At 39.6% G+C, this 64,928-nt stretch overlaps 4 protein-coding genes and 1 non-coding gene across 7 annotated transcripts; 3 read left to right on the forward strand and 2 right to left on the reverse strand.

The window, feature by feature from the left end:
* Positions 1-7,093: 7,093 nt before the first annotated feature.
* Positions 7,094-11,117, forward strand: LOC104419304 (senescence-associated carboxylesterase 101). Of its 2 annotated transcripts, none has more exons than XM_010030930.3 (4): positions 7,094-7,245; positions 7,439-7,799; positions 9,278-9,829; positions 10,090-11,117. In XM_010030930.3, the coding sequence occupies exons 1-4, from the start codon at positions 7,217-7,219 to the stop codon at positions 10,921-10,923; spliced, it is 1,776 nt and encodes a 591-aa protein (XP_010029232.3). In that variant the 5' UTR covers positions 7,094-7,216; the 3' UTR covers positions 10,924-11,117. The 2 variants fall into 2 exon arrangements, with proteins under 2 accessions (XP_010029232.3, XP_010029233.1); XM_010030931.3 differs by having other exon boundaries at positions 10,096-11,117.
* A 221-nt stretch (positions 11,118-11,338) lies between these two features.
* LOC120288509 (agamous-like MADS-box protein AGL62) lies at positions 11,339-11,887 on the reverse strand. The gene has a single exon (XM_039302534.1). The coding sequence runs from the start codon at positions 11,885-11,887 to the stop codon at positions 11,339-11,341; it is 549 nt and encodes a 182-aa protein (XP_039158468.1).
* An 11,053-nt stretch (positions 11,888-22,940) lies between these two features.
* Positions 22,941-26,440, forward strand: LOC104419305. 2 transcript variants are annotated; one of them, XR_005546464.1, is made up of 3 exons: positions 22,941-23,511; positions 24,817-25,344; positions 25,589-26,440. It is a non-coding gene; the product is annotated as an uncharacterized LOC104419305 (transcript). The 2 variants fall into 2 exon arrangements; XR_720793.3 differs by having other exon boundaries at positions 25,598-25,662.
* Positions 26,441-26,809: 369 nt separating this feature from the next.
* On the reverse strand, positions 26,810-27,289 carry LOC120288510 (agamous-like MADS-box protein AGL62). The gene has a single exon (XM_039302535.1). It carries the CDS (start codon positions 27,287-27,289, stop codon positions 26,810-26,812), a length of 480 nt encoding a protein of 159 aa, XP_039158469.1.
* Positions 27,290-31,425: 4,136 nt separating this feature from the next.
* Positions 31,426-35,443, forward strand: LOC120288271 (senescence-associated carboxylesterase 101-like). Its single transcript, XM_039301953.1, has 4 exons — positions 31,426-31,721; positions 31,935-32,295; positions 33,652-34,212; positions 34,452-35,443. Exons 1-4 carry the CDS (start codon positions 31,693-31,695, stop codon positions 35,259-35,261), a joined length of 1,761 nt encoding a protein of 586 aa, XP_039157887.1. The 5' UTR covers positions 31,426-31,692; the 3' UTR covers positions 35,262-35,443.
* Positions 35,444-64,928: the final 29,485 nt, after the last annotated feature.

Raw genomic sequence — 64,928 nt, forward strand, 5'->3', positions numbered from 1 at the left:
GGTCCGGCGACGGCCAGATCTGGCCGTCCGGCGGTCGCCGGCGGTTGGCCGGCAGTGGCCGGCCGCCGGAATTTGATTTCAGATTTTAAAGAAATTAAAAAATACCAAAAGCTAATTCCAAATGCAAAGTTTGCCAAACGGTGTTTTTGCCAAGTTGCATTTCAATGCTAAAATTTACCAAACGGTCTAACATTTCCGAAAGCCTCTTTCTCTCAAAGATATTTGCATTCTCCAAATGGCATTCCCCCAAAGCCGAACCAAACGGGCCCTAAGTGCCAATCCGGCCAAAGTCCGGCCAAAATGCCGACGTGGCATTTTTCCAGCGAACCTAGCCCAAAACGACGCCATTTTGCACGCCGACATGGCCAAACAATGCAAAAACAGCGTCGTTTTGGGCTGACGTGGTAAAAAATAAATAATAAATAATTTAATTTAATTTAAAATTAACTTTAGTTAAAATATTAATAATTAATAATTTTAAAATTAATTAAAAAAACTGGGGTGAGGCGGGCCGAGGATCGCCCTCGGCCCGCCGCCGCCGCCGCCACCGCCGGAAGGGCCGGCGACGGTGGGGGAGGGTCGGCCGAGGTTGCCGGACCACGGCTAGGGGCTAGTGACCCCTGGTCGACCAGCGATGAGGGCTCGCAAGCCCTCGCCCGATCTAGGGCGAGGATTGTAGCCCTCGCCCATCCGGCGAGCGGTGACACTTAGCCCAACCGGGCGAGGGTCGCCGACCCTCACCGGATGCGGGCGAGGGCCGCGAGCCCTCGCCGCCGGATCTGGGGGCTCGCGGCCCTCGCCCGACCGAGCCAAGGGTCGCCGCCCGTTGGGGCAACTCCCGGCGGGCGATGGCCCTTGGCCCGACCAGCGAGGGCCGCCGACCCTCGCCGGATCTAGGTGAGGGCTGCAGCCCTCGCCACCGGTCGGCCAGGGTCGCCGGGCCCTGGCCCGCCATCGCCGGCCCTTCCCGGCGGTAGCGGGGCGGCGGCGACCGAGGGCCGATCCCTCGGCCGCCTCCCTCCCCCTGTTCCCTTTTTTTTTAATTTTTAAACTTTTTAAAATTTTTAACATTTTAAATTATTATTTTTTAATATTTTAACTAAATTTAATTTTAAATTATTATTTTTAATATTTTAACTAAATTTAAATTTAATTTAATTTTTTATTATTTTTTTACCACGTCGGCGCAAAAAAAACGACGCCGTTTTTGCATTATTTGGCCACGTTAACATGCAAAACGGCATCGTTTTGGGTGCGCTTCGCCAGAAAAATGCTACGTCGGTGTTTTGGCCGGACTTTGGCCGAAGTGGCACTCAAATGATCCGTTTTTCTTCGAATGTGGTACTTAAGTATACATTTCGTAAGTCATGGCACTTAAGTGTCTCTTTAGGCAAAATTATGGCACTTGAAGCGTTCTTTTGTCGAAAAGATAAGGAAAGCAAGAGAGGAAAGGAGGTCATGTGTACACACTAGGCCGACTTTGTCAAGCCAAATCAACTATATATTGTAACATCAATAAATATTTGTACCCCTTGTTCATCAAATCAAGATAATCTTCGAAATTAGGGCTTAAATTAGAAGATATGTAAAAATCAAACCGCGAAATCCAATTCTTGAATTGTGGTGTTTCAAGATTTCATGAAAAATGTGGATTATGTCATTATAGAGCCGTGAGGTTTGTCAAGATTCCGTTTTGAACAACGGTTTAGTCGAACCAAAATTTTAGGGTCTAGCATTTAAGTTTCGCACTATGAACAACTTGTATAATCACGTTAGATATGCGATTTGTTAGTGCATATGATATGTTGAAAAGAGCTATGCGAGGATAGCTCTCGCTTGATCTGATGAAGGCCACCCTCGCCGGCCACATGCCAACCTTTGCCGACCGTGGGTAAGGCCACCCTTCCCTAGGGATGATGAGGGCTTGGCGACCCTTGCCTTTGGTGAGGCCACCCTTGCCTAGGGTCAGCAAGAGTCACCAAGCCCTCATCAGCGGTTGTTGGCCCTTGTCTAAGGAAAAAAAAAAGGCAAAAAAAGGAAAGGAAAGGACAAAAAAAAAATTAAGATTAAAATTGTATTTGGACGAAAACACCCCTAACTAATTGGAATATTTAGCCAGCCAACAACTAGCAATGTTAAATCCTTATTTGAAATAATCATGGCCATTTTAGGCATTTATTTAAAACAACAATGATCACTTTAGATCCTTATTTAGCACAAAGTTAACTTCAAGTCTTTATTTAAGAAAATGAGGGTATTATAGGCCCTTATTTTGAATTTTTCTAAGTTTATACCTATATATATATATATATATATATATATATATGTATGTATGTATGTATGTATGTATGTATGTATGTATGTATGTATGTATGTATAGTGACTATTCAATCTGATTAGAAGAGATATATACTATTCAATGAGTCGTGATTGCTTAGCCCTCTTCTTCCCAATCTTTTCAAGTTCCTCGATTAGCAACAATAGAGCGAGAGCGATTTGCCGAGGACATTTGGGAGTTGATATTTGGGTGATCAGAGACTGCATCCTTCAGATGGAAAGATGGCCATGTCATTTCCTTTTCTACTAGGATCCATGGTGTGACACTTTTGGAGTTTGAGTCGTTCAAACATTGGATGGAGTCAAGTTAGAACATGAAAACTACTCGGCCGGGTCAACTTATGAGTACACGCATGGAAGAAAAGAAAGAAAAGAGAAGGAAAGTAAGAGAGAGAAGAGGGGGGTGTGTACACGCCACGTGAAATTTGCCAAGCCAAATCAACTATATATCGCAATAATAATAAATACGTGGGCTCCTCGTTCATCTAATCAGGATAATTTTCTGAATTAGGGCTTAGATTCAAATATATATAAAAATCGAGTCACGAAGTCTAACTCTTGAGCTGTGGAGCTTCAAGATTTCATGAAAATGACGAATTATGTCATTGTAAAGCCATGAGGTTTGTCAAGAGTCCATTTAGAACAATGATTTAGTTGCAACGAAATTTTAGGGTTCGGCATTTAAGTTTTGCATTGTGAACGGCTTGAATAATCGCATTAGATGTACGATTTGTTAGTGCATATGAGTTGTTTTATTAGTGTTTAAGCATTGTTTAGCCAATTCATAATGTTATAATATTTTACTTAGTTTTGATGTCAATTCTTGTTTAATTGTTAGAATTACGAGATCGTTGGCGCATATAATTAAGTTATTTCTTTGTAGGCTTTCCCATGTGAGTAGTACTATCTCTTTTATGGTTTTGTAAAAATCCATGTCTTGAAAATGATATGATAATATATCATGGGTTGAGGAAACATTATATGATTTGATATTACTTTGAAGAGTAACAACAGTGGTGCTTAGAGCATATTGAAAGCATAAAAATAGATCAAGTATTTACTACCTTTTTTGTCTATTGGAAATAACAAAGTATATCTTGAACATAACTTGAGTTGATTGTTGTGAATGGTTTGTGAAATGCTTTATGAAAGACGTTTTGAGAAACTTTTTATGAAAGACATTTCGAAAAGTTATATATATAATTTATGAATTTGGTTTATGAAGAATTCTGAAATATGTGAGAAATGTCTTGTGAGATGTTTTCGGTTTGATGAACAAAGTTTAGAAAAATTATGCGTTTTGTTTTGTGAAATTAATTAATGATATTGACTGTGGATTTGATTGTTGGTATTGGAGGATGGGGATTTGGTGTGGATTGAGGAGCTTGTGGATATGCATATTGGGTTTATTTGTAGGTAGAAACCTTGCCAAGGATTATTACTAGGTATTGTGTCGTGACCATGGTTTGATATTGAACAAAAAATTAGTCGATGAATGGATCATTGACATGTGTTTTAGTATGAGATGAATAAATGGAAGAAACCCTTGGTGTGTGATTTTGACGAGATAGATCAATGAATTTAACCATTAATATTTATGATGATTTAAATGAGTGTTTTCCAGAATTATATAAAACTTGTTGAAATGAAATGACTCATGCATGATTTGATATTAATATTAAAGAGTTGGATTATAAGTTTATGGGGAAATTCCAAATAAGGCATGAAGCACATTCATTTTCTTAAATAAAAGCATTTTAAATAAAGGCTTGAAGTGATATCATTTTCTCAAAAAAGAATATGAAATGAATCTTATTTCAAATAATGGCTTGAAGTAACTATATTTGTTTCTAAGAAGGGCTTGACTTTTCGGTTGGTTAAGGACATTTTAGTTATTTAGTTTTTTTTTGAATATTTTCCTTTTTTCCCTTTTATTTATTTTTTTTCCTTTTTCTAGTTTTGCTTTCTTCTTCGTCGGTTGGCTGGTCAAACACCAACGATGTCGAAAAGGGCTGGGCGAGGGTCGCCCTTGCTAGCCATGGGCAAGGCCACCTCGCCTAGGGACAATGAGGACTCAACAACCCTCGCCTTGGGTGAGGCCACCCTCTCTTGGGGCTGGTGAGGGTCGCCAAGTCCTCACTGGTGACCGTTGGCCCTTCTTGGAAAAAAAAAAGTGAAAAAGGGAAAGAAAATAATAAAAATTAATTTAAGATTTAAATTGTAATTGGATGAAAACTCTATTGACTAGTCAAAATATTTAGTCGGTCAATGATCGGTGAGATCAAATCCTTATTTGAAATGATCATGATCACTTTAAGCTCTTATTTGAAACAACTATGACCATTTCGGGTATTTATTTGACACAAAATCCACTTTATACCTATATTTCAGAAAATAAATGCACTTTAGGTTTTTATTTGAAATTTTTCCTAAATTTATATTTATATATATGCATAGTGATTATTCGATCTGCTTAAAAGAGATCTGTACTACTCAATAAACTATGATTGCTCATCCCTCTTCTTCCCAATCTTTTAAGGTTCCTCAGGTTAGCAAAGATAGAGCGAGAGCGATTTGACAATGACTTTTGGGAGTTGATATATGGGTGATTAGAGACTAAATCCTTCAAGTGTAAGGACGGTCATGTCATTTCATTTTTTGCTAAGATTCGGGGTGTGACACTTCTAGAATTTGAGCTGTTCAATGGAGTCAAGCTAGAACATGAAAACTACTCAGCCCAGTCGACTCATGAGTTTGATCAAATAATTTATTCGTTCAGTATATTTATTTTTGTTGTATTTTCAGAATCTCCAATCTGAGCTAAAAGGGAGTATACTTTTCTTGTCTTTTCTTGTCGTCAAGCAATCACTCAAGTACAGAGAACACATTGCGAAGTTGAGAGGAGGCTAAAGCCATAAACTCAACTGAGCTCAAATCAAGTTTGAGCAGCATCCGAGCTGAAAGGCTCGACTCGAGTATAGAGACGTGTCTGACGTAATTTGATTAAAAAATTCAGGCCTACTCAACTTCGAATCAATCTGATTAAAAAAAGAGAGCTCCCAATCAAGAATTGACGGGAGGAAGTCATTACTTGCCAATAGCAGGGAAAGGAAAGGGTGCACCTTTTATAGAAAACAATTTATTACTGACGAGTGAGTTTACGGTTTGCCAAAGAATAAATCGGTACTTTCACCGTCTGATTGCAAAAATAAAACGTTACTTTCCCACGGGAATCCTTCTTTGTTTATACCCAATCCGGCTATTTTGACGGAGTGACTGTTACTTAAGTTGAAATTACTTAGGCTGCGTTTGTTTTGATTTCTTTTTTCTGTTTTTAAACAATTTTTTTGTTTTTTTGTTCCTAGGAACAAAAAATGAACAGAAACGCATTTGTTTGTGTTTTTGTTCCAAAATTATTTTTTTGTTCCCAAAACACATTTAGAACAAAAACAAAAACAAAAAAAAAATTATTTCTTGTTTCTGAAACAAAATTTATGAACACTTTCTTCTTCCCTCTTTTTTCTTCTTCTTTTCTTCTTTTTTTTTCTTTCTTTTTTCTTTGGCCGGTCGCCGGTCGGCGACCTCGTTGGAGCATCACCGGCCCCCGGCGAGGCCAAGCGTCGCCGGCCTCTAGCGAGCCTCGCCGTGGCTGGGCAAGGCCGCCGGCCCTTGTCGGCCGGTCACCGGCCATGGCCAAGGCCGCGACGGGCCAAAAGAAGAAAAATAAAATTAAATAAATAAATAAGAAAGAAAATAGAAAAATAAAAATAAAAATATTAAAAAATTAAAAGAAATAAAAAAAAATTATACAAATTTACCAAACGTGTTTCTATTCTTTTTATATTTCTGAAACAGATTTACCAAACGCGTTTTTTTGTTCAAAAATTATTCCCTGAAGCAGAAATACTTTTTTTCTATTTTTGTTCCCATAAACAATTTTTAAACAGAAATATTATCAAATGCACCCTTAGACTCTTTGCGCACTAGAAGGATTGAAAGAGCATTGAAACTATTTAAGGACAAAGAAAGCGAAATTGAAAAGGCATTACGAGCTATTTGTATAAGTGAAAGGGAGGGGCAAAGGAAGGCTTATACTGATTTCTTTTTTTTATGCGAAGAATTCCATCTTACCTTACTCGTAGTCTTCATTATAAAATGAAGGATTTTTCCAAAGGGGAAGACGAAAAAATCCATTTTGTTCAATAGCGCAAGAACAGCCTTTTTTCATTCCGACGATGGCATACAGGGTTTATTCCGCTTCCTTCTTCTAGCTATGATCCCATCAATATAGTAAGATGATTACCTTCGCACACTTACTAATCTTAAAAAGGCAAGGAAGAAGCGAAAACATGGTTTTCATGTGATTGACTTAGGGAAGATTCCTAGCTACTTAATTGATTGATCTTCCTCTCGCCCGAAGGAGTTCCTTTTCCAGCGGGAATTGAATTCAATGACCACGTTGCTATATCGAGAACGAGTGGTGAGACGGGGTTCAACTAGCGGAGACTCTTGGAACAGCTGGAGCAAGAAGTCCCCAAATGAGTTCCTAATATGCCGCTGAATTGAAATCAGTCTCTTTCTTCCATCGTGCCATACGACGCGAAGAAGAAGAAAAGAACGGCTTATGGCATTTTAGAAAAGAATATGTTTTCCTTCGTCGGATGGGAACGCGTGCCTTTTCGGAGAAAGTTCACATGGTCGTACCATGAATTTAAAAAAAGAAAAGAATAAACAGAGACCGGGCCATTGACTCGGGTTTGATTGTCAATGGAGGAATTAAAGGAGCGACTCAATCATCGTCGCTCCACGAAGGCGCGACTCAATCATCGTCAACTCGCCGGTTCTGCGAGAGCAGCAGCCCAATAAGGAAGCTCCGACAATGGACTCTGTTCGAGCTGCTAAACCTCTGTACGTTTTGAAAAAAATGAGAAAATGCTTCTTCGATCGCTCTCGACTTAATAGTTTCTTCCGAAAGCGAAAGAGACCCAATTTCGGATTCGGCAAAATAAACTGACCCGTTTCGCTTCCTAGAGGACGTGTTCTTGTTTCTTGTTCCTCAGTTGGTCTCTTGTTCTTGATGATTTTTCTTTTGTTTTTGCAGATTTAGCGACGGACTCAATTTGGCGAACTTGGTCGTGTCCTCCGATATTCTTTGCAATTCATGGGCTGCAATCTCTGCCCAGATTGACGGCAATCACCAAAGCCAAAGCCCATCATCTTCGGAAACCGTGAAGATCCAAGAATTCGAACACCCGGAATACAAAATCATTGCTTTCGTGACCCCATTAGTTGCTGCAAGTCATCTCCAAGAAGAGGCCGATTTGGTCCCTTCGTCTTCATCAGAGGTCTCTGAGTTTCAGTTTCTCCGCTCCCAGGACAGCCCGTCTTTTGCCATTAACAAAGCTGCGATTTCTCTGTTCAACGCTCTCCGGGATAGTAAGCTCTCCCCCCTGAAAACTCAGGTAATTCCCTTTTATATTTCGTTTCTTTTGGAGTTATTTATGAGATTTTGTTAGTCGCTGCGAAAGATCACACGAGTTGGTCTCAGTTCTAGGAATCAGATCTTGTTGAAGTGGGTTGTGGGATGCTTGCATCTGCTCTGATAGTTGCTTCATTGATGACCATTTTGAGTTGTTTCTTTGCATGTCGTTAGCTTTATTTGATAGAAAAGTGGATTAACATTCCCCTTTTTGCTTCTTTCGGAGTTTGAATTGAATCATTTGGCAAAATGGTTGATGGTGAGCAGTCAGTCAATGGTCTGAACAGTTCCTCTGGCATTGATGGCCCATTGCCTTTTCCATTCGTTTCAGTTGAGTAAAAAATAATCCCATTCCTGGCCGAGAAGAGGAAAAGGTATATATTGTTTTGAGTGGAACTTAAGCATACCAATGCAGCTCTGAATGAATCAAGATATGACAGCAAATTAAATTCTGCGTTTGGATAATTCCCATCTGGCCCTTAGAAATATTGTTGATTTATTGAACGTGCGTGAACCGAAGGAGTTTGGCTGAGTTGGTAAAGTAATTAGGCTTTGCGTCTCAAGAAGCCTGAGGTCTTAGGTTTGAATCTTGCTCAAAGTTACTCATCGGAGCTCACTAGATTATAAGGAAGTGATCTGTCGCGAATCCCCTTATCCTAGTGGGATCAAAAGCCAGTTTGAGATTTGGTTTGATCTAATCACAATGATTTTGAGTATATGTCTCTAATTTGAGCCTATGAAGAAACCCGATCCAAATGAAAATTCCATATCCCAATAGGACTTGCGATTTAAATAAGAAAAGGCTTGATTTGACATTTGATTCACCAAAATATATGAAGTAACAACAAATCCTCATTAGAGTTGGATTCCTTAACTGAGCCTGCTAAAAAGGTTTTCTATTTTGCATCCAAATAATATATATATATAAGAGGTGGGCTTTAGTTTTTTAACCATTAGTGAGCAGAGGAGCTTTTGTCCGTAAGAATCATTTCTACAGCATGCTCCTAAATTGCATACTGAAGAAGTTATAAGTGTTTTGAAACTAATAAATCTTATGTAAGATTCGTGTATGTAAGATTTGTGAATTCCTATAAATTATTTCGTAAGAAATTGTGATATTGAATACTATATGAGTTATTGAGTGCAATTCGCTGCTGGAAAATTGTTAAAGTAATTCAAGTACGGTTGTGGTCTCTGTCATATCAATTGATCTACATTGGAATCTTATGCTGCCCTCTCCGTGGGGTTGATCACATCGACCGAACCGTATAAATCTAATGTCCAACTTATTTCCTTATTTTGTTTATTTTATATCAGTTTGTCTGTTTTTTGAAACAGTATCAAAGGGAAAGAGTGTGTTTATGTTAGCAAAACTAACTAAAAACGCATGCTGCAAGTTAGAAAACCTGGCTGGCCCCTATAGAGTTGTGTTTGTCGATGCTCATCCAGCTTTTGATGCAGGTCGCAAAATCATCCAAGTCTATTCCACACATTATAACTGGAGATTATTTGGGCGGATCCATTGCCTCTCTTTTCACGTTATGGCTCCTCCGCACACTCGATTCTGCCACCAAAAACCGTCCACTTTGCATCACATTCGGTTCACCCCTCATTGGGGACGATGGCTTCCAACAAGCCATATCTCAATATTCGACATGGAATTCTTGCTTCTTGCATGTGGCTCATATGGATGACTCTTTCCCCAGACTCTTTCTGCTGTCGACTGCAGAGCAGAGTCTATACAGGCCTTTTGGAACATTTCTTTTGTGTTCTGATTCGGGTGGTGCATGTTTTGAAGCCCCTGATACCATTATTGAGTTGCTCACCCTGATGAGCCAGGAAAGGAATGGTGGCACTGCAGATTCCCAAAATTTCAATTATAAGAGCGTCATTGAATGTCTTGAACGGCGATTGATTTGCAAGAACCATTCTGCATTTAGCGTGCTTGATGCTGATTCATTTAAAGCTGGGATAAATGCGCAAGTTGCAGCAATTGGCCTTATGCAAATTCAGGTTACTGTTTGCTGTTCCTTCTTTGGTGTGCATGTTATGAATACATCTCACAAGGGCATTCACACTTGTTTTAGTCGAAACCAGTAGGATAGTTGTGCTTTGCCATTTAAAGCAAAATATGGCAAAATGAACTGCATCCCCACTTTTAGCTTCAAATACTTATTAACCAGGAAATATTTGGTCCACCTGAATTGTCTCTTGTTATGAATGCATTCGCTTTACCCTTTGGAACTTCTACTGAACATTCATTGTCATGGCAGCTGCAGAATATGGATAGTGATTCTCTGTGGATGCCTGAAAAAGACATCCTAAAACGAAAGAATCAAGCATTGGATCCTGCTAAGGAGTTGAACAAAATGAAAGTATACCTAGCTTATTTTGAATGGTATAAGAAAAAATGCGAAGACAATGACCACAGTCCTGGTTACTATGACAGCTTCAAGAACAAAATGTTTAAGCGTGACCATAAAGTCGTTAAGTTCAAAACAGAGCTTGAGATGTACTGGAAAGCTGTGGTAGAAGAGGCGGAGAAGAGGCCTCATTTACCGGAAGCACCAATGCGGTTCCGCTGGCTCTTCGCAGGGACAAATTACCGGAGGATGGTTGAGCCGCTCCACATAGCCGAGTACTATAAATGGGGTAACAGAAGTTACATATCTAAGGGGAGATCCAAGCACTTCAAGCTATTGGAACAGTGGCTGGACGAACATCAGAAAAAGCCCCAGAATAGTGTTCCTAACAATTCAAAAATGAAGATCATGTCCAGCATCACAGAGGATTCATGTTTCTGGACCCATGTGGAAGAGGCGCGGATAACGTGCAGGTTGCTGAACAGCGGAGGATCGAACAGTGCAGAAATAAAGAACTTAGTCGAGTTCGAGAAGTATGTCATGGGTTTGCTCAAGAACTATGCAGTTACTCCCGATATTTTCTTGGAAAGCAGCAGTTACATGCAATGGTGGAGGGAGTATGAGGACGTGTTGAGCAAGCAATTGATGGGAACTTCTCACAACTCGGAACTCACTCGTTTCATGGACGGAGAATATCACCATTATAAATCAGGTAAGTTAGTATTTCACATGACAGATGAATGAACTGGGTAATTATTGTGCTGGTCTTGCTCGTTATGTTGATTTTGCTTTGCTTGTATTAAGTTGGATTCTCATAGGACTATTGGTCATCGCGAGTTCAAAAATTTGATTCAGAAGGCAAGACTTTATGTTTCCTCAGGAATTACTCATTTGTTTGTCCGCTTAGTGCTGGTTCATATTCGGTTGAAAAACATCCATCACCAGACCATAATGGAAACGAGCAATTTCAACTAATACAGCATTGAGAAAAAACCCCTCCCCCTCAAAAATAAGAAAAAAGGCAGCTGCTACTTAATTGAGCATTTTTAATTCTTTATTATCAAGAGGCCTCTCTTGTTGAAGCGGAGAAATTGCCTGAATCATGCCAAATACAATTTAAGATGAGTCAACAATCTCTCCGTGATTCCCCTGGAATTGATTACTCAGTTCCCAGCTTCTGCTTTACGAGGATCATCACATCTATCGTCGGTTCGCTTCTAATGGAAGCATCAGTAGACCTTGGGCATGGAGTTGAACTTGAAGCCTCTAGGGCCAAGAGGTCCATGCTTCTCAAGTCCACTGCTTTCTCGACATCTTCCAGCCATTCGTCGACTATCATAAGCTCGCTGAAGCTAAGGCTTTCGATTCGCAGGGGCTTAATGTCATCCAGCTCTTTAGCTCCTTTCATTCCAACTTTCAATTGCTCGAGCACGTAGGCATATTGTTTGTTGAGTTTCTTTAGGATCTGGTCCCTATCGGTTTGAGCCTGTCGAGTAGCATCAATACTAGCCATCTTTGGATGTTCACGCATATCCACGGCCACGTCCACAGAAGGGTGACCAAAATAGAAAGGCTCGCCTCCAGGAGAGAGAACGATAATGGCCATCTCAACAGCACAAAAAGCATATAATTCACTCGCCGCCTTCAATAGCCCAGGTTGACATTTTAAGAAGGTAGCTCGTCGAGCATTGGCACCCTCCTTCGTCATCCTCACTCAAGTTGTTTTGCCATCTGTGACGCTCACTAGAAACTCAATGTAAATTCAACTGATATGGCGGAACAGTGAATAAATGTGACCATTTATAGGATTTAATAGGCCAAATAATTCATCACTCCCATCTTTAATTGGTAACTTTTGGCTTTTCATATATTAAATACCTCTTGGAGCGGTTTAATGATAAGCGTGTTGTTTTCCATCTAATGAACCAATGTATATTCATCTTGGTATGTCTATAAGTTGTAGCTTCTAATGTCAATTACTAGCTCATAATATATGTAGATAAGAATCGAGAACGGACTTCTTCAACAACTACTTAGTTAAAGAAGGAAAGCCATACTGCAGTGCAATTAGTAGTCCGGATTTTTTTTTTTTTTTTTTAATACCCACCTAAATTTTCAGATTGATGTACAATAAATCCCTAAATTTTAAACGTGTTATTATAATTCTTTGAATTTGCATTTGTTGCGTCTATTAAAACCATTACCTTTTTCCGTTAGCATATGCCGCATAGATACCTTTATCGGTGAAAAGTACCTAAAAAGTCTTGGACTTATTGCATAAGGAAGAGTTTAGTTCTAAACCTTTTAATTAAACCAATTTAGTCCTTAATATTTTCACATCAGTATTAATTGAGTCTATCTGCCCAATCTAGATTGAAAATTGCCAATGTTGGACCCAACCATCCTACATTTCTAACGTAAACAATTTTTTTAATTTTTAAATAGAATTTTTTGCATTTTTTTTATTAATTTTTGCCCTTTCCCTTTTTTTCTCCCTTCTCTTGCCTTTGGCTCATGGCCAGTTGTTGGCCGTAGCTGAAAATCGACCACAAGCCAAAGAGAAGGAAAATGAAAAAAAGAAAAGAAAAAATTAATAAAAAGTTAACAATTTCGAAAATTTTTCTTGAAAAATGGCGATCATCAGTGCCAACCGTGTCATGAAAGATCAATGATATCCTTTTAGGCCTAAATTAATCAGACGTACTCAATTGATATTAATGTAGAAAGATTTATGTCTAAATTGATTCAATGGAAAGGTATACAATTGTATTTGTACTTTTTTTAGGTATTTTTCTGACCTTATTTTTCTATTGGGAGGATGGGCGGCGTTTAAAGTGCAACTTTTTCTTTAAATTTCTAATAAATTCCTTTTGTTCCCCAAATTAAAATTGAGGGTTTAACATGCTCAAGCTTTGGAAAATCCTATATGTCTCTCGTATCTAGACAATAATTATTATGCTAACATTTCTTGGGAGGTACAGATTGTGAAATTATAATGTAGTTAAATCGCGTTTGTATTATATTTTCTCATTGGCAATACCACTTAGTGAAAATGTGTCCATGGCCATATCCTCCCGATCGTGTTGTTCTTTTTCGTTTATTATTTAAACAGTAAGAAAACATAATTAATTTTTAACAAGTTGTAAAATCTTAGTATAATTAGATGGGACGATTTGATTTTATAGACCTCTCAAAAACCTTACTTAAAAGAAAAAATGATAATTTTACTATAAAAAAGGATAATTTTTACAGTCTTGTTATTTTTGCTCGTTATGTTTAGAGGATTCCGACTATTTTCTTACTCAGCTGATCGACCGGAGCGCACTGGCACTGGCACCGGATCCCGCCTCGCATCCCAGTTGTCACTCCATGGATGCCGAGCTTCTCCATCGCCGCAGCAAAATCTCTGAAGAGCTTGCTGCGGTCGGCCGCATACGTGGCCACAAAAGCACTCGTTCTTGGGGCATTATATAGCGCGTAATCTCATGTCCGTAATCTTTTGGCAGATTCGGACACATGCCGTCAAAACGGTGAAATTTTTCGGCGGATATGGATGGACACATGCTGTCAAAACGATGAGAGGTCCTCACGCCTTCAATACATGATGTCGAAACCGCCTCGAAGATTCCTACTCTTCGAGCGTGGCAATGACATTGCCACGAACCAAGTCCCAGAGTACATACATGTGAGCACATTGTTCATACCTTTTCTGACCTCAGCGGCCACTCCTGCCCTCATCGAACCGAGTCATTATAGATCAACTAGCTTCCATGCGCCACATTTTCGATTGGTCATTGACTCTAGTACCATAGTGTTAAGCACATATACCGCTTGTAATAATATTATTCGTTTTGAGCTCGATCTCACATGATTTTATTCTTCTAGGCTTCGCCCATAAAAATTTTTGTTACAAGTTAGAATAAATATCATCCCATATTAGGCATTTTACCTCACCACATCCAGGCGATGTGAAATTTGGTTTTTTTATGCCCCACGTCATCTTACAATCAGAGTTGCATCTTGTCTCAATGATTACTCCCACTCTTGTCAGACTAGGTCCTTACACCCTGCCTTGGTCAGCTCGAGTCGGAACACTTGTTGTATGATAGAGATGATTTTCACATAATTATCTCTCATTTTTGTGGGGAGAAGTGCCAAAAAAGTCATAAACCTTTTGTTTTTGTACCGATTTAGTCCTAAACTTTTTTTTTGTGTCAATTTAGTCCTAAACATTTTTAAGTTGTGCCAATTCAATCATTTTTAGTCAATTTTGGCCGAAATTTGCTGACTGAACGCTAGCCCGCAGACGTGGACCACTTTTAATTATATTTTAATATTTTTGAATTTTTTTTATTTTTTTATTTTTTATTTTTTATTTCTTCTCATCTTCTTCCTCCAGCCGGTCGCCGGACCTCAGTGACCGGCCACCTCACTAGTGACCACGAGGGCGACAAGGCTCACCCTCGCTGGATCTGGTGAGGTCGAACCTCGCCCATGGCCAGCGAGGGCAAGTGCCGCCAGCTCGGCGCAAGGAGCATGGGGAGGAGATCGAAGCCGACGGCGGCGAAGCTCGACGAAGGAGACGACACGGAGCACGAGCCGAAGTTCACGGCGCCGCTCAGCGGCAATAGCAATGACAACGACAACAAGGAAGTGAATGAAGACCTGAGCCTGAAAATCGTCAAGAAGGCGCTCTTGACGCGCGCCGCGAAGCTCGCCTCCACACCGTCAAGCGTCGACGTGTTGAAGGAGGACGACGATAGGCCTCGGTTTTGTAAGACCTCGAGGACCGAATCCAGTTGCTTCCTCACGCCGATCTGGCAGGGCTCTCCCTAGTCGCCCAAGCCTCGAGGGCGGCCTCATGCCAGGTGGGCGAGGCTCACCCTTGCCGCCCAACGCAAGGCTGCCCTCGCGGCCACTGGTGAGGTGGCCGGTAAGGTCGACCTCGACCTTGCCGGCCGTCGCCTATGGTCGGTCGCCGAGGTCCGGCAACTGGCTAGAGGAAGAAGATGAGAAGAAATAAAAAATGAAAAAAAATTCAAAATATTAAAATATAATTAAAAGTGGTTCATGTCAACTGCCAGCGTCCAGTCAGCAAATTCCAACCAAAATTGGCTGAAAATGACTGAATTGGCACAACTTAAAAAGGTTTAGGACTAAATCGGTACAAAAATAAAAGGTTTAGGACTTTTTTGGCACTTCTCCCATTTTTTTGGTGCATGCCCACTTGAAGGTAAAAGCTTGGCTAGGTCTTAGCAATTTACTTTCTCCCACGATAAAAGGATCCACTAATTCATTCGAACGGACGACTACACTCAACGACCTTTCTAACGCTTGAAAAAGAGAAAGACCCATTAGTATGTCGAGCAATTGTGAAAGAAAGTACCGATCATATTTACCACCTGAACAACGTGACGCAACTCACCGGAACGTCTGTATTCCATTTTAGGTCTACAAGGTAGAGCACGACCGGCCGGAGAAACACTTTCTTCTTTAGGACTAGATTCTTCTGGAGTTTGAGACGTTCAAATATTGAATGGAGTCGAGCTTGAACATGGAATGAAAACTACTCGTCCCAATCGATTTGTACATTTGGATAATTTGTTCGTTTGGTATATTTATATTTGTTGTGTTTGCGAATCTCCAGTACGAGCTAAAAAGAAGTCTACTTTTCTTGCCGTCAAGCAATCACTCAAGCACGGAACACACATTATGGAATCGAGCGGAGGCTGAAGCTGAAAACTGCATCAAGCTTGAATGAAGTTCGAGTAGCATTAGAGCCGAAAGGCTCCACTCCAGTATAAAGATGTGTCCAACACAATTAGATTGAAAAATTCAGTGCTACTCAACTCCGAATCAATTTGATTAAAAAAAGAGAAAGCTCCCAATTGAGAATCGATCGGAGGAAGTCATGACTTCCTCAGACACCGACGATTGAGCGATAGTAATGTAGCAGGATAAAGGAAATGACGCACTTTTTAAAGTAGTATCTTAAAAGAATAATTTATTAATGACTAGAAAGTAAATGGTTTGCCAAAAAATATGTCGGTCTTTTCACCATCTGGTTGTAAAAATAAAACGTTATTTTCCCACGGAAATCCTTCATTTTTTATACCTAATCCAGCTTTTTCACCGGCTGTTCGGAGGGCCCCAAAGAAGAAGAACAGAACGGCTTATGGCATTTAAGAAAGAACATGTTTTCCTTCATCAGATGGGAACGCATGCTTATTCTGCTTATTCCGAGAAAGTTCTCATGGACGTACTATGAATTTAAAAAAAGAAAAAAACTAAACAAAAAACCAGCCATTGACTTGCGTTTGACTTCGACTAAATCACATAAGAGTTTTCCTTATGTGGATTACACTAATTAATATTGTAATTTACCATTTTACGGTTATTGTAAAACGGGGTTGGTCTAAGATGAAATAGAATGTTTTTTAATTAGTCTAATATGGGACTGGCTAGTGTAAGCCGAGTTGAGCCTAACTCGTAATGAGAGGGCCTGGTTGGAAACTCTATAAATAATGCTCAAGTCTCTCATCTAACCCTAATTCTCACATGTATCATCACATAAGGAGCGTTAACCTAACGCTAAAGGTGAGGGGGCCGCCTCATTAAGCCAATGATACAGAAGACAATAGAGGAGAATGACTTGATGCATGGATAATCCCTTTGATGAGTGGGTAATCCATTTTCCGCTTCCACTTTAAGTATGATGGATCCCAAAATAGGTGCATTAATCTTTCTACTCAATTATGCATATTCTTATTCTAGTTATGGAGATCTTGGGATTGCGCAATTTACATCCAGCATGTGGTATCAGAGCCTCCATAACCCTAGAACTCGAACGCATAAGATTTTGCCATAATTTGATATTTTCGAGATTTTTTGTTCAATAAAAATAAAATAATATTATTTATTTAGACTGGGCTTGTCGAGACGAGTATAACCATGGGCGGCACGTTGCCGGGGGAGGCTGCACACGCCCCCATGCATGGCAACGCGCCGCTGGGGCGTCGAAGACGCACCTCACACGCGTCCACAAGCGGGGCGCGGCTCGCGCTTGCGACGCACGCGGGTGCTAACGTCATGATGACGTCAGCAACCCGGAGCCGATCCTCGCGCATGTGCCGCACGCGGGGTGCTAACGTCACAATGACGTCAGCAACCTGAACCTGACCTGTTCGACGACCGACCTAACCCACTCAACCGTTGACCGGACCGGTCAACTGGTCGGATCGGGCGGCTGGACCATACGGTCGAACTGATTTTTGACCGGCCTTGACACTTGCGCGTGAGCTCCACGCGCCGCGCACTTAGGCGGCGTGTGTAGGCGCGTGAAATCTCCTATGGGCACGTGGCTGGCAGCGTTGGATTCGTATGTTCATCATCTATGTTGTAGTGTATTTATTTTACATGTTTGATGATTTTATGAATGTGAAAATACATACAAAACCCTAAATACGTGTATTGTTAGTGTATTTTTCCGTATTTTTCTTGTAATTTTCTATAATTTTGGAAATACAAGTGTTGGGTTATAGGTATGTTATCATATAAATATTATAAAAGTGTGATTCATTAATAAAACTTAAATTTTATTGTGAACTAAAGCTGGCTTAATGAAATACAACCATTATGGGATAATAATTGAGTTATGTATTGAGGTGATGAGAAACAGTAAAGGTTATGAAACTTTTGTTGCTCAAGCATACTTCTTTACACACTGGTAATCTTTGAATGATGAACGTCTTAAGAACTTGTGACCAAACTGATTGTACTGATTAACACATCTGCTAAATATGGGTAATGCATGTCAATTAAGTTATAGCATATTGTACTTAAACTCATCTGGTCACTGGTTAATGTCCATCAAGTTGAATATTTTTTATGGTTAAAGAGTATGACAACATTTACACAGAGCAATAGTATCTACTGTTATAGTTTAAATATTTGGTTCTGTGATTTGACTCAATTAATAGGTCACTGGTTGATGTAATGATAATTTGTTATTTAAAATTGGCTAATAAATCAGCTGTTGACCTTGAAGACATTATTTATCTTATGAAACTCATAAGTAATAGTTGATCGGCTATAAGGCTTGTCGATCCGGTGTACTCTGTATTGCTATTGATGTTAACTTATGATATATCCTCTAAATCAGCATTCTTTTTATGTTGTTCTGGTAATCTATAATCGAGGTACATAAGAAATGCTTTCTTCTCTGTTATGAGAAGTTTCTTATGTTTCCATGATCGGTGATCTCATTAAAGTCTGTCTTTCAAGTTCTTTATATATATACAAATGATTGATTTTTATTAATGAATAAAGTAATGTAATTAGCATGATATGTGATTTTAGTGATTTACTGCCCCTATCATTAAAGTTAAAATCACATGTATATGGTGTATGTGAGAAGTAAGGTTTATATCACTGGTATGAGAGAGTTTCAAGGATTCAATTGAGTAGTGACCGCCAAAGTGGCATGCTTGATTGGGTTTGAGAAATTTCGGTCTCGTATGCTGATTGAGATGTCTCCTGGTCTAATGTGTGGTCATACTCCCAAAGGAGGTGATTGCGTATTAGTTCATAGAGAGATACATGATGGTGTGGTGGAGGAATGATTGATCCTAGTGGTTCATATGCCCAAAGGTGATGAATTCACGAAGATTGAAATATATTCTCATAACAACTATCATGTGGGAGTGTATAACTGCATGTTATGTATTCTGCCTAAATGTAATTATATGATTATGCGTGTAACTCTCTAGATGTGTACTTGTACGTCAAGTTACACGGTGCTCACATGATGCTAATTATATACATTACTTATTTTTTTAGTCACATTTTCTGTAATTAATAACTTCACTATTACTGAGGTTTTTACTGTTTCAAATTTTAAGTTGTGGACATATGATTTGTTGCTTGAGAAAAGAGCAATAGAATTTGCTTACTGTCCATGAAGTGTTCCATTCTGAAACACATGAAAAGAGGTTTGCCTGCGGACTACACTACTATAAGATGATAAAAGCCTTAGTTACTTGAAATTATATTTTGTCTAATATCAAAATTATGACACATCTGCAAAGATTGTGTTTTAATCATAATGACATATACATCTCGTATATGGTTAAAATGTTGTTTCCAAAAGTTTTATATTTAAGGAAAATAACCGAAATAAAGAATAAGACAGTTACAATTAGTCTTAAAAGGTTGTCAGGCTTAATAGTGGCCATGAGTATTTTGGCAAGTATGACAATATGAAATAGCTTAAAGGGTCATTTGTCAAATACTTAGTAGATTCTAGGGTGATAACTTAATTACTATGCCTGAAAATCGTGACAAAAAGATTTGGATAAAAGGCATAGATGCACCATAATAAACATAGTGATGAGTATGATTAGTAAAACTAATTTATCTGGTCTTTTGTGGGTTGATATTTTGAAAGCAACTTTTTCACATACAAAACGTATTTCTTATCAAAGTTGTTTCATAAACTCATTTTGAGTTATTAACTGGACGTAAATTACTTGAATCTTATTAAATTTAGAGGTGTGTTATCTAATCAAATATTAAGTGCGTTGCAATTCAGATCTACTTAGAATTATTTTGTATCTTACCTAGATTGTTCAAAAGGGTATTGATTTTAAGATCCTAAAGAAGGTACAAGAATTATGGAATCACATACTGTAAAGTTTCTACAGTTCGACGTAATTGTAGAGGATAGCTACTCTCAGACTATTAAGGATAATAGTACGATGAAAAATCATTATGTCTTTGTTTTTGCCTATATAGATAATTGTGGTATAGACAATTATGAAATCTCCTGTACCATAGACTAAATTTGTTGAGTTTAAGGTACTATTCTTGATATAGTTTATGATGGAATTTTTTCAAACATCTCAAGTATAGAATGAAGTGGTTGTAGTTTTACTCAGGAGATTTGTTAGGGAAAGACGATCAATTATTCCATTAGACTATATAGTTTTTTTGTGAGAGTATGACAATATCCACTACATGGTTGATTTAACGACATAAATAAATATTGTTTCTTATTCTCAATCAAGTATGTGATTAGATGCCATAAAATGTGATATATAATCTATGAAATATCATAGTGTTTGGAAACTTACTAACTTGGCTAAAGATCACAAGTTCATGAGTTGCAAATTGGCGTACAAAACTAAAAGGATTTCAAAGAAAGATTGTGGAATTTAAAACCAAATTGGTAGCTAAAGTTATCACTCTAAAAGAGGGGTGGATAGTTAGTGAATAAATAATTATTTCTTTATAGTATTTTTTAAAGATTATTTCAGAGTGACGTGGTATTAATAGTTTATTTTTTATATAGAGTTACGTCAAAGAGATACAAAATCTATATAAGTGCAACTGGAGGATTTTGCAGCATATTCAAATAAACTTATGCGTAGACTAAAAAGTCTTATTCATGGTTTTAAGCAAATTTCCAGACAATATTATTAAAGTTTCATAGTGTTGTTATTTTGTTCAATTGGGAACAAAATAATTCAATATATTGCAATCACCCGTGGTGGCAGCGTAGTGGTTGAGCGCTGGTTCCTTTCGTGAGAGGTCTAGAGTTCGAATCCCTGCGTCGTCTGCCTTGTTAGAAAAGAACCCACGACTTATCCGGGGAGCAAGGGTGGTGGTGACTCTACTCCATCCAGGGTTTACTCCAAGCGAAGACGGCGCACGGAGGTTCCCTGGATCACCAAAAAAATCAATATATTGCAAGGTTAGTGGGAGGAAATTTATTTTTCTCATACTCTATGTACATAATATTCTGTTTACAAGTAGTGACCTTAAGACATCTTTTATCATTTGTATTGAGGCCCGTAAGGATTGTTTTCGTCATATTATATTAGATTTTCTCAGAGGACATTTGCTAAACGTATTTTGGAAATATACATCATTGCAAGTCAGGAATTACTCATATTGTTAAGGGTGATGGACTGAATCTATCACATTGTCCTTATTTAATAATTGAGAAAATCTAATTAAATGATGTACCTTGTGTCAATGCATTTAAAAGTATAATGTATGCTCAAATTTGCACTAGATTAAATATCGTCTTTGCGACGTAACTTCTAGGCAGAAATGAATCATACTGCGTTGCTGCTAAGAAGGTTTTAAGGTAGTTAAAGAGGACAAGAGATTATATGATAATTTACAGACATATTCAATTCTTGCAACTAGTAGGGTATTCAGATGTACATTTTGATGGCTGTTAGGATGACATGTGATCAATAACGGAATATATATCTATGATTAGCAGGAAGTGCAGTAAATAAAATTTTATATCATCTTCTATTATGGAAGCAGAGTATGTAACATTCCTTTAGCCTGTTACTTGGGCTAATAAGCTTCGGAACCTCATTAAAGAGTTGATCGTTTTTAACTTTATGGATAAACTCATACGGTTGTATTGAGATAATAAATCTGTAGTATTATTTAATAACAAATGTCTAAAGTGATTTAAATATATGGCGGTCAAATATTTTTTACCATAAAGAAACGGTACAGAAATGTGACATTATAATATAACAAATTTTCACAGATGATATGGTTGCAGATCTACTAACTAAAGCCCTACACCCGTGTGTATTTGAGCGACGTGTCATTAGCATGGGCCTAGGAGTATCTTGGGATACTATTGTTTAGTGGGAGCTATTTTGGCTTTACTCTGATAAAATTCACATATGTGTTCATTATATTTAGTAACGGTTTGATATGTATCAACTTTTACATTAAATAAAATATTTTTTGAATATGTTGTTATTATATTAAATACATATTGATAAAGTCTCAATTAACTATATAAACCTTGAGTGAAGGTTAAGGGCATCCGGTTATTAGCCTTATGTATATGTCTTGTTATACATAAAGAAATGTTAACCGTAAAGACAAGGTATATGTGAGTTCATTGGAACCATAAAATCATTCTCTAGTGGCACAAGTTTTTTGTGTCGCTTAAAGTAAGAGAATAGTGACTGATAAATGAGATCTCTCTATGAGAGATGTTATCCATTTGACACACTACCATATTGAATATATATCAATAAAGTTGAGAACATTCGTGACCATGAAAGGCTCTGTGTGTATACATGCAGTTATCGCCATAATTCAATATTTGAGACTTTATAGGATATGATTGACTATTAAGAATTATATCTAGACCAAAGTACACACATACAATACAATTTCAATTAATATAGCTCAAGTTGGAGAATGTAAAGGTTTTCCTGATGTGGGTTACAATAATTGATATTATAATTTACTGTTTTACGGTTATTGTAAAACGGGGTTAGTCTAAAATGAGATAGAATGTTTTTTAATTAATCTAATATGGGATTGGCTAGTGTGGGCTGAGTTGAACCTGATTTGTAGTGAGAGGGTCTAGTTGGAAACTCTATAAATAGTGCTTAAGTTTCTCCTCTAACCCTAATTCTTACATGTGAGAAGCTTAACCTAACGCTAAAGGTGAGGGGCGGCCTCATTGAGCCAGTGATATGGAGGACAATAGAGGAGAATAAATTGATGCGTGGATAATCCCCTTGATGAATGAGTAATCCATTTTCTACTTCCGCTTTTGATGAGTGGGTAATCCATTTTCTGTTTCCGCTTAAGTACAATGAATCCTAAAACATGTGTGTTAATATTTATACTCAATTGTGCAATTTGAATCCAACAAATCATCGTCAACTTGCCGGTTCTGCGAGAGCAGCAGCCCAATACAGAAGCGTACGTGTTGAAACAAAAGAGAGAAGGCTTCTTCGATCTTTCTCAACTTTATAGTTTCTACCGAAAGTGGAAGAGACGCAATTTCGGATTCGGCGAATAAAGCGCGCCCTACGCATATCATTTGACCCGTTTCGCTTCCTAGAGGACGTTCTTGTTTCTTGTTCCTCAGTTGGTCTCTTGTTCTTGATTATTTTTTCTTTTGATTTTGCAGATTTAGCAACAGACTCAATTTGGCGAACTTGGTCGTGTCCTCCGATATTCTTCGCAATTCGAGGGCTGCAATCTCTGAACTCCAGTCCCAGATTGACCGCAATCACGAAAGCCCACCATCTTCGGAAACCGTGAAAATCCGAGAATTCGAAAACCCGGAACACAAAATCATTGCTTTTGTGACCGCACCAGTTGCTACAAGTCATCTCCAAGAAGAGGGCGATTTAATCCCTTCTTCTTCATCAGAGGCCTCCGAGTTTCAGTTTCTCTGCTCTGAGGACAACCCGTCTTTTGCCCATTAACAAAGCTGCGATTTCTCTGTTCAACTCTCTCCGGGTTAATAAGCTCTCCCCCCTGAAAGCTCAGGTAATGCCCTTTTATCTTTCGTTTATTTTCGAGTTATTTATGAGCTTTTATTAGTCGCTGTGAAAGATCACACGAATTGGTCTCAGATCTAGGAATCAGGTCTTGTTGAAGTGGGTTGGGGAATGCTTGCATCTGCTCTGATAGTTGCTTCATTGATAACCATTTTGAGTTGCGAATTGCATCACTAGGCAAAATGGTTGATGATGACTGATGAGCAGTCAGTCAATTGTCTGAACAGTTCCTCTCGAATTGATGGCTCATTGCCTTTTTCATTCTTTTCACTTGAGTCAAACATAATCCTATTCCTGGCCGAAAAGAGAAAAAGGAATAAATTGTTTCGAGTAGAACTTAAGCGTACCAATGCAGCTCTGAATGAATCAAGATATGACAGCAAATTAAATTCTGCGTTTTGATAATTCACATCTGGTCCTTAGAAATATTGGTGATCTATTGAATGTGCGTGAACCGAAGGAGTTTGGCTGAGTTGGTAAAGTAATTAGGCTTTGTGCCTCAAGAATCCTGAGGTCTTAGGTCTGAATCTTGCTCAAAGTTACTCATCAGAGCTCGCTAGATTATAAGGAAGTGATCCGTCACGAATCCCCTTATACTAGTGGGAGCAAAAGCCAGTTCGAGATTTGGTTTGATATAATCACAATAATTTTGAGTATATGTCTCTAATTTGAGCCCATTAAAAAACCCGATCTAAAGGAAAATTCCATATCCCAATAGGACTTACGATTCAAATTAGAAAAGCCTTGATTGGACATTTGATTCACCAAAATATATGAAGTAACAACAAATCCTCATTGGAGTTGGATTTTTAAATTGAGCCTGTTAAAATGGTCTTCTATTTTGCATCCAAATAATATATATAAGAGTTGGGTTTTAGTTTTTTACCTGTTAGTGAGCAGAGGAGCTTTTGTTCGTAACAATCATTTGTGCAGCATGCTCCTAAATTGCATATTGAAGAAGTGTTTTGAAACTAATGAATCTTATGTAAGGTTTGTGAATTCCTATAATTGTTTCGATGTAATCTCTGTCATATCGATTGATTTACATTGGAATCTTATGCTGCCCTCTCCTTGGATTGATCATATCGACTGAACCGTGTAAATCTAATATCCAATTTATTTTGGTATTTTTTATTTTATTTTATTATTAATTAGTATGTTTTTTGCAACGGTATCAAAGGGAAAGAGTGTGTTTATGGTAGCGAAACTGACTAAAAACTCGTGCTGCAAGTGAAAAAAATTGACTGGCCTTATAGACTTGTGTTTGCCCATGCTCATCCAGCTTTTGATGCAGGTTGCAACTTCCTCCAAGTCTGTTCCACACGTTATAGCTGGAGATTGATTGGGTGGATCCATTGCCTCTCTTTTCACGTTATGGCTCCTACACACACTCGGTACAGAAACCAGAAAGTGCCCGCTTTGCATCACATTTGGTTCGCCCCTCATTGGGGACGGTGGCTTCCAACAAGCAGTATCGCAAAATCCAACCTGGAGTGCTTGCTTCTTGCATGTGGTTCATAAGGATGACTATTTCCCCAAATTCTTTCACCTGTCGACCATGGAGCAGAGCCTATACAAGCCTTTTGGAACATGTCTTGTGTGTTCCGAATTGGGTAGTGCATGCTTCAAAGCCTCTAAATCCATAATTGAGTTGCTAGCCCCAAGAAGCCCAGAAAGTGTCCAAATTTTCAATTATCAGAGCATCATCAAATGTCACCAACGGCAATTGATTTGCAAGAACTAATTTAGTATGCCTCGTACTGATTTATTTAAAGCCGGGATAACTGCGCAAGTTGCAGCAATTGGCCTTATGCAAATTCAGGTAACTATTTATTATACCTTCTTCTGTGTACACGTTGTGAAAAATCTCAGATGGGTATTTCACAATCATTCTAGTCGAAACCATAAGTTAAATTGTGCTTTGCCGTAAACCAAAATGCATTGTGTCCCAGCTTTTAGCTTTACATACTTAACCAGGAAAATTTGCTCCACTCGAATAGTCCCATGTTATGAATGCTTCCTTTTTACCTTTCGGAAGTTCATTTACTGAATTTACATTGTCATAGCAACCGCAGAATATGGATATCGATGCTCTGTTGAGAGAGATAGTCAAGTCTGAAAAAGATGTCCTAGAACAAAAGAAAAAAGCATTTGATCCTGCAAAGGATTTGAATGACATGAAAGTGGGCCTGGCTAATTTGGAATGGTACAAGAAGAAATGTGAGAACGACGGCCGGGGTTCTGGTTACTTCAACAGCTTCAAGAACAAAATGGCTACGTGTGACTATGAAGCTGTTAAGTTTATGAAAAAGCTCACTGATTACTGGGAACAAGTGGTGGAAGACGCGGAGAAGAGGCCTCAGAGAGAGGGAGCACCGTTTCGGAATCGCTGACTTTTTGGAGGAACAAACTATCAGAGGTTGGTCGAACCGCTCCACATAGCTGAGTACTATAAATGGGCCAAAAGAGGTTACATATCTCAAGGGAGATCCAAGCACTTCAAGCTATTGAAAGAGTGGTTGGACAAACATCCGGAACAGCCAGCAAAGTGTTTCCCTAACGATTCGAAATGAAGAAAATCATTTCCGTGCTTCTGGGCACATGTGGAGGAGGCGCAAATATCGTGCAGGTTGTTGAACAGCAGAGGATCGAACAGAACAGAAATAGCAAAATTGTTGAACAGCACAGGATTCGTACTGCTGCTGCTACTGCTGCTGCTCCTGCTGATGCTCCAAATGATCAGAGCAACTCGCTGTTTTCATGACAGATGGCGACTGGTACCGGTATAAATCAGGTATCCCAGTATTTAAATGTAAATCATAGTGTATCATAAGAGCAAGAATGAGGGTGGTTTGCTTGAATTGATTCGGATTGGTCATCGCGAGTTCAAAAATTTGGTTCGGAAGGCATAATATATGTTTTTAAAGCCTTTATGTTTTTTCCACTTCTGGAATTACTCATATGTTTGTTCCTTCAGTGCTGGTTCCTACTCGGTAGAAAATAATTATCACAAGACTATAATAAAAACGAGCAATTTTAACCAAAACAGCATAGGAAAAAAAAAGCAAAAGAAAAAAGATTGCTGCCACTTTATTGAGCATTTTTAATGCTTTATTATCAAGAGGCCTCTCTTGTTGAAGCGGAGAGATTGACTGAATCATGCCAGACACAATTTAAGATGAGCCAACAATCTCTCCCTAAGTCCACTGGAATTGATTAGTCAATTTCCAACTTGTGCTTTACAAGGATCGTCACATTTATCATCGTTTTGGCTTCTGACAGATGCTTTAATAGCTTCCGGGCATGGAGTTGAACTTGAAGACTCTAGGGGCCAAGAGCTCCGTCCTTCTCTTGTCGACCGCATTCTCGACATCTTCCAGCCATTTCCCGAATACCACAAAATCGTTAAAGCTAAAGTTTTTGAATCGCAGGGGCTTAATATCGCTCATCTCTTTAGCTCCTTCCATTCCAGCTTTCAGTTGCTCGAGCACATCGACATATTGTTTGTTCAGTTTTTCTAGGATCTGCTGTCTGTCAGTTTGAGCCTGTTGAGTAGCATCAATACAAGCCATCTTTGGATGCTCACGCTTATCCACGGTCGCATCCACAGACGGGTGACCAAAATAAAAAGGCTTGCCTCTCGGAGAGAGAACGATAACGGCCATCTCAATAGCACAAAAAGCATATAATTCACTCGCCTTCTTCAATAGCCCCGGTCGGCGTTTTGAGGAGGTAGCCTGTCGAGCATTGGCACCCTCCTTCGTCATCATTGCTGGAGTTGTTTTGCCCTCTATGGCGCTCACTGGAAACTCAATATAAATTCAACTGATATGGTGGAACAGTGAAAAAATGTGACCATTTATAAGATTTCACAGGCCAAAATAATTCATGACTCGTCTTTGATTGGCAACTTTTCGGCTTTCCATATATTAACATACCTCGTAGAGTGGTTTAATGATAAGCGCGTCGTTTTCCGTCTAATGAACCAATGTACATTCATGTTAGTATGTCTATATGTTGTAGCTAGTAATGTCAATTACTAGATCATAATGTACATGGATAAGAATCCAAAATAGACTTCTTCAACGGCTACTCAGCTAAAGAAGGAAAACAATCCCGCGGTGCAATTAGTACTCCAGAAATTTTTTTTCATGCCCCCCTAAATTTTGAGATTGATGTATGATAAGTCCCTAGATCTCAAATGTGTTGTTATAATTCTTTGAATTTGGATTTTGGTGCACCTATTAACCCTTTCCCGTTAGCATATACCGCACATGTACCTTTTTTTTCCTTTTTTCTTTTTTCTTTTTTGCTATTGGGAGAAGGGTTTAAAATGCTTAAGCTTCGGACAATCTTATATCTCTCTCATGTCTTGACAGTAATTACTATGCTAATATTTGCTTCGAAGGTATAGATTGTGAATTTATAAAGTAGTACGGTTGTGTTTGTATTATATTTGCTCATGCGGAATGCTGCTCAGTGTAAGTGTGTAGTAGCTGCCTCCTCCCTATGGTGTTATTCCCTTTCGTTTATTATTTACACAGTAGGAAGACAAAAGTTATTTTTAACAATTTGTAAAATCATAATATACCTGGATGGGATGATTTGATTTTTATAGACCTCTCAAAGAGCTTACTTAAAAAGAAAAGGCAACAACTTAACTCTAAAAAAAAGGCAATTTTTACAATCTTGTTATTTTTACCCGTCGTGTTTAGAGGATTTCGATCATTTTTTTGTCAAATTCCTACAAGTGGCGCTTGTTAATAAGTGCCCTAGGCACATGTTAATCATATCGATAAGAAAATGTGTTTACGTATGATGCACTGATTACATATAACGCGAGAAAAACAACTTATTATAAATAACAATCTCCCTCAATCGAAATATTTAATAGCAGCACTTACTCCGTGTTTTTAGGTGCTCGGCATTCTCAATGTTCTTTAGAAGTCGTGATGCTTGTGTGCACATACAAGAGCAAACATATATTCATAGGGCGCAAATTAACTCACTCTTTGCTTTATGAAATTGATTGTAATGAATATGTTTCGCTAACACATGATATAGAGCCATCCACAATACAATGTGGCACGGCTTTTGTCTACAGGTTTTTGCATATGACAACAAGTTCTTACATGGAGATTGAACTCACTTGAAGTGTCGTAACATTTAGTTTTTCCATAGACTTTATCCTTTGACATATATGTAAGCACATTCTCAAGAGATCACCCATTCTAAGAGTGCTCCTGCCTGAGCACGCTTAACATAGGAATTAAGTATTGTCATTACATCAAAAGCACTTATATGAGTTAATTTCATTGTTAACATATATGTTTTAAAATTGCTTTCCTCACGTTCAATATATAATGGTTCAATTTTGTTCCATTCGCTATCCTAGAATATTGTCACGTGTCACTACTTGTTAAGCCCTCTGCCCTGGCAACTATTTTCTGCTCTCACCAGATCTGGTTGGTACACGTTTTGTATTTTTTTTTTTTTTTTTGAGCAAAGGTACACGTTTTGTATAAAGCGATGGTTTTCACATCGATTTGACAATTTTCTCTTTAGGTCTACGCCCCACTTGGAAATAAAAGCCTGGGCCAGTTCTCAGCAATTTCCTTTGTCCCCCGAAAGAAGGATCCACGCGGATTCATCAGAACGGACGACTGCACTCCACGCGACCTTTCTAACTCTCCAAAAAGCAAACGTAGAAAGAGACCTGACCGTATAATGACTTGAACAACGGGACAAAAGTCATCGCGGCATTTTTATTCCATGTAGGTCGACAAGGTAGAGCACGACTAGTTGGAGAAACATTATCTGGTTTTGGACTAGATTCTTCTTGTAATATTGGCCTTCAGCGGGACCCAGCCAAAAAAAAAAAAAAAGACAAAAAAGAAAAGAAAGGTTGAAAAGTCAAAAAGAGACCTGGCCCGCCCGCCCCATGGGGGAGGGGGGGTTGAAGCGGCTCCACTAATAAACTACAAAGAGAACGTGCACGGAAGAAAGGAAAGAAAAGAGAAGGAAAGGAACAGAGGAAATGGGGTCGTGCGTACACATCAGACCGACTTTGTGAAGCCGAATCAACTATATATTGCAACTTTGATAAATAATTGTGCTCCTCATTCGTCCAGGATAATTTTCAAAATTATGGCTTAAATTCGAAGATATGTAAAACTCAAACCGTGAAATCCAATTCTTGAATTATGGTGTTTCGGGATTTCATAAAAATGGTGGATTATGTCATTATAGAGCCGTAAGGTTTGTTGGAAGTCTGTTTTGAACAACGGTTTAATTGAAGCAAAATTTTAAGGTCTAGCGTTTAAGTTTCGCATTAAGAACAGCTTGAATAATCACGTTAGATGTGCGATTTGTTAATGCATATGATATGTCAAAAAGAGTTGCGTGAGGATAGCTCTCGCTTGATTTGATGAGGGCCACCCTCGCCAGCCACTAATAAGGGCCGGCCAGGGCCTACCAACCCTTGCCAGCCGTGGGCGAGGCCACCCTTGCCTAGGGACAACAAAGGCTCAGCAACCCTCGCCTTGGGTGATGTTGCCCTTGCCTAGGGCCAGTGAAAGTCGCCAAACCCTCATCAGTGGCCGTTGGCCCTTGTTGAAGGAAAAAAAAAGGCAAAAGAAGGAAATGAAAGAAAATAATAATAAAAAATAAGATTAAGATTGTATTTGGACAAAAACGCCCATGATTAATTGGAATATTTAGCCGACGATCGGTAATGTCAAGCCTTTACTTGAAACAACCATGGCCATTTAGGCCTTTATTTAAAATAATTATAACCATTTCAGATTCTTTTATTTAGCACAAAGTTCACTTCAAATCTTTATTTGAGAAAATAATGACACTTTATATTCTTATTTTGAATTTTCGTAAGTTTATATATATATACTGGTTATTCAATATACTTAGAAGAGATATGTACTATTCAGTGAGCAGTGATTGGTCACCCCTCTTCTTTCCAATCTTTTCAAGTTCCTCGGTTAACAGCGATAGAGCGAGAGCGATTTGCTGAGAACATTTGGGAGTTGATATTTGGGTGATCAGAGGTTGCATCATTCAGGCGGAAAGACGGCTATGTCATTTCCTTTTCTACTAGGATCCATGGTATGACACTTCTGGAGTTTGAGTTGTTCAGACATTGGATGGAGTCAAGTTAGAACATGAAAACTACTCGGCCGGGTCAACTTATGAGTCTGATCAGATAGTTTATTCCTTGGGTATATTTATTTTTGTTGTATTTTCATAATCTCCGATTGAAGCTTAAAGGGAGTCTACTTTTCTTGTTGTCAAGCGATCACTCGAGCATGGAAAACACATTATGGAGTCGAGCTGAGGCTGAAGCCATAAACTTAATCAAGCTCGAATCAAGCTCAAGAGGCATTAGAAACAAAAGGCTCGACTCAAGTACAGAGACGTGTCCGACGAAATTAGACTGAAGAATTCAGCCTACCCAACTTCGAATCAATCTAATTGAAAAAAGAGAAACCTCCTAATAGAGAATTCACAGGAGGAAGTCATTACTTGCCAACAACTTCGACAGCACCTTCCTCAAGACACCGACGACTAAGCGGTAGTAACAACAGCAAGAGAAAGAAGAGGACGAACTTTTGATAGCAGCATCTTAGGAAAACAATTTATTACTGACAGGAAACTTGATTAGCCAAAGAATATGTCGGTTCTTTCACCGTCTGGTTGCGGAACGTGCTTTCTTCTGCTTATTCCGAGAAGGTTCACATGGGCGTGCTCTGAATGTAAAGAGAGAAAAGAATAAACAAAGAACCGTGTCAATGGGTCAACATTGGCTGGAGTCGTCGTGAACAAGGATTCCACTCACCGGGCGACACGTGTCGCCCGCGTCCTTCTTCTTCCCTCTGCCTCTCTTCTTTTTGCCTTTATTTCTTCTCCTTCTTCCCTCTGCTCACGCCCTCAAGATCCCCGTCGCCCCCAAGCCTGCCTGCTCCGTCATCCACCCAATCTACTTCCCGCTGCTTCTGCAAGATCCGGGGTGACACGTGTCGCCCGATGAGTGGACTCGTAATTTGACGGGCTGAAATCAGAGCTCCCGCCAATTCGCCATATCCCAAAAAGGCGCGACTCGATCATCGTCGACTCGCTGGTTCTGCGTGAGCAGCAGCCCAATAAGGAAGCTCCGACGATGGACTCTGTTCAAGCTGCTAAACCTCTGTACGTGTTTAGACAAAAGAGAAAAAGCTTCTTCCATCTTTTCTCAACTTCATAGTTTCTTCCGAAAGCGACAGAGACCCAATTTCGGATTCGGCGAACAAAGTGCGCCCTATCCATATAATTTGGCCCGTTTCACTTTCTAAAGGACGTGCTCTTGTTTCTTGTTCCTCATTTGGTCTGTTGGTCGTGATGATTTTTTTTTTTTTTGGGCAGATTTAGCATCGGACTCAATTTGGCGAACTCGGTCGTGTCCTCCGATATTCTTCGCAATTCATGGGCTGCAATCTCTGAACTCCAGTCCCAAATTGACCGCAACTACCAAAGCCAAAGCACACCATCTTCGGAAACCGTGAAAATCCAAGAATTCGAACACCCGGAATACAAAATCATTGCTTTCGTGACCCCACCAGTTGCTTCAAGTCATCTCCAAGAAGAGGGCGATTTGGTCCCTTCTTCTTCATCTGAGGCGTCCGAGTTTCAGTTTCTGTGCTCTGAGGACACTCCGCGCATAAACAAAGCTGCGATTTATCTGTTCAACTCTCTCCGGGATAAGCTCTCCCCCCTGAAAGATCAGGTGATACCCTTTTATCTTTCGTTTCTTTTCGAGTTATTTGTGAGCTTTAGTTACTAATTTTGAAGATCAATGAACTTTCGCTAGTCGCTGTGAGGGATCACACGAGTTGGTCTCAGCTCTAGGAATCAGGTCTTGTTTAAGTGGGCTGTGGAATGCTTGCATCTGCTCTGATAGTTGCTTCATTGATGACCATTTTGAGTTGTTTCTTAGCGTATCGTTAGCCTTTTTTGATGGAAAAAGTGGATTATCATTCCCCTTTCTGCTTCTTTCGGAGTTTGAATTGAATCATTTGGCAAAATGGTTGATATTAGCAGTCCGTCAATAATCTGAACAGTTTCCTCTCGCATTGATGGTCCATTGTCTTTTTCATTCTTTTCAGTTGAGTCAAACATAATCCTATTCCTCGCTGAGAAGAGAAAAAGGAATAAATAGTTTTGAGTAGAACTTAAGCATACCGATGCAGCTTTAAATGAATTGCGTCTCAAGAAGCCTCTTAGGTCTGAATCTTGCGCAAAGGTACTCATCGGAATTCTCTAGATTATAAAGAAGCAATCCGTCGTGAATATCCTAAACCTAGCGGGAGCAAAAGCCAGTTTGAGATTCTGTTTGACCTAATCACAATAATTTTGAGTATATGTCTCTAATTTGAACCCATGAAGAAACTCAATCCAAATGAAAATTCCATATCCCAACAGAACTTGTGATTTAAATTAGGAAGGCCTTGATTTGACTTTTGGTTCACCAAAATATATTAAGTAACAACAAATCCTCATTGGAGTTGGATTCCCAATTTGAGCATACTAAAAGGTTTTCTATTTTGCATCCAAATATTATATACGAAGAGGTGGGTTTTAGTTTCTTACCCATTAGTGAGCAGAGGAGCTTTTGTCCGGAAGAATCATTTCTACAGCATGCTCCTAAATTGCATACTGAAGAAGTTGTAAGTGTTTTGAAACTAATAAATCTTATGTAAGGTTTGTGAATTTCTATAGATTTTTTCGAAAGAAATTGTGATCCTAAATATTGTATGAGTTATTGAGTGTAATTCATAGCTGGAAATTGTTTGAGTAACTTGAGTGTGGTTGTAATCTCTATTATATCAATGGATATTGGAATCCTATGCTGCCCTCTCTGTACGGTAGATGACATCGACCAAACTGCATAAATCTTATGTTCAATTTATTCCCTTATTTTGTTTATTTTATTGTTAAATCTTCTGTTTTTCGCAACAATATCAAAAGGGAAATAGTGTGTTTATGTTAGTGAAACTGGCTAAAAACGCGTGCTGCAAGTTAGAAAATCTGATTGGCCCCCATAGACTTGTGTTTGTCCATGCTCATCTAGCTTTTGATGCAGGTCGCAACTTCCTCCAAGTCCTCCAAGTCTATTCCACACATTATAACTGGAGATCGTTTGGGTGGATCCATTGCCTCTCTTTTCACTCTATGGCTCCTGCGCGCACTTGGTTCGGCCACCAAAAACCATCCACTTTGCATCACATTCGGCTCCCCCCTCATTGGGGACGTTGGCTTCCAACAAGCCATATCGCAATGTTCGACATGGAATTCTTGCTTCTTGCATGTGGCTCATATGGATGACTGTTTCCCCAGACTCTTTCTCCTGTCGACTGCAGAGAGGAGTCTATACAGGCCTTTTGGAACATTTCTTTTGTGTTCTGAATCGGGTGGTGCATGTTTCGAAGCCCCTGATACCATTATTGAGTTGCTCACCCTGATGAGCCAGGAAAGGAATGGCGGCACTGCAGATTCCCAAATTTTCAATTATAAGAGCGTCATTGAATGTCTCGAATGGCGATTGATTTGCAAGACCCATTCTGCATTTAGCTTGCCTGATGCTGATTCATTTAAAGCTGGGATAAATGTGCAAGTCACAGCAATTGGCCTTATGCAAATTCAGGTTACTGTTTGTTGTACCTTCTTTGGTGTGCATGCTGTGAATAGGGGATTCACACTTGTTTTAGTCGAAAACAGTAGGATAGTTGTGCTTTTCCATTTGAAGCAAAATGAACTGTATCCCCACTTTTAGTCGAAACCAGTAGGATATTTGGTCCACCTGAATTGCCCCTTGTTATGAATGCATTAGCTTTACCCTTTGGAACTTCATTTACTGAACATTTGTTGTCATGGCGGCTGCAGAATATGGATAATTATGCTCTGTGGAGGAAGATAGCGATGCCTGAAAAAGACGTCCTAGAACAAAAGAATCAAGCATTGGATCCTGCTAAGGCATTGAACAAAATGAAAGTAAACCTAGCTTATTTTGAATGGTATAAGAATACATGCGAAGACGATGGCCGGGGTCTTGGTTACTACGACAGCTTCAAGAACAAAATGTTTAGGCGTGACCACACAGTTGTTAAGTTCAAAACAGAGCTTGAGATGTACTGGAAAGATGTGGTGGAAGAGGCGGAGAAGAGGCCTCAGTCAGCGAGTGCACCAATGAGGATCCGCTGGCTCTTCGCAGGGACAAATTACCGGAGGATGGTCGAGCCGCTTCACATAGCCGAGTACTATAAATTCGGTAACAGAAGTTACATATCTAGGGGGAGATCAAAGCACTTCAAGCTATTGGAACAGTGGCTGGAAGAACATCAGAAACAGCCCCAGAATAGTGTTCCTAACAATTCGAAAATTAAGAAGATCACGTCCAACTTCACAGAGGATTCATGTTTCTGGGCCCATGTGGAGGAGGCGCGGATAACGTGCAGGTTGCTGAACAGCGGAGGATCGAACAGTGCAGAAATAAAGAACTTAGTCGACTTCGAGAAGTATGTCATGGGTTTGCTCAAGAGCCATGCAGTTACTTCCGATATTTTCTTGGAAAGCAGCAGTTACATGCAATGGTGGAGGGAGTATGAGGACGTGTTGAGCAAGCAATTGATGGGAACTTCTCACAACTCGGAACTCATTCGTTACATGAACGACGGAGAATATCACTGTTATTAATCAGGTGACTCGGTATTTCACATGACAGATGAATAAACTGGGTAATTTGAATGTAATCTGAAGTTTATTATAATAGCAACAATGTGCTGGTCTTGCTTGTCATGTTGATTTTGCTTTGCTTGAATCGAGTTGGATAATCATTGGACTATTGGTCATCGTGAGTTCAAAAATTTGATTCGGAAGGCAAGACTTTATGTTTCCTCAGGAATTACTCATATGTTTGTCCGCATAGTGCTGGTTCATATTCGGTTGAAAAACATCCATCACAAGACCATAATGGATTTCAACCAAAACAGCATTGAGAAAAACCGGAAAAATAAAAATAAAAAAGGCAGCTGCTACCTAATTGAGCATTTTTAATGCTTTGTTATCAAGAGGCTCTCTTGTTGAAGCGGAGAAATTGACTGAATCATGCTAAATACAATTTAAGATGAGTCAACAATCTCTCCATGAGTCCACTGGAATTGATTACGCGTTTCCAGCTTCTGCTTTACGAGGATTGTCACATCTGTCGTCGGTTTTGCTTCTGATGGAGGCATCAATAGCTCTTGGGCATGGAGTTGAACTTGAAACCTCTGGGGCCACGAGGTCCATCCTTCTCTTGTCCACTGCTTTCTTGACATCTTCCAGCCATTCATCGACTACCATAAACTCGCTGAAGCTAAGGTTTTCGAATCGCAGGGGCTTAATGTCATCCAGCTCTTTAGCTCCTTTAATTCCAACTTTCATTTGCTCTAGCACATTGGCATATCGTTTGTTCAGTTTCTCGAGGTATTGATCTCTATCAGTTTGAGCCTGTCGAGTAGCATCAATGCGAGAGCCATCTTTGGATGTTCACGCATATTTACGGCCGCATCCATAGAAGGGTGACCAAAATAGAAAGACTCGCCTCTAGGAGAGAGAACGATGATGGCCATCTCAATAGCACAAAAAGCATATAATTCACTCGCCTTCTTCAATAGCCCTGGTCGACGTTTTAAGAAGGTAGCTTGTCGAGCATTGGCACCCTCCTTCGTCATCCTCGCTAAAGTTGTTTTGCCCTCGGTCGCTCGCTGGAAACTCAATGTATATTCAACTAATATGGTGGGACAGCGAAAAAATGTGCCATTTATAGGATTTCACAAGCCAAATAATTCATCACTCCCGTCTTGGTAACTTTTTGGCTTTCCATATATTAACATACCTCTTGGAGTGGTTTAATGATGAGCATTATGTTTTCCATCTAATGAACCAATGTACATTCATCTTAGTATGTCCATAAGTTGTAGCTTCTAATGTCAATTACTAGCCCTTAATATACATGGATAAGAATCCAGAACAGACTTCTTCAATGGCTACTTAGTTAAAGAAGGAAAACAATCCTGCAGTGCAATTAGTAGTCCATATTTTTATTTTTTATTACCCACCTAAATTTTCAGACCGATGTACAATAAATCCCTAACTTTTAAATGTGTCATTATAATTCTTTGAATTTGCATTTTGTTGCATCTATTAACACTGTTACTTTTTCCAGTAGCATATACCCGCATAGATACCTTTCTTGGGGAAAAATACCAAAAAAGTCTTAGACTTATTGCATAAGTAAAAGTTTAGTCTTGAACATTTCAATTAAACCAACTTATTCCTCAACATTTTCACATTAGTACCAATTGAGTTCATTTGTCCAATTTAAATTGAAAATTGCCAATGTGGACCCAACCGTCCAACATTTGTGACATAGACAATATTTTAAATTTTTAAATGCAATTTTTACTTTTCTTTATTAATTTTTCCCCTTTCCCTTTTTTTCTCCCTTCTCTTGCCTTTGGCTTATGGCCAGTTGTGGCCATGGCTGAATATCAACCACAAGCCAAAGAGAAGGAAAAAAAAAAAAAAAAGGAGAGAAAATTGGTAAAAAGTTAACAATTTTGAAAATATTTTTTTTAAAAATGGCAACACTAGTGCCAGCTGTGTCATGGGAGAACACCAACATCCTTTTCAGCTCAAGTTAGTCGGATGGATTCAATTGATACTAATGTGAAAATATTTATGTTTAAATTGATTCAATTGAAAGATATAAAATTGTATTTGTATTTGTTTTGGTATTTTTCCGACCTTATTTTTCTATTGGGAGGATGGGTGGTGTTTAAAGTGCAACCTTTTTCTTTAAATTTCCAATAAATTCATTTTGTTCCTTAAATTCAAAATTGACGGTTTAACATGCTCAAGCTTTGGACAATCCTATATATCTCTTGTATCTAGATAGTAATTATTATGCTAATATTTCCTCATAGGTACAGATTGTGAAATTATAATGTCATTAGATCGTGTTTGTATTGTATTTTCTCGTTGGCAATACTACTAAGTAAAAATGTGTCTATGGCCATATCCTCCCTATCGTGTTATTCTCTTTTGTTTATTATTTACACGGTAAGAAGACATAACTAATTTTTAACAATTTGTGAAATCTTAGTATAACTAGATGGGACAATTTGATTTTATAGACCTCTCAAAGACCTTATTTAAAAGAAAAGACGGTAATTTTACTATAAAAGGGTAATTTTTACAATCTTGTTATTTTTGCTCGTTACATTTAGAGGATTCCGACTATATTCTCTATTAGCTAATCGACCGGAGCACACTGGCACCGGATCCTGTCTCGCCTCCTGGTTGTCACTCCATGGATGCCGAGCTGCTCCATCGCCGCAGCAAAATCTCTGAAGGACTTGCTGCGGTCGGCCGCATACGGCGCCACGAAAGCACTCGTACTTGGGGCATCATGCAGCGCGTGATCTCATGTCTGTAATCTCTTGACATATTCGACTGATGAGATAGCTAGTATAATCACCTAGAGGGGGGTGAATAGGTACACAAACAAATTTTCAAGATACGGAAGCGATTTTAGGCAATCGATATAAAGGAAAATACGATCAAGGTAAAGTAAAGGATAGGGAAGAGAGAAATGAACACAAGATTTATAATAGTTCGGCTTATTCCAAGCCTACGTCCACTCTTCCGCACTGACAGCCTACAGGCTGGATTTCACTATGAACAAAAGAGAACTTACAGCACAGCTTTTCCTTGATTCCACAGTGTAAATGTTCTATCACACTTCCTCAAGGTTTCTCACGAATATAGACTCTCTTTTGTTTACACGATTATGCTCAACAAATGAATTGACTAGAAACAAGGAGCTTCAGACTTTGGAATTCTTCTCTCGTACACCTTCTCGAACGACTAAAACGTCTTCGTTATATACTCTTTCATGCCATCATACCCATTGACACTTACCAAAGGAATTCCTCCAATCTACCCGTTGGACGGAATCAATTAGGAAGATCATTCAAGCTATTAAAGGAACATGTCGATAGCCCATCAATCATGTTCGCCCATACAATCAGGATCTCGGTTTCCATAAGTAGAACCTTCCAAGTAAACTTTGCCAATCATCGGATCCTTAATATTCGAATCAATTGTGATCAAATAAAGAATTCTGTTATGTCATATCCAGCCAAGAGATCTTCTCCAGTCGATAAGGCCACATCCTTAATGAAACATCCAGATTACGGATAGCCTTTCTTCAACGGATTAGAGACTTGTCAATGAGGATAGACTTTGAGTCTTGAGTCCGGCTGTCCGGAGGTCTTCGGACTTTAAATAGTAGAGTCTGCAATCCTTCAGACTAGACTGATGAAAACGTTTTGTCAACTTCAAAACACTTCAAGAGGAATTTCTCCAACAATCTCCCCCTTTTTGATGGTGACAAAAATTTCCTGTAGATTTGGAAAACTTTGACCTGCAAAACATTTCTCAAGCACATATGCATATCTTATATATTAAAATGGCTTAAATGAATAACACTAGAATCTGCAACCACAGAAAATAGGTTAGTCCAGTATGCAGTAAAACCATCCATAAGACATCAATAGTAGTTAATAATAAGCAGTCAAATCCAAATCCCAAATTTAGTCCACTTCCAGACACAAGTCAAGTCAAAACAAACCACAATCCAAACAAGCCAAAAGTTTAAGTTCAAATTTTTCAAGTTGCGACTAAACTCTCCCCCTTTTTGTCAGCATAAAAAGATTGAGATGAAAATGAAGTCAAGTATTCTTGGGAATACGAACAAGCTGAAAATCTCCCATCGACTGAACGATGCCTTCCAACCTTTTAAAGTCTTCCTTCAGCTGAGCAACGTCCTCACCCTTAGCATTAGCCTAAATCTGAAGAGAAAGGGCTTGGATTTGATCATTTAATGAACCCGAAGAGACTTGTCCTGCATTCTGCAAGTTCTGAACTTCACATCCCAGTGCATATATCTGACCTTGCATTTCCAAGAGAATATCCATCACTCTACGAAAGTCTGCTGAATTTTCGGTCTGAGTACTAGCATTAGCACAATCTGATGGAGTAAATGCAGACGATGGTAGATCAGCATAATCACGCAAATTTGGCGAAGAAACCTCATGACCTTCCTCGGGAACGAGAGGCAAAAACCTCCTCTCGGATCTGGCTGGGATCAGCGGCTCCCTCCTTGGTTGCGGGATTTGAGGTCATTCCTCTTTTCTCTTGGTCTCCCCCTGTGTCTATGCCTTCAGGTGGAGAGTGCTCCTCATGTTCTCCTTCTTTTTGATCTCTTTGCTCTTCTTCTTCTTTTTCAACTCTCTCTTGCTCAGCATCTCTTTCTTCTTCTTCTTTTCTTTCCTCTGTTTCTTTTTCCTCTGCCTCTTTTACGCTCTTTCTTAAATACCGTTGTTCGACTCTTTCTCGGAGCAGTTAGTGAGATTCTTCAAAACGAGAGATAGTGATGTTATCCTCATCATCTTCATCCTCAACGAGAGAGCTCTTTTCTCTTGGATGGAGCATCCATGGGCTCCTTCCCTTTCCTTTTCCTGCGAAGAGAATTGATGAGTTTTGACTGGAGTCTTCTCCTTAAATTTCTCCAATGCCTTGTTTAGTTCCTTCAGACACATCTTGGTCACCATTTTCAGTCCTACCACCTTATGATCGCACGATCGAGCACAAAGAATTTGTGGAAGCTGAATGTTTAGATGTCTGAATAACTTTGTTACAAGACTTGGATAAGGAAGTTGTCCTCTGTCCTTCATCACAGCTCTATACATATGGAACATAACAGTGTGAGGAAGTGAAAACCTTTTCCCGTGATGATGGCATACATTACCTTTGCCTCGAACTTGAGACATCGATCTTGGAAGTTGATTTCGGTCTGAGGCAATTAATTACAATTTTGTGTAGCAAGATGTTAAATGCACTCATCCTTGAATAGGAAATCTTTCCCTCTGTTCTCCTGTCTTTAACAAGTTCCAGAGTAGTACGAGCAATAGAAACTTTGATCCGTTGATACCTTCCTCTCTCAACTCCTAACACATCTGCCAGCATATCCATATCCACAATAAAGTCTTGATCTTTGACATCAAGGAGAATCTATTCGCATCCAAGAAACTAAGATTTGAATAGAAATATGCGAGATAGTTGAGGATAGGCCTCTGTGGAGTCAGAGCAGAATTTCTCAAGTTGAAGATGACCAAACTTTTCCCTTAAGTTCACATTTACAGCATCCAGAAAGTCAAAATCTACACTCCTAGGGTTTATCACCCCACGCTTCAGCAATTTTGAGTATAGATCCATCTGTTCCTTCGATCTAAACAACTCTCCCCTTTTTCCTCGATTTTCCGCCACAATTCCCATTCTTGGCTGAAATTCGTTGTATAATTTGTCATCATCATTTCCATCCACCGGATTAACTCCCCAATCACGAGGGTCACTTGGGATATTCGCAAGGATTCTTCGCCACACCCTTACGAGCAATTCCCAAACTTTCCATTTTTCGCAAAAAGATATATTCATTTCCATATCCTTTGTCCTTAAGAAAATCATCCACATAGTTCAACGGAGTACCAATCCCTTTTAAAGCACGATACAGCTTATAAATAAAAGAGGGCCTTTGAACTCTTACAAGGTCTGCATCTTCAATGATTTCTTCATTTTGATGATGATCAACATCTTGAGGAATAGATGGAGGAGAATGACGCTGCTGAGAATGTTGTGGGCTCTACTGCTAATTTGGAGACACTTCTTCTTCAGTGAGGTCGAAGTGCGTAGGCCCCTCACTCATTCGCCGTGGTCCCCTGCTTGCAATCCTCGAAGATTTTCTTGAAGACGACATCTTTCTTAGTCTTTGAAAGATTCCTTGCTTGACTTTCCCAAGAAAGATGACAACTTTTTCGAAGATTAAACAAGAGAAGAAAACGGGAATGGAAGATTGGTGCTTTTAGGGTTTTGGAGTTAAGCGAGGAGAAACCGATTATATATAAGACAGTCGTAAGGAGGGGATACCAACCGTCATAATGGTAAGTAAAAAAAATGCCTTTTAAAAAAATAACTGCCTTTTTCGAAAAAAAAATAGTTACATCAAAATAACTTCTTTTTCTAAAGGAAATGATGCAATAATTTTGTCAATTTAAAGATAGCGATTGGGATAATCAACACGGTTGATCAACGTACCTTTTCAAAATGAGATTAGAGAGAGAATAACTTACAGTCAAAGTCTTGCGGTCAAAGTCTTATGGTCTGAGTCTGAGAGTCTCTAGACTTTAACTTCTTCAAAGTTCAAAATGTTGAGTCTTGAACGGATAGTTTCAAATTGATTTTTCTCCAAAGGCTTTGTAAATATATCCGCCAGTTGGTTCTTTGAGTCAACAAACTGAATCGAAATTTCTCCATTTTGAACATGATCTCTAATGAAGTGATGTCGAATCTCTATATGCTTTGCTCTTGAGTGAAGAATTGGATTTTTGGTGAGATCGATTGCGCTGGTGTTGTCACATTTAATCTCCGTGCATGAATCTTCAATTCCAAAATCTCTTAGCTGTTGTTTTATCCACAGAATTTGTAAACAGCAACTTCCAAGAGCTACATATTCTGCTTCTGCTGTAGAGAGAGCTACTGTACTTTGCTTTCTTGAAAACCAAGACACCGCCCTGCCTCCAAGTAGTTGATAGGTTCCTGAGGTGCTCTTTCTATCAACTCTGCATCCAGCTAGGTCTGCGTCTGAGTATCCAAGAAGAGTAAAGTCTCCCCTTTTAGGATACCAGAGACCGAAGCTTGAAGTTGATGCAATATATTTGATAATACGCTTTGCATCAGTTAAATGTGATTCTTTAGGGTCTGCTTGAAATCTGGCACAAATGTAAACACTAAACAAAATATTTGGTCTAGAAGCAGTAAGATAAAGAAGTGAACCAATGATACTCCTATATAACTTTTGGTCTACTTTCTTTCCTCCTTCATCTTTATCTATCTTCACGGAGTTTGACATTGGTATATCAGACTTTTTGCAATTGTTCAATCCAAACTTCTTCACAATATCATTAGCATATTTTTCTTGATAAATAAAAGTTCCTTCCTTCAATTGTTTTACTTGAAGTCCAAGAAAAAGGTTAACTCACCCATCATGCTCATTTCAAATTCATCCTGCATAGTCTTAGAGAATTTCTTGCACTGAGACTTTCATTAGAGGATCCAAAAATAATATCATCGACATATATTTGAACAAGTAGAAAACTCTTGCTTTCTCTTTTAATGAAAAGAGTAGTGTCTACTTTACCTTTAACAAATCCATTTTCAATTAAAAACTTACTCGATGCCGTCGTACCGAGCTCGAGGAGCTTGTTTCAAGCCGTATAAAGCCTTTTTGAGTCTGAATACTGAGTCTTGTTTCTTTGGGTCTTCAAACCCAGGTGGTTGTTCCACATAGACTTCCTCTTGGATGAATCCATTTAGGAAAGCACTTTTGACATCCATTTGGAATAACCTGAAATTCTTATAACAAGCAAAAGCAAGTAATAATCGAATTGCTTCTAACCTTGCTTTGGTGCGTAAGTCTCGTCATAGTCTATCCCTTCTTCTTGTGTATATCCCTTGGCCACGAGTCTTGCCTTGTTTCTTATTACTTTTCCTTTCTCGTTCATCTTGTTCTGAAAACCCATTTAGCTCCAATAACATATTTACCTTTCGGTTTAGGAGTTAATTCCCGGACATCATTAACTCTTAATTGCACGAGCTCTTCTTGCATAGCTTCAATCCAGCTTTCATCGGATAAAGCTTCTTCTATGCTTTTGGGTTCTATTTCAGAAATAAGAGCCACAGCACTAGACTCTTCGCGCATTTTGGATCTTCACTTTCTTTAAGAGAAGAAACATTCTTGTCTAAACTTTTCACTTTTTCTTTCAAAATATTTTCATGTTGTTTTAGAGCATAATTTTCTTTCTTGAATTCGGAAATTCTTTTAAGAGAAGTCTTAAGACTGAAACACAATTCATCAATATACTTCGAAACCTTAATAGGGATTTTGAAGTTACTTACTTCAAATTCACTTTCTGAGTCTGAATCTATCTCGGAATTTGAATCTGAATCCGATTGTGCCATCAGACATATATTGGCATAATCATCATCACTTTCTTCACACTCTGTATCACTCCAGGTTTCAGCTTTAAGAGTTTTTCAGTACTTTTCAGTCTTTTCTTTCTTCTTCCTTAGAAGAGGACAGTTGGGTCTGATGTGTCCATTTTTCTTACATTCAAAGCAGACTATATCTTTGTTTGATTCATCATCCTCAACAAACTTAGTCTGTTGCTTTTGAAAGCTTTGTTTCTTTGGATTGAATCTTCTTCCTTTTATGTTCAGCTTTCTGAATCTTCTTATCATGAGAGCAAGTTCCTCATCATCCATATCGTCTTCAAAACCTATAGCATCAGAATCATCATTAGATTTTAACGCAATGGATTTCTTACCTTTAGGGTCTTCGTCTTCATTGATTCGTTCCACTTCATAAGACTAAAGAGTCCCAACCAACTCATCAACAAATAGAGGCATTATTCTTTGGGTTTCTCTGATTGAGGTCTTTATGTGATTCCAATTCTTGGAGAGTCCACGCAGTAGCTTGTTTACTTTCATGGGATCAGAAATTGGTTGACCTTGATTTTCAAGACCGTTCACAATATCTGTAAAACGACTAAACATATCAGTTATAGATTCTCCTAGTTTCATTTTGAAGGCTTCATATTGGCCGAGGAGAATGTTGATTCTAGTCTCTTTCACTCAATCGGTTCCTTCATAAGTAATATGTAATCTATCCCAGACTTCTTTAGTTGTAACATAAGAAGATATTATGTTATATTCAGTAGGAGATAAAGCACAATATAAGGAATAAATTGCTTTTGCATCAAGAGTTTGTCTCTTGATTTTCTCTTCCTGAGTCATTTCACTAGACTCAACAACATCTTTCCTCTTTAAAGACGGATGCAGCTTTAGGAATAATTCATTTTTCTACAACGTCCCATTCCAGAGGATCATTTGATCTTAGGAATGCTTTCATCTTGTTCTTCCATATGTTGTAATCATTTCCATCAAAGTAAGGAGGTCTGGTATTGCTTTGCCCTTCTACCAGCCCTGGAGCCAACATACTAGCCATGGATCTTTAACTCTAAAGTAAAACACTTCAACAAAAGTGAGTACACAAACTCTGATACCAATTGAGATAGCTAGTATAATCACCTAGAGGGGGGTGAATAGGTGCACAAACAAATTTTCGAGATACGGAAGTGATTTTAGGCAATCGATAGAAAGGAAAATACGATCAAGGTAAAGTAAAGGATAGGGAAGAGAGAAATGAACACAAGATTTATAGTGGTTCGGCTTATTCCAAGCCTACGTCCACTCTTCATCCGCGACCGACCTACCGGCTGGATTTCACTATGAACAAAAGAGAACTTACAGCACAGCTTTTCCTTGATTCCACAGTGTAGATGTTCTATCACACTTCCTCAAGGTTTCTCACGAATATAGACTCTCTTTTGTTTACACGATTATGCTCAACAAATGAATTGACTAGAAACAAGGAGCTTCAGACTTTGGAATTCTTCTCTCGTACACCTTCTCGAACAACTAGAACGTCTTCCTTATATACTCCTTCATGCCATCATACCCGTTGGCACTTACCAAAGGAATTCCTCCAATCTACCCGTTGGACGGAATCAATTAGGAAGATCATTCAAGCTATTAAAGGAACATGTCGATAGCCCATCAATTATGTTCGCCCATACAATTAGGATCTCGGTTTCCATAAGTAGAACCTTCCAAGTAAACTTTGCCAATCATCGGATCCTTAATATTCGAATCAATTGTGATCAAATAAAGAATTCTGTTATGTCATATCCAGCCAAGAGATCTTCTCCGATAAGGCCACATCCTTAATGAAACATCCGATTCGGATAGCTTTTTCAACGGATTAGAGACTGTCAATGAGGATAGACTTTGAGTCTTGAGTCGGCTATCCGGAGGTCTTCGGACTTTAAACAGTAGAGTCTGCAATCCTTCAGACTAGACTGATGGAAACATTTTGTCAACTTCAAAACACTTCAAGAGGAATTTCTCCAACAACTGACACATGCTGTCAAAATGGTGAAATCTTTTGGCAGATATGGGTGACGCTGTCCAAACGGTGATGGGTCCTCACGCCTTTAACAACACAGTGAGGGATCGTACTTGCAATCCTCACAAGCTACATCTTCAATAGATGATATGAAACCACCTCAGAGACTCCTACTTCTTTGAGCCATCTCAAAGATTCCAACTCTTCGAGCGTGGCCATGACATTTCCACGAGCCAAGTCCCAAAGTACATACATGTGAGCACCTTGTTCAAGCCCTTTCTGACCTCGGTGGTCACTCCTGCCCTTATCGGATCGAATCATTACAAGCACACCAGCTTTCACATACCACATTTTTGGCTGATCATTGCTTCTGTTACCGTGATGATAAGTACAAGTATTGCTCGTAATAATATTTAGCCGTTTTGAGCTGGAACTCGTATAATTTTGTTCTTCTAGGCTTTGTCCATAAAAGGCTTCGTTACAAGTTAGAATAAGTGTCAATCTATATGTGGCATTTTACCTCATCACATCTAGGTGATGTGATATTCAATTCATTCTTGCCCTTATGTCATCTTACAGCGGGAGCCATACCTTGTCCGGGCCCTTTCAAGCCCTAAACAATTACTTCCACCCTCGTTGGAGTAGGTCGTTACACCTCACCTTGGTCAGACCGAGTCAGAACACTCGTTGTATGACAGGGATGGTTTTCACATAATTATCTCTCACTTTTGTGGTGCACGCCCACTTGAAGGTAAAAGCTTGGGCCAGGTCTCAGCAATCTACTTTCACCCACGATAAAAGGATCCACTAATTCATTCGAATGGACGAGTGCACTCAATGACTTTTCTAATGCTTCAAAAAGAGAAAGACCCATCCGTACGTCAAGCAATTGTCAAAGAAAGACCCGATTACCACCCGTTTGACGCAACTTACCGGGACGTCTATGTTCCACCTCAGGTCTACAAGGTAGAGCACGACTAGCTGGAGAAATACTTTCTTCTTTAGGACTAGATTCTTTTGGAGTTTGAGACGTTCAAATATTGAATGGAGTTGAGCTTGAACATGAAATGAAAACTACTCAGCCCGATTGATTCGTACATTTGGATAATTTGTTCATTTGGTATATTTATATTTGTTGTGTTTTCAAATCTCCAAGACGAGCTAAAAGGAAGTCTATTTTTCTTGTCGTCAAGCAATCACGCAAGCACGGAACACACATTACTGAGTCGAGCAGAGGCTAAAGCCAGAAACTCAGTCGAGCTCGAATCAAGTTCAAGCGGCATCAGAGCCGAAGACTCTAGTACAGGGATGTGTCCGACACAATTGGACTGAAAAATTCAGCCCTACTCAACTTCGAATCAATCTGATTACAAAAAGAGAAAGCTCCCAATCAAGAATTGACTGGAGGAAGTCATGACTTGCCAACAACTTCAATAGCATCTTCCTCAGACACCGACGACTAAGCAGTAGTAACGTGGCAGGAGAAAGGAAAGGACACACCTTTTATAGTAGTATCTTAGAAAAACAATATATTACTAATGAGAAAGTCAATGGTTTGCCAAACAATATATCGGTCTTTTCACCACTGGTTGCAAAAATAAAACGTTATTTTCCCGCAGAAATTCTTCATAGTTTATACCCAATCCGGCTCTTTCACTGGATGCGTGGAGTAGGGGTGAGCACGGTTTTCCGATAGAATCGTGAACCAGTGAATCGGACCGGTGGGTCCCGTTCGGTTCCCAGTTCTAAAGAGGGAGATTCCGATTCTTAGTTCTACTTTTTTTTAAACTGGAACTGAATCGGAACTGGGAACCATGAATCGGGATTCCTAAACCTAAAATCCCTAATTTCTTCGATCTTCAACTCTTCTCTGTTCTCTCTCCCGATACTTTCCTCTTAGCTTTCTCCTCTCTGTGACTTTGCAACACCCCCCAACGACAACCCGCCGCCCTCGATGCCACCGTCACAACCCACGACGTCGTCGTCGATGTTCGAAGGCGCAGGCAACATGGGTGTTCCAACTTTCTACTGGTGGCTTGCCGATCAGTACCTGAGCTCGATCGCGAAAGTTGTCAAGGAAGAGCTGCCTGTCGATGCGAGTGGCGTCGCCTGGCTGATCGACCTCATTGGGCCAAACCCTAACAAAATGGAGTGCGATAACCTGTGCCTCGACATAAATGGGATCATCCATCCTTGCTTTCACCCCGAGGGCAGGGTACGTGTGTGCGTGTCTCCCTCTTCAATGCACTTGCGTTGTCGAGTTCTCTTGAATTTGAAGTGGTCTCGAGTTGGAATGGTGATAGGTTTTTATTTTGGGGAACGGCTAGATGTTATGATGAATAGTTTGGTTGATCATTTTTGAAGAGGGTAGGCAGTGAACGTGGGAAAATTGAGTCTTTTTATGCTGTGAGGGATGAATAATTTGGTTAGTCTTCCTGTGTTAGGTGTGCGTGCGAGTTTATATGTGGAATATAGTGGGAGAGATTGGCTTCACGTGTACAAAGTGCTTTGGGATGCTTATGATTTAGGTGAGACGTTGGAGGATGTTTGGTTTGTGCTTGCAGATAAATGCTTCTGCGTGGTCCTGACCATTTCTTGCTTGTTTTTTATACTCTTCTTTACCGCTGCTTCATTCCTCTAATTTTCTTTTGTCGGTGACACTTAATCTTTAGCATTTGAGATTCTAACGAGGTTTTTCTATTTTCTGTGGCATTTGGTTGGCCATCTATTTGTTTATGTGTTTCGTAAATGTAACCTTTACATTGGCATGATAGCTATTGAATTTTTGTTCTTTTCCCTCAATCTGTAGTGATGGGCAATGTCAGTGGTAAAAGTGATGGAGAAGGAACTTCTACAGGATATGAAATGAACATTTTGAGGAGAGTTCATATGGTGGAAGTCACGTTTGTGATGGGCAATCTGATTTGATATGTGTATCAAAGATCTTATGTATAATTAACCTATTGGTGAAGCTGAATGAACATAATTTATTTGTTCGATTTGTGTAGTTTACAAGTTAATCATGTAGAAATTCCTCTTAATAGTTAACCACAGTTACATTAGACTTTGGGTCAACATGAATTGGGTAATACATATTTCATGCTCTATTTGAAGGTAATAACAGCATGAGAGCAACCTCTAGAATTTCAATTTTGTTTTTATTTCTCTGTGCTTTCTAGAATTTGTGTTGCATGGAAGTAATGCTGTTGAGTTATAATCCAGCGAAGAACTTATTGCATGGGAAATAATCTGCTTAAATTGCTGATTTTAGTGTGATAGTAGGTGACTTTGTAGTTCTAATTTTAGATATGGGAATTGTTGGAAGGTGCTCATCTTGATCTGTTCTGATTTAGATTTTGTGATCGTAATGTGTGTTTCTACTGTGCTTGGCCTATCGGTGGATGTTTCGCTTCAAAATTTAATTGTTGGATGTTTGAATTCTAAGCCTAGGGTACCTTGTAACTATAGAAAATTTTAGAGTGATGGTGTCACGACCCTAACTCCATCTCCTGGGTCACAAGCAACAAGGGTTATTTTCACGATGTCTCAAGCTCGTCGCCGTCACGATTCTTTTTATCTTGTTATCATGCACATGCAAAAACATGAATAAACAACTCCTTGGACAAACAATAGCTGGAAGACTGGGACATACATCACACGGAACACATAATAATACTTTTACAAGCCTTTTCTCTACAAGCCTTTTTTTCTTTTTGCATCACTCTATATGTTTTCCATACAAGCCAAGGGAATTCCTATCTCCTCTAACGTGACTACAGCTCCCAACACTGACTTGAGACTTTCATGCCTACAAAACTGAACAATAAGGGAGTGAGTTTTTGAGAAACTCTGTAAGTAAAATTCTTAGTTCTCTATTGGGAAGTATCTCATCATCAAAACCTAACAAGTACAACACTCGCAAATAGTGTCGATGGCAGATCAATAGTATACTTGTTGCTACCCAAAACTACATGCAAATGTCCATCACAACATACTTCAATGCATACTTACCTTTGGCTTATCAATAAATATATCAACATACCAGCACTCATGCAAATTCATTTACCGTCATCTTGGCTCAACCAGGCCCTCTCGGCTCAATCGAGGCATCTAACTTCAAGCTAAGTATTCTAGCTCAACTAAGACATCCTAGGGTTAGCTTACCCGAGGCATCCGAGTTCAAATCTAGGCATCTTGGCTCAACTAGGGCATCACGTTCAATGAACGAGGTATTACCGCCAACTCTATGTAGCGACGGGTGCTTTTTTTCTCTTTGGGTTCATCATATAAGTGCGTCACACAAGCCGGTTCTTATATTTTCTCTTAGCTGACACATGTATGGGCCGAAGGCGTGCTTATCCATTGATGTGTGTCATGAATTCTAATACTTCACTAATACATATGTCTAGAATGATCTTTGATACGTAACTTAAATCAGTCACTTAGTGCTGATCCCTGCACCGGACAAGGCTCGGAATGGCACGCCTCAGTGCCAAACCAAGATCTCAAGGCTTGGGTACACCTTACTTTAGTGACGATCCCAAGCTTGACGGACCTCGACTCCAACTCGATGTGAATGCACATGTATCAAAAATGACCCTCGACTCGCGGTTTGATCCAACGCCAAGCACAAAGTCCCCACATCCACTGGGACTATAGAAATCAACATGCCCGGTGCCTTATCAAGACCTCGTGGATTTGGGCGATCCCTGTACCGATCAAGGCATAAGATCGACATGCCTCAATGTCGACTTAGGACCTTGCAGCCTTAGGTGACCCCCACACCAAGCGAGACTTGAACCCGACATCCAATTTATGCCGAAACCAAGGCTTTATGACTTGGGGCGACCTTGTCTTGCAATGAACTCAACTCGAACGAATCTCAGCCTCATTCCAAGCGTGAACAACTCAAGCACACGTTCAAGCACAAACATGAGCAAAACCATACAAAAGATCTAACATCTAACCCATGGCTTGACAAATGAGCACCTAACTAGACTCGACAATAGATACTACCGCCTTAGAGGAGACATAGGGATCTTACCTACCTTGGCAAACCTCGAGGACCAACTTATATAGCTTGATGGATTGAGGATGCAAGGCCGAGAGAAAAGAGAAAGAGGGAGGAGGAAATGGGAGTAAGGTGAGGAAATGAGGAGGGACTCCTCTCATTTATAGCCCTTGGTGCCATTATTACCAAGCCACATGACCCAATCCTAAGTTTCCATGTGGCCACCTAATATTCTTAGTTGGCAAGCTTATGGGTCCAATAATTGTGACCTAGATAATGAGTTGGAAGGCTAGAACATCTTACTTGGCAATCTAAGCTCGTAGGCATCATCGATGATAGCCTGCTTTTCACTATTCAATTGGTCCACCTATACCCCACACTTAATGAGCATTTAATGAAGTTTGACAATAATTGTGCCATAGTTGCCAACTCGGCAATTCTAGAATCTTCGGTCATTAATGAGGGCTCGTGTATCATTCTTTAATTGGTCCACGTGTGTGTGACTTTTTCTAGAATTTCCAATATATTTTGGCTCACCATCAGCTTTTAGTTTAATGTTTCTATTCAGCAGGTGTGGTTATTGGCAAGAACTTATTGAATCCATCGTTTTGGCTCATAATAAATTAAAAGTTGCTCTTGCTACTCAGCCTAGAGCCTTGAGCATTGTACAAGGACGTGATGTAGGAGTAACCCATTACCTTCTGGGTGGAATTGCCACAATATGGGCGTTCTTCTTAGCAAGAATTATTGCAGTAGGATAATGGCTAGGAGGATTTGAAAGCATTATGGCATTAAGATTTCCAAGGTTTAGCCAAGGCTTAGCTCAAGACCCCACTACTCGTCGTATTTGGTTTGGTATTGCGACCGCGCATGACTTTGAGAGTCATGATGATATTACTAAGGAACGTCTTTATAACCTTTGAAAAGTCAAGGGACACCTCATCTCCTTCATTTAATGAAGGTATTCTAGAATTTTCTCTACTTTATTCTTTCTTTCCTCAAGAAGACGATCTAAAGAATTCTATCGTCAAAGTTGATTCCGAGGCTGGAGAAGGGATTATTAGGTACACCTTAAAAAATCGAATCATGTAACCCGAGATTTGGCCATCACGCCTTATGCTTGCCCGAACTGTTCCTTTGGACAATCGGTCGGCTTAAAGGGTCGGTTGTCCTTCGATCGATTCAAGGCCAATCCTGTCACGCCTCGATCCTCGAGTGTGTACTCATCCCTCTCTGATCGATAAAATTTTGCGACTTCCTAAGACGAGTCGCCGACCCTTTCTTTTTATTGCACATGCGGAAGCGAAAATAAATCCCCTGACAGTAATTATCTCGGGATAGAAAAGAAGGACAACAGATTCACAAAACGAAACATGCTTTTATATTCACATAGAGTCATGTACAAGGTCTATGACCAAAAGACTACAAAAGACTAGCCTTCCAAAAAGAAGCGATCCTAACTGACCTACACTTTCATTCACCTCCTCTCAGCTCCGGGTACTCCACTTGACGATCCTGAAAATTTAACCCACGACGGAGTGAGATATAAATCTCAGCGAGTTCACGTTTTAAACCCCGATTATGAGGGAAATACGCCTAGAAGCGTCCTAATCACACAATCATACAATCACAAAGGCTTACCTTGGCCTCAGATCCACTCTGTAGGTCAGTACAGTTTATAACTCAGACAGCATGAAATCATGAGCAACAACTAAGCTCATTTAACTAGAACACCTTATTGAAATTCTCAAGTAAGCACAGAAGTCCTGATTATAGGGTCAAATCGTTATGACACGTCCCATACCGTGCCACACAATTTTGTCCCATAATCCGACGCATTCAACTAAATTAAACATGCGTTCCTAGTTTTGATCTCGACATATAGCACGGCCTACTGTCTGTTCGGCAGTCTTCTAGCATTACCAGGCATTGTCTCACTCCATTGAGCACGACACGTCTCTTTATCAGACGGTTTTCTCAAAGGAGCATAGGGTCCAGAATCTACTGCGACCGACTTCCTATTGTCTAGGGGCATCCCAAATAGGGATAACATCCAGCTTAACAGACCGGGACGATTTTCTCTTAACCATCACACGATCACTCAAACATGGCTCAGGGCATCGTGCATTGCACTCAAATGCTTCAATTAAAATGGTGAATCTGGCCTTTTTCTTCGTATTATAAATACACATGAAAATATTCGTGTGTGAGTACACGGTCAACTTGACCCAAAAAAATTGACATTCTTTTTTTTTTTAAATCTCACTATTTTATATAGTAATTAAAACTATTTTCAGTGTCAAAATTCGACACCCGAGATTTTCTAAACAAATATTGGAAATTCACAATTTTTGAAATTAAATATCAAAAATCAAATCAGCACTCAATTTGCAGAAATTTGAAAGTGCTAGTATGAACACCTAGATGGGGGTGAATAGGTGTAAAAACAAATTCTGCAAAATGCAGTGAAAACCTTTACTTTTAACTTGAGTCTGAATAACAACAGACTTTTGAAACTGAATCTGAAAAGAAGCAGATTTTGAGCGAGATCAAACTTTAGCATTTAAATAGAACTACGAACAAAATAAAGAGAATCAGGAAAGAGAATAAGAACATAAGGCTTATAGTGGTTCGGCTTAATCAAAGTCTACGTCCACTCTCTCATGCTAACAGCCTTCTAGCTGGATTCCACTATGCAATCAACAAGAGATTACAACTTTGAGTGCAAACACTTAGTAGTAGATCACACTATCTCACTAAGTCACTATTTGGTATTTCTCTCATGATCACAAACGTTTAAGCTCACAAGAGACAAATGTATGATCGAAGGTTGCTCAAACTTTGGAATTATAAATTTTACGCTCCATCTCTTATTTTCTCATCGGTCCTTCATCTCCTTAAATACTCCTCCACTTCCAAACTAGCCGTTGGACAGTATCTTGAGGATCGTCTTCCAATCTACCTATTGGATAGCTCTGTATCTAGAAGATTTGGTACCCGTTGAGTGACAAAAGTAGAATCCCAAATTGATTCTGATCGCCCATACAAACAGAATCTTGGTTTCCATAAGTAGAGCTTCTTCGTATAGAAAGTTATTGTCTTCAATATCCAATTGTCAATCAATTAGATTGAGTCAATCAAATCAATCTTGATGTAGAATCCAAACTAGATCACTAGCCGTTATATGATTGGGGCTTGTGTTACGTTCTGTTGAATCTGGATGTAAAGTCTAAGAGCAATAGATTTTACAATCTGAGTCTGAGCATATTCTGCTTCTGAACAGATTTAGCTTTAAGGTCTGAACACCGTCTGAATAAATTTAGCTTCAATATAGAATCTGTCTTCTGGTTCTTCATTCATGTTCAATCTGGAACTTGTCAGAGTGGGCATACTTCTGATGTAGAACAGACTTTGACACTAAAGTCTGGCAGTCTTCAGAATATACTTTAGACATGTGTTACGTTTTGTGGCATCCCGGAAATTCAAAGCCAAGCCTTAAGGTGTGTTAAATGTCTTTAATTAGGTGATAGAATTTTATGGCCTATGCTTTAGCCAATTTGTCTTTTAATTTGATGAATTTTGCTTGTGTTGTGGAAATTTAAATTTAAATGCTTGGCCATATGATTTAAATTTCAATAATTGAAATATCCCAAGACTTTGGCCAAGATGAAATTTGAATTTAGAAATATTTATAAAAAGGAATTCAAAAAAAAAAGGGAAGAGAAAATAGGGTTATCTTCGAAATGGGCCTTGGACCCATTAGCCTAGAGCTTGGTGGGCCAAGCTAGTAGGCCATTAGGGCCCAATAGGTGGCTGTCGACCAGCCCAAGGGGAATGGCCGGTTGGGCCTAAGCCCAAGCCCATTGAAATTCAAATTTCAAAAATAGAAATGACAAGTGGCAAGACAAGTCCTCATGCATTGGCCATAGGTGTGGTGGATCAATCATTACCTATGATGAGCCTAGGGGGAGTATAAAAGGGATTAGGAGAGAGAAATGGCCGGTTACTTGCTTCATTTCCGTCCAAAGAGAGGTGTGCGAGAGAGAGTTTGAGCGGAAGAGAGGCCGAGAGGAAGAGGAAGGAGGGAGCCGCCCGTCCGCCGTACGTCCGCCTAGTCCGACCACCGTACGCCGCCTTGTGCTTGCTGTTCGTTCATTTTGGAGGCAAGTGGGGGTCCATAACTTCTCTTGCATGTTGTTTTGATGGTTGCATGTTCGGTTTTAGGGGTGTTTTGGGGCGAAATACCAAGCAAGGGTTGCATGTGTTCATGTAATGTGGCTGTTTCCGTTCGGTTTGTGGTAGACAGTTTCTTATTCGAGCTTGCATGTGTATTTGGAGTGTGATTTTGGCTTCGGTGTCTTCATGAAAGTTGAAGCTAACATCTTGTAGTATGACATACTCAAATTTGAAGAGAAATAAACAAGTATAGCCTAGTTAATCGGCTAGATCTTTGAGACGTTTGGTTCTGTTGAAGTGAACCGAGACACCCGAGACTTCAAGGACTTAAAAGAGGATCATGCTTTGGTTATTTAACCTAGATCTCTTCATGAAAATTGTAAAGGACACATTGATACATAACATACTCGAATTTCAGAAGAAACGAAAGAGATTTGATGGGTCAAACCTAAGTTTTTCGGTGATGTACGTTCTGGACGAAACGGTAGAGGTTCCAGAAGCTTCGTGGAGTTATATAAATTAATATATAAATAATTTGGCTTAGGGTTCTTCATGAAAAATGCACGAAAATGTGTTGGCTATCATCCTGTAAAATTTTGGAATTTTCGGAGGTCATATGAGTATTTTAATTGAATTAATTCGAAAACTGTGCAATCTGGCCATTTTCCGAATATTGTGTGTATTTTGTGGAAATTTGGGAAATTATGTGAAATGCAAATTTGGCCATGAATTTGTGTGAAATTGTGATTTTAATTGTTTGTTTAATGATTGTTTGAATATTATGATTTTGAAAAATCATAAATATTAAATATAATATTTATTTATGAAAATAAATAAATATAATAATAAAATAATAATAATAAAATAATAATAAAATAAAAAGTGGATTATTTTATTGGCCAAGAGTTTTATTGAGTTATAATGCATTGTTATATGACATGGGTGTATGTATGCACATGAATATGATGCATTGTTATATGGCATTGATGCATGTATGATTATGAATCATGATGCATGTGTGTGAATCATATGCCATGAAATAATAAGATGAAAAAGGATGATAAAAAGTGGAAAGTGGTATGTGAGTAAGAGGTTGTGGCGGAGGATGATATCTGGTGGCCGAGTGGCATAATTCCGAGAGATTCCACAGGAGTTTCGGGATGCCCGGAATGTGGGGGCCGGAAGCCTGTCGGAGGTTTGCCCGAAGGGGAGTGACTCGCGATGCCGGGATTAGGGTGCGAGATCCCGGTTAGAAGGGTAAAGGCCGGAAGCCCCATCGGAGGTTTCTGCGCCGAAGGGAATGCCTCGTGATGCTAGTTGAGATGCGAGATGCCCGGAATGTGGGGGCGGAAGCCCGGTGGCCATGAGATGGGTGGAATCTTTGGGATCCTGTCGGAGGTTTTACGCCGAAGGGATGGTGATGATGGTGAATTTGATGATTTGAGAAAAGATAATGTGGGGATCAATTGATAAGTAAAAGTGGAAATTGATCTATGATATGATATGCATGGTGATGCATGGCTAATGATGATATGATATGCATGGTGATGCATGGCCAATGATGGTATGATGTGATATGCATGGTGATGCATGGCTAGTGATGATGTGATATGCATGGTGATGCATGGCTAGTGATGATGTGATATGCATGGTGATGCATGGCTAATAATGATATGATATGCATGGTGATGCATGGCTAATGATGGTATGATGTGATATGCATGGTGATGCATGGCTAGTGATGATGTGATATGCATGGTGATGCATGGCTAATAATGATATGATATGCATGGTGATGCATGGCTAATGATGATATGATGTGATATGCATGGTGATGCATGGCTAATGATGATGATGTGATATGCATGGTGATGCATGGCTAATGATGATATGATGTGATATGCATGGTGATGCATGGCTAATGATGATGATGTGATATGCATGGTGATGCATGGTTAATGATAATGTGATGATGCATGATATGCATGGTTACAAGGTAAGTGATGCTTGCAACGTGTGATGATATGTATGATGCATTGGAATGTTATTGGAGTTCCCTATCTGCTTTGAGTGGTTGTACTCACCCCTTTTGGGGATAACATTTCGAGATTAGAAAGATGCCGCTTCCTACCGTCACGCGAGGCACCTTCTATGGTATTCCATCGAGATGTAGAAGTAGATTGTACGGAGATCGGCGCGTCACTATCCACGGGTGACATTTATGCGAGTGCGTGTGCTGGTCATGTACGACGTGGGCTGGGCGGGGCCCATCATCCGGGAGTTTTTGTCTGTTCATGTCCGCCGAGACGGAGTGTTTAGGGGATGTTGCCGCCACCACCACCCGATGCACCTGGATGGGTGTGATGGTTGTGTGAAGGGTAGAGAGCTGGTGTCGTCTTTTTGGGAGTAGCCGCCCCGTTGGATGGGGAAATGACATGTGATCTTCTTGAGGGGTCGTAGTATCTTTTGGATGAGGCCGAGTGTGGCTGAAAATCTTGGTCTCCTTTTGTTGTATCGACCCGTGAAAAACCCATCGATATTATGTAAATAATAGTGGCTTGGCTTATCTTTTAAAATCCTGATGTTTAGTTGGTGTGTATTGGTATCATGGTTAGTAAGGGGAGAGATGGAGATGTTTAATTTGCTTCCGCTATGAGTCGCGCATGGGACCGCTTTAAAAAAAAAAAAAATGCCTGAAATCTGGCAAGGCTTAATTTAGCCAAGAGGTAGAGATGGTAAAACATGTAACACCGGCGGTGACGACCTCCGAAGGGTTCGGGGTGTCACACGTTTAGTCTTCTGATTCTTCCAAATATAAACTTTGATAATATCTTTTACATGTTCTATTTATCTTTTACATGTTCTATCATTAGAACCAGGGAAGGAGAGTAAATTTCTTGCAGGTATGCATCCCATAGTGGGTGAACAATCCCGTTCAAGCCCTTCAATGACAGCCTTTTGGCAGAAAATCACTCAGCCCTTTAGTTTAGAGTCTAGAGACACCCAAGGAATCGTTTCTAACCTACCCAAGCTACATTTCTTGGAGGATCCTACCAGGCTGGAGAAGAGGAGAAATTTAGAAAGCCATGGAGAGGTTTTGCACAAAGCACACACTTTACTTCAAGGGACTCTGCCCCACACAATACATCCTCCTCGTCTTTTCTAGACGATTAGAGGTCACAAACCAACAAGGACCAAGCTCCGGGAGGGAAATTATTCTCACACTATGAACAGTAACTGTACTGTGAACAGTACTTTCCCTAGCCTAGTGCTACAGAAAAAGTGTACAGTGACTTGCTACAGTGAAATTGTACGGATTCACGGTCTCGTCCGTCACAAGCATTGTAGCTACAGATGAGTCATCTGAGCTGTCTTCTAGGAGATGTGCCTCGTATTTTTGTTCAAGGGCTTCAAGGTCTTCAGGTGAAAGGATTTGGTTCAGTTTTCGTGATGAGGATGCTTCTTCATGAGCCCAATGCGATGCTTCTTCTTCAGCCCAGTTTGTATTTTCATTTTCTTGAGTGTCGGCAAGAATTCTTGGCTGAGGCCAGTTGGATGGCTGTGCATAGAAAGATGTGTTCATGCTTTGGAATAAGAACGAAGGTCCCTATTCGTAGGGATCACAGGACGAGAGGGCCTCAAAGCGTGCATAGGGTTCCTGGGTGGATTTGACAATATCATCTTCGCTTGTCATTTCATACTCTTGGGATGATGTAGCTTGTCTGTATTGTCCGAGTGCTTCCTTAGCTTCTGGTGCTAGGTCATAATGATCCCACGTAGTGAGTACATTATTCCAAACATTTTCGGGAATGGTTTTGTTTTCCTGGCACAGGATTCTCTGGAGTTCTTGGTATTCGTGTTCACAAAATCTAACAGATCTTGGATAAGATCTGTGAATCTGTGCTTATCGGCTGTCCAAGTGAGGTTTATAGGATGTGGTTCCTATTTCCTGTGGGGCATTAATGATTCTTCCATTGTTTGTGAAAAAATGCCATGGACGTCTGAAAAACAGGATGGTATGGACTTCAGGATTCGGTGTCATGGTTCTCAATTCCCTTTCCAAGAGTTGTTTCCAATAAGTAGGAGAATGGAACCAGTTAAGAAAGTCTAAGAGATTCTTATCATTTTCTTTTTCAACATTTCTTCCAAGTAAGAATATTCTGGTGAGGTTGGCAATGAACCTTCTGGTTGGAATTTCAATGGCTATCAAGTACTTATTGGTTAAGTACCACAATAACGTCTTGAGATGTTCAGTGAAATCATCTTCCTTCCAAATAAAAGGATGAATGAATGGATAATTCATATTTAACCCAAAAAGGATAAAGAAGCGAACCTCCATTGAATCTGAATAGGTCTGTGTGGCTTTGCCACATGAGATTCTCAAGTTCTCAGCAAAGCTGTCATTCTAGATTTGCTTGAATAATCTCTGAGGGATATTTCCGGCTTTGCAGATCTTTGATCTTCTCAATCTTGTATTTCACTCCATGATTGAGCATATGGAAAGCAGGCCTCTTGATGTACATGTTGATTCCGACTGGTGCTTTTGGCCTTGATAAGAAGTCTGCAAGCACGTTCTTCTTTCCAGGAATATGTTTGGTTTCAAATGAGTATTTTGAGAATCATTCAGCCCATCGAAGCGGTTGGGAATTTGGAATCATACTGTTTAAACTTGGTCATCCGAGGGAAAGATGCCATGTCTAATTCTACCATGAAGTGATGGCCGATGAGATGAAACTCAAACTTTTTATTCCATTTTTTTGCTAAGATTTCTTTGAAAGTGGAATGGTAATGCATTTCAGGCTGGAGAAAACTTTCCACTTTAATGAGCACAAATGTGTCTCTTACCATCAATTTCTTCGAACAGGATGGCTGCCTAGTATTCATCACTGGCATCGGTTTGAAGAATTCTTTTCCCGTGATGGTATTTGCAATGGTGGGAGATTCTGCATAATCTCCTTAAGCTCAGCAACTGCTTTAGTCTGAGTTTTTCCCCAAGGTGGGGAATTCTTCTTTAGCATGAATTGCAAAGGAATCAGAAGCTCATCAAACACGTTAGTAGCCTTTGATTTATTTTGTCATCTTCAAAACATCATAAGGGATTTCCCTAATAAAATTAACACTTAGTTGCAGAAATTAATCACACCATTGCAATCAGCACGAAATTCCGGTCACCGGTTATCCTGGCCTAATTTCCGGAAAAATAATTAATAATTAATTAATTTCGAAAAATAATTAAATAATTCAATTTAATTTCTAAAAATACTTACCTAGGCCAAAATTATTAAATTAAATACAGATACGAGCCCGGAAAATTCTCAAACCTTTCTAGATAAATAATACAATTAATCTAGGCCTTAGCTAAACCATGCTAACCACCTAACATGCTCAATTAAATAATTAAATTTCTAATTTAATCTAACTAACCACCTAATTCCTAATTAAATAAATCTAAACACCACTTAAACGTCATTAGCCTACTAAGAAGAGTTTAGAGTATAAACTCACCGGTTTATTGCGGAAACCGGTTCACCGCGACGACGACGCGACGGTGGCCGAAATCCGAATTTTCAGCGGCGTCGGTGGACACTCGGATCGGGCCTAAACTTGGCCTAACAATTCTCAGCCGAAACTAAGATTTGTTATTGCGTTGGACTGGGTTCACTATAGACAATGGGCTTGGGCCTCAAAATCGCGGGCTTGGGCTTCAAGAATTCGCTGGGCTTCAAAAAGGCGTGGGCTTGCTGCTGAAAATGGGCCCACGTGCAAATAGGCTGAGCTGAAACGTGAAGATGGGCTGCAGCTGGACTGTTGAAATTTTCGTGGGCTTCAAATGGGCTTGCGGGCTTCTTGGGCTGCTAACTTGAAATCTCGCTGGGCTGAAACGATCGAGCAAAGCCCACAGCTGGGACTGAACACTTCGGACGTGAATGCGTTGTACGACTCGCGGCGAAGCAGCTTCGGTCTTCGATGGGAAGCTGGCGGGTCAACAATCAAAGCAAGTTTGGAGAAGCTTTGACCGAAGAAGATGAGGGCTTGGATGCGTGGCCTGCAGAGGGGAATTGGTGAGTGGATGTGGGCGGGTGACGGTCAAGAACCCGAGAGATGAAGCAGCTGCTTCGGTCGTGGACAGCTAGAGGCGGCAGGTGGCACGCGAAGGAAGCCGTTGGGTCAACTAAGGTGGGGAAGATTTGCTGGAGTTGACCGGTGTGAGGACAGCAACGAGAGAGAGAGAAGATCAGTGGGCTTCGGCCACTGGTGGGCAGAGGAACGTGGGCTCAAAGTTTCAGAGGAAGGAGCTGCAGTGTTCGAAGAAAGGGGTTGTTTCAAGGGAAAAGTGAAAGAAGATGGAGAGAAACGTGGGGTTGGGAGCTGAGCTTCGGATGAAAAAAAAAGATAAGGAAACAGAAGCAGAAGTTTGCATGAAAGAGGAGGAGCCGGCAGAGTCGTGATCGAGAGGCCTTGGAAAAAGGGGGAAAAAGTCAGAAATTTTATCTCTTGCATTGATTAGTTGGTCTCCTAATACTTTCCCAACATGTTAATACCTCAAATACTTCAAATTGACACCAAAATTCTAGCTCTAGGCCTAGATCCGAATTTCACGACTTTGGGTTCAATCTCTTCCCGAAATTCTCCAATTCGAGGTCCGATTTCATTGAAGAAAAATCCCAATAAATTTTCTACAAGTCCCCAACACTCAAAAGCTTGGCTTGGAAGTCCAAATTTCCATCAACTTAGCCCATCTGAATTTCCACTAATTTTCCACAACGTCCGAAACGATTTTCTATAAAAATCTCGAAATCTCCGAAAAATTATTCGGAGGATGAGTTGACGTTCCTAAAATAGATAGTGACATGACAGAATTTTCAATTTCTGAAATCGGGTTCAAATTCGCGGTTATTTTCAATCCAGAGCGTTTTTAGCGTGAACTAGTCTATCGGGTCACTTTTAGTAATTTTTTGTGCAATTGACCCGTAATCGATTTATCTCGAGTCACAATGTACATCTTCGACTCATTGGCGATTCTCGGTTGTCATGAAAATCTCAAGATTTTAATTACGAACACCAAGTACCAAAACGATAGAAAAATCGGTCTAGTGCTGATCGACGAGTATTTTGCAATCAGATGGAATCACCCACACTTTGATCACATATCTCAGTCAAGTCAACCTATTTCTGGTCTCTAATCGATTTCTGACAGTGCCGTAATAATCATTGCAGATCAATACAATCGAGCAGTCGATTCTTGGTCGAATTCTCAAGTTTATTGCATTTAAATTCCTTAATTGTTTCCCCAGATAGTTCAGTTATCTCATGAGGAATCAGCTCAGAGAATTGCACTATTTGCGCATCGATAAAATGCCCGATTTATTTAATCGAAAACAAATTCTGAAAATTCAGGCTGTTACAAATCCTAAGGCTACTTATGGCCTAGGACTAAGGCACTCATGGACCTTAGAATTAGTGACAGAATAGCCGGGTTTACCCTTAAGCTCATTCCGATCGACACCTAATTCACCCGTATGGTTTATGATTAGTGGATTACCAATCCACAATCGAACATCATCAATTCAAAATTCATTTCCGATCACTAAGAACTAAATAGGGAATGATGTATTTTTTATCGGAAGACGATCGCATTTGATTAAGTCAGATCGTTCGTGTATCAGTGCATAGTCTGGTGGAATCACCCGCAACCGAGCACTATGACCGATCATGACTATTCGCCGATCAAAAATCATCCCGTGACCAATTCTCGTGATCAAAAGATCATCTTATGAGCTGGTGATCCTATTCCATCAATATGGTCGGTAGAAATTCACGGCCGACACTTCGACCAATTTGTGACCGGTCGGTCGGTCGGACCGTGACCGATCCATGATTCTTGGCCGATCAAACCGATCAATCCCATGGCCAATGGCCCATGATCGATCCCCTTTTGGACCTTATAGCAGATCCTTATGGGGTCAGAATCCAGGATGTTACAAATGATGTTGTGGGTCTTAGTGTGGAGAAGTATGTTGGAAGTTAAAGTGTTGTAATAAGCTGGTGCAGCCATTTCTCGAGGTAAGTGTTGTGAAAGTTTTGCTTAACTAAAGATTTAAAAGCAAAAAAAAAAAAAAAAAAAAAAAAAAATCCTGCTAGAACCTAGAATTGACTTCAAAACCTGTAATAGGATAGGTTTCAAGTTCTAAATTCTGACGGGTAAGTTCTATATTTCAAAAATTGAGGAACCTGTATTCAAAAGTAGGTTTCAGATTTCAAATGAAACCAGGAACCTGAAATCGCTCACCCCTAATTTGGAGAGCTGCCAAAAAGAAAAGAACGGCTTATGTTATGTAGCATTTAAGAAAGAATATGTTCCCCTTCTTCATATGGGAACGCATGCTTATTCCGAGAAAGTTCATATGGATGTGACATGAATTTAAAAAAGGATAAGAATAAACAAAGAACCAGACATTGGCTTGGGTCTGAGGTTTCCAATGGAAGAATTTATGGAGAAACTGCCACTTGTTTCTGCCAGTTTCGATTGTCCAAATCCGAAAAGGCGCAACTCAATCATCGTCAACTGGCCGGTTCTGCGAGAGCAGCAGCCCAATAAGGACGCTCCGACAATGGACTATGTTCAAGCTGCCAAACCTCTGTACGTGTTTAGACAAAAGAGAAAAAGCTTCGATCTTTTCTCAACTTTATAGTTTCTTCCGAAAGCGGAAGAGACCCAATTTCGGATTCGGCGAACATAGTGCGCCCTACGCATATAATTTGACATCTTTCGCTTCCTAGAGGACGTGTTCTTGTTTTTTGTTCCTCAGTTTGTCTCTTGTTCTTGATGATTTTTTCTTTTTTTTGTTTTTGCAGATTTAGCAACGGACTCAATTTGGCGAACTTGGTCGTGTCCTCCGATATTCTTGCAATTCATGGGCAATCTCTGATCTCCAGTCCCAGATTGACCGCAATCACCAAAGTCAAAGCCCATTATCTTCGGAAACCGTGAAAATCCAAGAATTCGAGCACCCGGATTACAAAATCATTGCCCTCGTGACCCCACCAGTTGCTACAAGTCATCTTCAAGATGAGGGCGATTTGGTCCCTACTTCTTCATCAAAGGCCTCTGCTTCAAGGACAGCCCGTCTTTTGCCATTCACAAAGCTGCGATTTCTCTGTTCAACTCTCTCCGGGATAATAAGCTCTCCCGCCTTTTATATTTCGTTTCTTTTCGAGTTATTTATGAGCTTTTGTTAGTCGCTGTGAAAGATCACACGAGTTGGTCTCAGATCTAGGAATCAGATCCTGTTGAAGTGGGTCGCGGAATTCTTGCATATGCTCTGATAATTGCTTCACTGATGACCATTTTGAATTGCTTCTTCGCATGTCGTTAGCTTTATTTGATGGAAAAAGTGGATTACCATTCCTCTTTTTGCTTCTTTCGGTGTGTGAATTGCATCTTTTGGCAAAATGGTCGATGATGAGCAGTCAGTCAATGGTCTGAACAGTTCCTCTGGCATTGATGGACCATGTCCTTTTCCATTCTTTTCAGTTGAGTCAAACATAATGCTATTCCTCGCCGAGAAGAGAAAACGGAATATATTGTTTTGAGTAGACCTTAACCATACCAATGCAGCTCTGAACGAATTGCGTCTCAGGAAGCCTAAGGTCTTAGGTCTGAATCTTGCTCAAAGTTCATGATTGGAGCTCGCTAGATTATAAGTGATCCGACGTGTGGAGCAAAAGCCAATTCGAGATTTTGTTTGACCTAATCACAATAATTTTGAGTATATGTCTCTAATTTGAGCCTATGAAGAAACTCGATCCAAAGGAAAGTTCCATTTCCCAATAGGACTTGTGATTTAAATTAGAAAAACCTTAATTGGACTTTTGGTTTAAATATATGAAGTGACAATAAATCCTCATTAGTAAGCAGAGGAGCCTTTCTCCGTAAGAATCATATGTACAGCGTGCTCCTAAATTGCATACTGAAGAAGTTATAAGTGTTTTGAAACTAATAAATCTTATGTAAGGTTTGTGAATTCCTATAGATTGTTTCAAAAGA

The sequence above is a fragment of the Eucalyptus grandis genome, chromosome 9 (assembly GCF_016545825.1).
Source record: "Eucalyptus grandis isolate ANBG69807.140 chromosome 9, ASM1654582v1, whole genome shotgun sequence".
Lineage (NCBI taxonomy): Eukaryota > Viridiplantae > Streptophyta > Magnoliopsida > Myrtales > Myrtaceae > Eucalyptus > Eucalyptus grandis.

Coding starts and splice junctions, on each gene's coding strand:
- LOC120288509 (XM_039302534.1), bottom strand. CDS start 11,887: ATGACGAAGGAGGGTGCCAATGCTCGACGAGCTACCTTCTTAAAATGT.
- LOC104419304 (XM_010030930.3), top strand. CDS start 7,217: ATGGACTCTGTTCGAGCTGCTAAACCTCT. Junction 7,800..9,277: donor TCTCCCCCCTGAAAACTCAG/GTAATTCCCTTT, acceptor CTTTTGATGCAG/GTCGCAAAATCATCCAAGTC. Junction 9,830..10,089: donor TTGGCCTTATGCAAATTCAG/GTTACTGTTTGC, acceptor TTGTCATGGCAG/CTGCAGAATATGGATAGTGA.
- LOC120288271 (XM_039301953.1), top strand. CDS start 31,693: ATGGACTCTGTTCAAGCTGCTAAACCTCT. Junction 31,722..31,934: donor GTTCAAGCTGCTAAACCTCT/GTACGTGTTTAG, acceptor TTTTTTGGGCAG/ATTTAGCATCGGACTCAATT. Junction 32,296..33,651: donor TCTCCCCCCTGAAAGATCAG/GTGATACCCTTT, acceptor CTTTTGATGCAG/GTCGCAACTTCCTCCAAGTC.
- LOC120288510 (XM_039302535.1), bottom strand. CDS start 27,289: ATGACGAAGGAGGGTGCCAATGCTCGACAGGCTACCTCCTCAAAACGC.